Source organism: Mesoplodon mirus (assembly GCF_964341445.2).
Source record: "Mesoplodon mirus genome assembly, chromosome: 5".
NCBI classification, from domain to species: Eukaryota; Metazoa; Chordata; class Mammalia; order Artiodactyla; family Ziphiidae; genus Mesoplodon; species Mesoplodon mirus.
The window spans coordinates 33,256,898-33,324,657 of record NC_138980.1 but is presented as its reverse complement, the minus strand read 5'-3'; the positions used below and the strand labels follow the sequence as shown (position 1 = coordinate 33,324,657).

Here is a 67,760-nt window from a genome sequence, read left to right as displayed (position 1 = left end):
GTAACAAATTCAATGAAGACTTTAAAAATGGTCCATATCAAAAAAAAGATAACCAATACATATATATAAAGGGAAAACTGTAGGTTGTACTAAGTGTCATGAAGAGAAAAAGAGAGAGAGAGAGAGAGAGTTCTGTGTTAATCAAATAAAGAGCAGTGGGAAGTAAGGGGTGAAGAGAGGATGTTTGATGCAAAAGTAGAAAGGAGCTTGTGATATTGGAGGAACTGGAAAGCCAGGCTGTCTGAATATTGGTGAGTGACAAGGACAGTCCCAGAGACCATTTTAAGGTATCCGAATTTCCCCATCGATGCAATGTAAGTCAATGATGAAAACTCATTGAAGAGTTTTAAGAAGGTGAAGGTTGTGATTCAACTGATGTTTTAAGGTTATTCTGAGTCCTGTGTAAAGAAAGGATTGTAAGGGAGCGAGAATGAAGGCAGGGAGACCAGTTGGGTCATTTGAGCAAGAACTGATGCTAGTTTAGGTGTAGGTGGGAGGTGGAAGGGAGTGGATGAATTTGAAAAATATCTTGGGTGAATTGACAGGACTTGGTCCTGGTTTGTCTGTGGGCCGTAGGAGTAGGAGGTGTTGGGAATGACTTCTAGTTTTCTAGTTTGAGCAACTAGATGGATCCTGGTGTTATTCACTAAAATAGGAAAGACTGGAGGAGGCACAGACATTGGAGGATTCAAGAGTCTAAGTCTGGCTTTGCAGAGGTTAAGTATGAGATGTCTATGAGTTCTTAACGTTTAATGGCACTTTCTGCCTTCACAGAGCTTGCTTCATTATAAGCATGCAATATATGGTAGCTATTTTTTAAATTGAAGTATAGTTGATTTACAATGTTTTTTAAATTAATTTTTATTGGTGTATAGTTGATTTACAATGTTGTGTTAGTTTCTGCTGTACAGCAAAGTGACTCAGTTATACATATGCATATATCCACTCTTTTTTAGATTCTACTCCCATATAGGTCATTACAGAGTACTGAGTAGCGTTCCCTGTGCTATACAGTAGGTTCTTATTAGTTACAGTGTTGTGTTAATTTCTGCTGTACAGCAAAGTGACGCAGTTATACATATATATACATTCTTCTTCATATTCTTTTCCATTATGGCTTATCACAGGATACTGAGTATAGTTCCCTGTGCTATACGGTAGGACATTGTTGTTTATCCATCCTATCTATAATAGTTTGTATCTGCTAATCCCAAACTCCCAATCCAACCCTCCCCTGCCCCTCCCCATCTTGGCAACCACAAATCTGTTCTCTGTGTCTGTAAGTCTGTTTCTGTTTTGTAGATAAGCTCAATGGAGTCACATTTTAGATTCCACATATAAGTGATATCATATGGTATTTGTCTTTCTCTGTCCGACTTACTTCACTTAGTATGATAATCTCTAGGTCCATCCATGTTGCTGCAAATGGCATCATTTCGTTCTTTTTAACAGCTGACTAGTGTTCCATTGTGTTTTGTGTGGTAGCTATTTTTATTATTAGACACAAAGTGACTTGACTCTTTTTCTGTTTTCCGCAATTCACAACAATAACAAAAAAGATCATTCATAATAACAGCACGCCAGGTAAGTGCCCACAGGATGACTCCATCCTATAGGAGAATTTGTAATGTGCAATATTTATTCATAATTCTTTAGAGCATAAGACTGCTCAGAGAAGAAGCTGCAAAGCTTCGGGCTTTTATTCATTTGACACATTTTTGAAAGCTTCCTAGATGCCAGGACCTATGTAAGAGCAGGTACTGTCAGAGTACAATAATAAAAAAAAATACTGACAAATCTGACTACATTGAATACTTCAAAAATCTTCCATAGTGAAAGACTCTATGAATGGGATAAAAAGACAAGTGATAGGCCAGGAGGAAATGTTGATAATAGATGAGACCAAGCTTTTGATAGCAAGCAAACATCCTAAAATGAAAATAGGAAGGGAGGGACTTCCCTGGTGGCGCGGCGGTTAAGAATCCGCGTGCCAGTGCAGGAGACACAGGTTCGATCCCTGGTCCGGGAAGATCCCACATGCCGCGGAGCAACTAAGCCTGTGTGCCACAACTACTGAGCCCACGTGCCACAACTACGGAAGTCGGCATGCCTAGAGCCTGTGCTCCGCAACAAGAGAAGCCACTGCAATGAGAAGACCGCGCACTGCAACCAAGAGTAGCCCCCGCTCACCGCAACTAGAGAAAGCCCATGCGCAGCAACAAAGACCCAACACAGCCAAAAATAAATAAATTTATTATTTTTTAAATAAATAAAAAATAAAAATGGGAAGGGAAGGGAAGGAACAGACAGGTCTCAGGAGAACAAGCACAAGAGGTGAATACATATAGGAAAATATGCTCAAGCCATACAGATAATCACAGAAATAGGAAATAAAATCATCTGAACAGGGACTTCCCTGGTGGTCCATTGGTTAAGACTCCGCACTTCCACTGCATGGGGAACAGGGTCCATTCCTAGGCAGGGAACTAAGATCTCACATGCCACGTGACTTGGCCAAAAAAAAAAAAAAACCCACCATCTGAACAGATTTATTGAGGTGTAACTGACGTACAATATAGATATTCCAAGTATACAATTTGATAAGTGTTGATATATCTACACACCTGTGAAACATCCTCACAATCAAGAGTGAACATAAACTACACCCCCTGAAAAAAATGTCCTCCTGCCCCTCCCCAACCCCGTCTCCCAAGCAACCGCCATTCTGCCATGGTTGCTCAACAGTGTAGTTTCCAGTGTCGGCTTTCTGATGGCACTGCTCCCAACATTCCTCTGCCTGCCGCTAGGTGGCCATTCATACACGTTGCTGTTGGCCATACAACCACGGGGCGGGGAATTGTACATCCAGGGTTTCTAGGGTATCCAAACGCTCAGCTTTAGAACTTCATATACAGCTGGCTTGTCCCTTTTGGTGCAGAGAAGAGTTAACATAGCAGGCTTAAGATTTTTGTCTTTGCAAAGGCCCCCAGCAGCATCTGGAACTGGACTCTGGAGGCACCTGCCACCCTCAGTCATTGTGGAGGGGGCTCCGTGTCCCTACACTGTCTGTGCAAACACATGGTTTACACTGAACACCTGCTGTCCTCCTAGAGTCTGGGGCCTCAGCTGTGCTGGGCAGAGGAGCCTGAGTGCACAGACCCCCCAGAGAGAACCCCGGGCACCAGGTCTCCGTGAGCCTCTTTGGGAACCACACCCCACTCGTGCTGTCACGTCTCGTTTTGCAGGAATTAAGTGCATCCTGTGGGACTCCATTGGGAAAGGGCTCTGAAGGCTTGTGCCTGCTCCCCCAGACCCCACCCCAAGCCTTTCCCCTCTGCTGATTTTGCTTCATATCCTCTCATAAACCATGGCCATGAGGATGATCGTTGCTGAGTCTTGGAGACCCCCAATGCAGTTTTGTGATGAATAACACTTGCTTTTGTCTTTTCATTTTAGCTATTCGGGTGCAATCATCTCACATTATGGTTTTTGTTTTGTTTTGTTTTGTTTTTTAATGTTGGCTGTGCTGGGTCTCTGTGGCGGTGCACGGGCTCTTCTTTGTGGTGCTCGGGCTTCTCTAGTTGCGGCCGTGCAGGCTTAGTTGTGGCATGTGGGATCTTAGTTCCCGGGCCAAGGATCGAACCCGGGCCCCCTGCATTGGGAGCGCGGAGTCTTAACCACTGGGCCACCAGGGAAGTCCCTCACATTATGGTTTTAATTAGTGTTCCCTCATGGCTAATGAAATTGAGTCCCTTTTCATGTGTTTATTGGTCAATTGCATATCCTGGTTTTTGAAATGCCTTTCTGTTTTGCCCATCTAAAAAATTGGGTTATTTCTCTTTTTCTTATTGATTCGTAGGAGTACTTTATATTTTTGTCAAGTATATATTGCAAATGCTTTCACCCATTCAATGGCTCACCTTTCCTCTCTCTTTTAAGGCAGTCCAATTTGTTGATTTTTTTTTTTTAATGTATGGCTAGAGCTTAATGTATGGTTAGAGCTTGTATTAGTCAGGGTTCTCCAAAGAAATAGAACCAATGTAAGATGCCTATCTATCTATCTATATATATATATATATATATATATATATATATATAGAGAGAGAGAGAGAGAGAGAGAGAGACAGAGACAGAGAGACAGAGAGAGAGGAATTTACTTTATGGAATTGGGTCATGCAATCATGTGGGCTGGCATGTCTGAAATCTGCAGGTCAGACTGACAGGCTGGAGACCCAGGGAAGAGTTGACATTGCAGCTTCAGTCCCAAGGCTGTCTGGAGGCAGAATTCCCTCTTCTCTGGGGAGACCTCAGTCTTTTCTCGTAAGGCCTTCGACTGATTAGATGTGGCCCACCCGCATTCTAGAGGGTTATCTCTCTACCCAGTTTTTTTCTTTACATCTTTATTGAAGCATAATTGTTTTACAATGTTATGTTAATTTCTGCTGTACAACAAAGTGAATCAGCTATAAGTATACATACGTCCCCATATCCCCTCCCTCTTTTTTTTTTTTTTTTTTTTTTTTTTTTGCTGTACACGGGTCTCTCACTGTTGTGGCCTCTCCCATTGCGGAGCACAGGCTCCGGACGCGCAGGCCCAGCAGCCATGGCTCACGGGCCCAGCCGCTCCGCGGCACGTGGGATCCTCCCAGACCGGGGCACGAACCCGTATACCCCGCATCGGCAGGCGGACTCTCAACCACTGCACCACCAGGGAAGCCCTCCCCTCCCTCTTGAGCCTCCCTCCCACCCTCCCTATCCCACCTCTCTAGGTCATCACAAATCATCGAGCTGATATCTCTGTGCTATGCAGCAGCTTCCCACTAGCCATCCATCTTATATTTTCTACCCAAAGTTGACCGATTTAAATGTTAATCTCATCTAAAAATACCTCCCCAGCAACATGTAGGCTGGTATTTGACCAAATGCCTGGATGCTGTGGTCTAGCCAAGTGCACACATAAAATTAACTACCACAGTGCTTTTTTGTGTTCTCTTCAAGAAAATTTTGCCTGCCTCAAATCATATTTATATATATGTATATATATATCGGTCTTGCTACGCAGCATGTGGGATATTAGTTCCCTGACCAGGGATCGAACCCATGCCCCCTACAATGGAAGCGTGGAGTCAACCACTGGACCACCAGGGAAGTCCATATTCTATATTTTCTTCTGCCATCTTTCTGGTTTTACCTTTCATAGATTCCATCCGTTTACGTTTCAGAAACAGGCAAAACTAACCCCTGGCATAGACACTGGGGCAGCGTTATCCTTTGGGGGTCATGAGTGGACATCTTATCCTTTGGGGGTCATGGGGTCTGTTCTTGGTCTGGGTGCCAATGACAAGGGGTGGGGGGTTGGGGGTGCTCCCTTTGTGAAAATTCATTGAGTTCTTTGCTTATAATGTGTGCACTTTCGTGCCTGTATGTTACACTTTGATAAAAAAAAAATTTAGGAAGCACAGTCATGAGAGCGAGAGAGAAGGATGGACACCCTAAGTCCGCAGGAGCTTACAAAGACCTGGGGACAGCCGTGAGCTAAGTAGAATTTGTGGTTGGTACCCTCAACCTCACCCCCGAAGGGATTCACATTCTCTGAGCCCACCTCTGACCCCATATCCCATCATGCAATGCAGGATGGCAGCCCTACCACAGCACAAAGCCTCACAAAACATCCCTAGTGAGGAGGGCTTAAAATTCTGAAAGCGGAATCAGCTCTAAACGCTCAACCCCTGTCTCTAGGACGCGGGCCGTTTCTAGGCTCAAGCCCGGGTGGTTTCAGGGTTAGACTCAGACTTATTCTTTCTGGTCCTGATGCTGCGCGCGGCCCGCAGGGATGGAGGCGGCACCGTCGGGGAGACAGCGGCGCCGGCGCGCCCCCTGGTGGCCTCAGCTCCTCATCTACGGGGGCCGCGTCCGGAGGGCTCGGTGTGTGTTCTGACTTTGAAATAACTGATTTTGCAGGGCTGGGGTCGATTTGGGGGAGGGGGAGGGTCGGGTGGGGAAGCCAACTCAGTTTGGGGTTTCTAAGTTACCTAGGTTGGGATGAAATCTTTGCTGAAAAGATACAGGGGCAGTCTGGAGCCAGTGAACAAATAATTATAATTATAATTAATTATAATTATTATTAGCCACTCTGCCCAGCTTGCAGGATCTTGGTTCCCCAACCAGGGATTGAACCCGGGCCCTCCTCAGTGTAAGCAGGGAGTCCTAACCATTGGACCGCCAGAGAGTTCCCCTGAATAAATTATACATTTTTGCTGGTGGCAAAATTGTTTGGGATATTTGTTTCTTTGACACATTTATCTAGGGCCTACTGTGTGTTGGTAATACTGCAGGACAGGGCTTCTCAGCCTTGGCACTGATGATTTTCAAGGCCCGGTCATTCTCTGGGGTGGGGGTGCTGTCCTGGACACTGTGGGGAGTGGAGCAGTACCCCTGGTCCCCACTCTGACAGCCACAGAGGTCCTCCCAGACATCACCTGGTGTCTTTTTTTAAAAAATATTTATTTATTTATTTATTTTATTCTTGGCTGCGTCAGGTCTTAGTTGCGGCACTCGGGATCTTTCACTGCGGCACACGGGCTCCAGAGTGCATGGGCTCTCTAGCTGTGGGAGGCTCTCTAGTTGTGGCTCCAGCGCACAGTAGTTGCAGTGCGTGGGTTTAGTTGCCCCACAGCATGTGGGATCTTAGTTCCCTGGCCAGGGATCGAACCCATGTCCCCTGCACTGGAAGGCGGATTCTTAACCACTGGACCACCAGGAGAGTCCCTCACCTGGTGTCTTTAGGGGGGCAGAATTGCCCCCGGGGTGATACCTCCTGCTTCTGTGAAAGAGAGAGACAAACCTTGTTTCCACCTTGTTGCTTCACGGGACTTAATCTGGGTGAGATTTGCAGTCTTGCTCCTAGGAATTATGCACCAAGGGTGTGGAAATGCAGAGAACGGAGCCCTTCTAACCCCATCAACAGTAGCAGCAGCTGCCTTACATCTCAAGGCTCAACCTATTCCTGGAAGCTTTCTCTAAGGCACGGCTTATGCTAAATCTATGTTTAATTGCCTTTTTTTTTTTTTTTTACTCAATGCACTTCTGACAGCAATATTCAGAAATATCCTATTTCTAACTCATGTGGGATTAAGCAGTGATTCTCCGTGATACACAACTCATCAAGTTACACAGAGAAGCTGCTGGCTTCTGGGCTTCTGGGATGAGTTGTTGACAGTTACTCCTTTTTTTTGTTTTTCTTTTCCTTTCCCTCTTCCCCACACTTCCAGCGGTTCCAAAACAGAAAATTTCTGGGTCTTTCCTGAACACTTAGACTGGGTGTGGGGTCAGTTTGGAAGAGGCTCTGTAGGGCCTCCCAGCGATGGACACACAGGATGGGAGAGAAGGAACAGAGATCATTTGGGGAGACCTAGGGGCATAGGTAGATGCTCCTGGAAGATACAGCTCCTATTCCTGTGCTAACCAGGTCTTCTCAATGTGGACTTCTCCAAACAGGTGTGTCCCAATCCCCTGAGATGCTTGTTTAAAATGCAGAACCTGTAGGGGGCTGGCTTAATAAATTCAGGAGACTACATAGACTGGACCGGTAGTTCTCAAACCCTGTGGGGTGTTGAGCAGCATCCCTGGTCCCTACCCACTTGAGGCCAGGAGCATCCCTCAGTCCTGACATCCAAAAATATCTCCAGATATCGCCCAGTTTCCCTTGAGAAGGCAGGGTTACCCCTGCGGACAGTCACCACCCTAGGTGAATTGTCAGTTTATGGGGGTGGGATGCAGGTACCAGTGATAAGGATTCTCAGATGATTTTGGCCCAGGTGGGGAACACTTAATCCTCCCCTCTGATCTGGGGGCCACCACCCAATCCTTGCTAATCATAGACAAGGAGGAAACAGGCTTAACTGGCACCATGAAGCTTTAAGATTTTGCTAAAAGCACGTTCTAGAAGGTTTGTAAAGCCTTAGAAGGATGCTGGGATTTTTCCCTCTCCTTTCTGAAGAATTCTTGCTCAAATGGATTGATGTACATTGGGACCCATGTGGAGGTGAGCCAGGTTGGGGGGGGGAGGGTCAGTGAAGACCCAAGATGCCGGGACTCCTGCCAGACCTGAGACCTGCTGATTCACTTTTGAATGTGACAGCCCTTTATGGAGGCTGCAAGGCTAGGCAACCAGGTCCCTCTGGTTGGCTGGAAGACTTGGCCAAGCTCAAGCCTGTGGTGGAAGGCTGTAAGGCACCCCAATAACCCCCACCTCCTGGTGGTCATGCCCTGCATAATCCCCTCCCGTCAGGTGTGGACGAGACCTGGGACTCGCTTCTAACCAACAATATAGGCAATGACTGCCATTCCCGATTCCATCATGGTACCTAGGATTCTGTCCTGCTAGCTGACTCCCTCTAGATTCTCTCTCCCCTGCTGGCTTTGAGGAAGCAAGTGGCCATGGTGGGGAGGGGTGTGGTTGTGGAAGGCTAACTATCGATCCCCAGAGATGTCCATGTCTTAATCTCTGGAACCTGTGAGTATGATACCTTATATGGCAAAAGGGACTTTGCAGGTGGGCTTAAATTAAGGACCTTGAGATGGGGATGATCCTGGCTCACCCGAGGGGGGGTCTAGTGTCATCACAAGGGCTGTTGTAAGAAGGAGGAAGAGGGAGATTCAACACAGACAAAAGGGGATAGGCCACGTGAAGACAGAGGCAGAGACTGGGGTGATGCGGCCACAAGCCCAGGACACCGCAGCCCCCAGAAGCTGGGGGAGACAGGAAGGCTCCCCCTCTGGAGCCTCTGGTGGGAGCTCTGCCCTGTGACACCTTGCTTTGGGACTGGACGAACTGATTTCATGCTTCTGGCTTCTAGAACTACAAGAGAGTCAATGTGTGTTCGTTTAAGCCACCGAGTCTGTAGTGATTTGTTATGGCAGCCCCAGGAAATGAACACAGGAGGCCCTGGTGGTGCAGAGCTGAGGGAGGCCAGGCCTCAACCCACAACGTAAGGACTGAACTCTGCCAGCGACCCGTGGGCAGATGAGAACGTGGCCTTGGCTGAGACCCTGAGCAGAGGCCCTGCTGGTTTCTGACCCATAGAAACTAGGAAGTAACCAGTGTATTGTTTTAAGCCTCTGAGTTTGTGGCGCTTTGTTATGCAGAAATAGAGAACGGATACCAAGCCTTTGATGGGGTTTGGCAGGATGAAGGCCCAGGTATCAGAAAGCAAACAGGCTTTCTGGAGCCAGGCAGGTAACACGCTCTGCACCTGGGCCTGTGGGTTCAGGGTAAAAACCCCTCCTCTGAAGAATGGGAGAAGAGGTGCTTACACACCTGACACACAGCAGGGCCTTGATGACTGGTGACCCCTGTGAGGGAGATGTGGCTTGTCAATGTCCTCCCCGCCAGATGCAACATTATATAAACACTTAACTTTTATGGTACATTTTCTAAAGCTCCATCAATGATTAAAATGTTGCGTCAGGATTAAGAACCAGTTCCTATGTTATTAGGCCATGAAAAGGAATGAAGTTTTGATACATGACGCAATGTGGATGGACCCTGAGAACACGATGCTCAGTGAGAGAAGCCAGACACAGGACACACAGGGTGAGATTCCATTGATGGGAAACGTCCAGAACAGGCAGATCCGCAGACACAGAGAGTGGGTTCCTGGTTGTCAGGGGCTGGGGTGGGGATGGGGGGCACTGCTGATGGGGATGGGGCTTCTTTTGGGGATTTAGACAGTGGTGATGGTGGCAGAACATGGTGAATGTACTAAAAACTACTGAATTGTACAATTTTATTTTTATCTATTTATTTATTTGGCTGCACCGGGTCTTAGTTGTAGCACGTGGGATCCTCATTGCCACGTGCAGGATCTTTTAGTTGTGGCATGCAAACTCTTAGTTGCCACATGTGGGATCTAGTTCCCCAGCCAGGGATCAAACCCGGGGCCCCTGCATTAGGAGCATGGAGTCTTAACCAATGGACCACCCGGGAAGTCCCTGTATGTTTTTATTTTTTTATTAGTTTCTGCTTTATAACAAAGTGAATCAGTCATACATATACATCTGTTCCCACATCCCTTCCCTCATGCATCTCCCTCCCTCCCACCCTCCCCATCCCACCCCTCCAGGCGGTCACAAAGCACCGAGCTGATCTCCCTGTGCTCTGCGGCTGCTTCCCACTATCTATCTACCTTACGTTTGGTAGTGTATATATGTCCATGCCTCTCTTTCGTTTTGTCACAGCTTACCCTTCCCCCTCCCCATATCCTCAAGTCCATTCTCAAGTAGGTCTGTGTCTTTATTCCCGTTTTGCCCCTAGGTTCTTCATGACATTTTTTTTTTAAATTCCATATATATGTGTTAGCATACGGTATTTGTCTTTCTCTTTCTGACTTACTTCACTCTGTATGACAGACTCTAGGTCTATCCACCTCATTACACCCTGTATGTTTTTAAATGGCAAATGTATGTCATGTGAATTATACCTCAATTTTTTTAAAAGGAACCATTTCCCCAGACAGGTAGCTGGAGCCACGTAAATACCAGTTTACTGCATTAACTTCTGTGGAAACGCAGATCAGGAACTCAGGGCGGCCAGGACTCCGCTAGTGTCCAGGCTGCCCGGCTGTACTGGGTAGGTGGAGCATGAGGGCTGGACGGCTGGGAGCGTCCACACCCCGCCAGCGGCACCCACTGGGGACGGACCCCTCCTCCTCCTTGAACTTCCTTCGTCCTCTATTGGCCACCGTCCAAGAGGCAGGGAACATGGGGAAGTCATCTCTGCAGGACAAGGCAGCTCAAGGTCACCGGAAGCTGGAAGTACAATCCCCCAGAAGCCACAGAGGCCACGGCTGAAGGAGGCGAGTGTGGCCCAAAGTGTGTCCACAGCTCAGTGGACAGTGGGGAGCCGAGTGCAGGTGCTGATGCCCCCCTTTGCCTACACCATCTGTGGCAGCCTCTAAACGCTGGGAAAGGCAGGGGGCACTTCTCCCCTTGAGCCCTGGCAGGGAGGCAGACCCGCCAACACCTGGATTTAGCCTCGGGGGACAGGGGCCATGTCCGACTTCTGACCTCCAGGACTGAGATGATCTGTGTGGTTAAAAGCCACTGAATCTGAGGCTTCCCCGGTGGCACAGTGGTTGAGAGTCCGCCTGTCGATGCAGGGGACGCGGGTTCGTGTCCCGGTCCGGGGGGATCCCACATGCCGCGGAGCAGCTGGGCCCGTGAGCCATGGCCACTGAGCCTGCGCATCCGGAGCCTGTGCTCCGCAACGGGAGAGGTGCAACAGTGAGAGGCCCACGTACCGCAAAAAAAAAAAAAAGCCACTGAATCTGTGGGACTGTCTCAGAGGCGACAGGAGATGCACACACAACCTGGTTCAGTGGTTCCAAGGTGACCCACACAGGGTCCAGGCTGGGGGTTCCTGGAAGCTAGGGGCAGGGAGGGGCGGCGGCGCTGAGAGATCAACACAGAGACGGGTCGACGTCATGATGTCTATTTATTCCCCACACGTTACGTTATGCTTGTCACCACGGCTAGCACGCAAGAGTTAGGACACATCTCACAGGACGTGTGCCAGACGGCGGGTGGCTGGCGGCCGTCTCCCTACTAGTTACCTACACACACGGTGCTGGGTCACCTCGCACATGGCCCAACACCACCAGGGAGCCTCCAACGATCCAGCTACCAACTCTGCTGCCGGAGTGGCGGTGCCAGCCGACCCCTCCTCCCCACGCCGCCCCGCCTCGCCTGAGGCCGCCGGGCATCCACGGTGGCTGCCTGGCAATCTCAGGCCAAGGCGGGTGGCACCAGGACCCCCTGCAACACCCCCTCCCAAAGGGAGGAGGCGCCGGGCCAGCCGGACCACCTGTGGGCAGAAGGGCAGTGGCTGGGACACGTGGCCAGGCTGGGATGGGCTCGGGGGCCAGGCTGAAGGTGGTGAGAGGGCCCCTCACGGTCTGTCGGTCATGAGTAGTGGGAAGAGAGCATTGGGATCAGACCTGCGTCCATCCAAATGCTCAACTGGAAGAAAAGTCCCAGAAATGGGTCCTGCACACCCAGGACATCCACTCCGGCTTGCCCCCAGGCCCAGGGCAACAGAACTGGCTCCTGGGAACCTGCAGCGGGAGTTGCTCATGCGAGAACCCGGGTCCGAGGGCCGGGCTGGCTGGCAGGAAGCCTGTCCGAGCAGGGGCGGCTGGGGTGGCCACAGTCGACGCAGAGAGCAGCTTCTCGTGGGCTGCGAGGCCCCTGAAGACAGGCCGAGGGGGCAGAGCTGCGGAAGGGGCTTCGGGCCACGGCTTCCCCGTGGGCCGCTTCTTGAGAGCAGCGAAAGGACCCCCCCAAATTATTCTAGAAAATACTTTAGAGACTGGGTTTTGGGGGGGCTGGGAGTGAGATTGGTGCTGGTCTGTGCTCACAGCTTGCTGGCTCTGTTTCGAGAAGGGTCTGGGGGCCGTGAGAGTGTACAAAAAGGGAGGGAAGGGCAGAGGCAAAAAAATAAAAATAATAAAAATCCGTCTTAACATGCAGGTCCAATTCCTTTTCCTCTCATGGGCGGTCCAATGGGAAGAGAAGGAAAAGTGAGAGAAGGCTTCCGGTCAGCCAGGAAGGACCTGATGGCGCTGGGGGGCTGGAGAGAGAAACAGCCCAACTGAGCGGAACTGAGAGGGGTGGGGGATCTGGGTGGGACCCCCCGGCAAGGGGCCTGGTGACCAGAGACGCCCCCGCGTGGCCTCGGTGACGCGGGCCCGGCCCCGGACTCACCGGGCAGTCATTCTCGCGGGTCGTCGCTGCTGGCACTGGGGGTCCGACTCCGGATCTGACTGCGCAGCTGTTCTATCAACTCTGGGTTCTGCTGCTGCATCTGCTGAGCGAACTGCTGGCCCCTGCGGGGAGGGGAGGTGCGCCCGGGCTCAGCCTGGCCCAGGGTGCCCACCCACGTGCCCCTCGAGGGCAGGGGGACTGCTCCCTGGAGGACGCAGGCCCTACAGAGCAGGTCTTTCTTCCTGGGGGGGTGGGGACACGCCCCGCCTGCCCAGGTGCCCCGCCTGGCAAGTCCACTCACGCCTGGATGAGGCTGGCCAGGTCGTTCTGCGAGGGGTTGGTGCCGGGAGTCCCCAAGGGGTTGTGGCCGCCCGAAATCATGCCGGACATGCTGCAAAGAGAGGCCTTGACTCGCAGACGGCTCAGCCCTCCTCCCTCTGAGCCCCACTTGGCCCTTCCTCTCTGCCGGCAATGGACATCTCCTGGGGCCCAAACCTGCCCTCAGCCCACTCTTCTCTCTCACTGCAGCCTGCAATTCCATCAGCTTTCCCAGCAACACCCTTTTTTGGCTTAAAGACAGTGACTCTCAACAGGGCAATGCTGTCCCTCAGGGACACCAGGTGATGCCAGTGACACAGAAGGCCACACAGTGTCTGATTCCATTGATGGGAAACATCCAGAAGAGGCAAATCCAGAGACAGAGAGTGGGTTCCTGGTGGTCAGGGGCTGGGGATGGTGCTAATGGGATGGCGTTTCTTTTTCGGGTGATGAATGTCTGGAACTAGATGGTGGCCACAGCTACGGGACGTCGTAAATGTACTTAATGCCACGGAATCATAAACCTTAAAATGGTTAAAATGATACATTTTATGCATCTTGCACCACACTAATTTTAACCACAAGACCCAAAAGAGAACGGTGGTCACTTACAGCTGTTGAACTTGGGGATTGTTCATGAGGTTGGATGCCTGAAAGAAAAAACAGACTTCTCAGAAAAAGCAAGCTCCCAAACGCATTTCATCATTGACAAGGTTTCCCCATAGGCACCGTGGGCCTCCAGCCCAGAACCCAGAGCGCCAGGCCCGCCTCTTCCCCGGGCCCCACCCCATCCCCACACACTGTGACCCTGCCCTTTCCCCACTTCGATCCCATCTGGACTCTCATCTTAAGATTCCAGGAACCTCGTCATCCTTCCCCGACCAAGGACACCTGGGAGTCAGTTCCAGCTCTGCTCTGTGGATGAACATCATCCTGGAATCTTTCCTACACTGACACCCCCAGCCACGTCGGGATTATCTCCTCAGGGCTGATTTTAAGATGTGCACACGAGCAGAAGCCAGGGAAGCACCTTCCAGGCTGTGGCTCTTTCCGTAAAGGGCTGGAGAGCGCTACCAGCCAGCCTCGGCCTGTCCACTGCCCTGCATTGCTGGGTGTCCAGGCCACGGTCATGCAAGTGCTGGGCACGGATGGGTGCCAACAGCACAGCACAAAGCTGAGGGGGGCCGGGACCGCCGACCCCGTCAGACAAGGCCAAAAGAGCGGCCTCTGTCAGGCCGCTCCCCACGCCGGGAGTCCTCTGGCAGCCTCGTGCCTGCCCCGTCCTGGACGAGAGCGGCAGCCCAAGCTCCGAGACATGGGAGGCCAAACGCTTCCCACTCAGGTGCGGACGTTCCTCTGACGGGGGGGGGTCAAGGCTCCTCTCTCCCTGGTGACCTGAGACCCCCACCCTAAGGCCCCTTGAGCCAGCGGTATGGCCTGAGGACCGGTGAGACCACCCGGGGGCTGACAGGCATGTGGCGGACATGCTGGGTGCCTGTTCCAGGGGATGGCCCTGCGCAGAACACGCGCATCTGGACCAGAAGGTGGTTGGCCCTCCCTCTGTGGGGCCCCCGCGCCCTGCGGTGCCTTGCCTCCACCTCAGGGAGCAGGTGCAGCGACTCTGCTGTCACCGTGGCCACACCACGAGGGGGCCTGGGCTGCGGGGGAAGGGGGTGGAGATTCCCCAGGTCATTCAGCTGGGAGAGGCGGGTTCAGCTTGTCCGGCTCCACACCCCATGGCGCCCAGTGTCCATGGTGTCTGCAGTGGGGCAGTCCTGGCCCGGGGCCCATGGTGACACGGCAGGCAGGAGCCATTACCATGCTCATGAAGCTCGGGTTGTTCAGCAGACCCGCGATGTCGAAGCTTCCAACACCTCCCGTCTGTGGGGTGAGAAAAGCCCTGGTCAGTGGTGCCTTGACACAGAACCTCGACAGCTGGCCCCCGGGAACTGAGGGGTAAGGTCCCACTTGGGGCCTGTTGGAATCCTGGGTGTCCCAGCAACCCGGGCGGCCAGGCCCTGCGTCCGGGGGTGCTTCGTAAAAGACGCGCACCACGGTGTGGGTCCCCCAGAAGAGCACGGTATATTAACCGTGTCTTTCACTTTGTGATGCTGACTGTGGCGGGACGGCCCCTCCCAGGGGTGGCCAATCCCTAGAAACGGTAAACAAATGGCCCGCGAGTGCACCTTTCACGCGTAAACCAGCCTCTATGGGGCTCGGGGCCACGGTCCCCCTGCCCTGGTCACCCCAGGCAGCCCCCCTGCCCCGGGGCCATTTGAACTAGCCAATCCCGCGCCGGCTCACCCGGGCTGCCAGCTCCTTCCCGAGGCCCAAACGGCCCCCAGCCCTCTGCCTCCTGATGAGACGGGGCTTCCCCGTGTGACCCACGCCCTCCCGTTTCCAGGGGCTCTGCGAGGATAAGCCTCTTCCCTCACGACAGGACCCAGGTAAACAGATGCTGGACCCCAGGCACCAGAGACGTTCCTCCCACACGAGTCAGGCCCAGCCCTCGACCCCGAGCCGCCCTGCCCCCGCGGCCAGTCCCCGGGGGACTCACGGGACTGGGTGCCTCTCTCAGCCTCAGCTCCGCCACCTTGAGGTTGGACTTGTAGGTCTCATTGTCGGGGTCCAGCTCCAGGGCCTTCCTGTAGTAGGCCACGGCCTCCGTGTGCTTGTTCAGGCTGGACAGAGCCAGGCTGCAGGAGGGACAGTGCGCGTGGAGGGCCTGGGAGGCCGCCCGCCTGCCCGCCCCGGCCCAGCAGCCCCGAACTGCTGGGGTGGCCATCCCTCGTCCATCCCTCATCCGGGGGCTGGGAGGAGGCAGGGCAGGTGTGGTCAGAGCTCCTCCCTGCAAGGCTGATCACAGGTGTGTCCTTGGACTGCACTGGAGTTTATGCTAACGAGGTGGGCTTCCAGGACACCTCTGGATGTGCTGCTGGCCACAAAGACCAAACTCACCCCCAACTCCCGGGGAGGGAGGCGTTAGAGACGGGCTATAAAACCTACCGCCGCTGGTGACCGCCCCGCGTGCTGCGTGGGAGGCGCGCCCCGAACCCCACAGGACATAAGCTCCGCCTCGGGACCCTCCCCGACCTCGCCCCTGGCGCCCCTGTCTGCTGCTCGTCTGCATCCCTTACGGTAAGCCAGAGAAGCTTAAGTGAAACGTTTTCCTGAGTCCTGTGAGCCTTCGAGGGAATCGCTGAACTCGAGGAGAGGGTCATGGGAACCCCAACTTACAGCCGGTTGCCCAGAAGCTCAGCTGACGGCCTGGACTTGGGATTGGTGTGTGAGGTGGGGCAGCCCACTGGGCTGGGGCCTTAACGTGCGGGGCCCACGCTGACCCCAGGCAGACAGCGTGTACGGGCGGACGGCACTCACCCCATCCTGCCATAGGCCTTGCTGTAGGACGGGTCTATGCAGATGGCCCGCTCGCAGTCCTGCACCGCCCCCGCGTAGTTCCCCAGTTTGCTGTGGGCCGCAGCTCTGGGGGAAGGCAAACCAGGGCAGTCGGGGAGCTGACTGCAGCTTCCCCGTCTGTCAGGTGGGGCAGAGGCAGGGTTGCCAAGGATGGGAGGCCCGGTGGGGCTGGATGCCCGGGCTGGCGCCGGAGGATACAGCAATCTGGGTGCCGCCCCGTTCACCAGGGAACCCGAGGCTGAGGGGGCAGACGAGTGCGGCCGCTAGCACTACTGTCACTGGGCCACACCCGGCTGGCCACCCGGCATGGGCTCGTTATTTGGGATAGAGGCTGAGCCATCACTAACCCACAGATCGACTGCCCCTCCCGTTCCCCTGGGGACCCTGCTCAGCCCGCCCAGGCCCCCGCCGTACCTGTTACAGAAGTAGACGGCGTTGGCGGGGTTCAGCTCGATGGCTTTCCCGTAGAAGTGCACGGCAGCCTCAAAATTTTCTACTTTCATCTGTTCGTTCCCTGAAGAGAAAGGGAAGGAAACGTACCCTTGGCTGTTCCTCTCAGACCCCGAAGTTCTGAGATGGCGTTCTCGGCTCCCTGGGCTTCCATGTGACAGTTCGAGATTCTGGGGGCCCAGGATGCAATGCTTAGACACAGGCTAGGGTGGTGGCGTGAGGCGGAGGGTGGGTCTGCGTCCAGCACAGGGCCTGGCCTGAGCCAGGCCTCGGTGCAGCAGCTGTCACTGTCCTGGTTGTGGTTATCTGGGAACCTAAGCCTCAGATACCATCACTTTTGCTCGTTCCTTCAGAAACGGTGCAGTTTTTTTTTTGTTTGTTTGTTTTTTTCCGGTACGCGGGCCTCTCACTGCTGTGGCCTCTCCCGTCGCGGAGCACAGGCTCCGGACGCGCAGGCTCAGCGGCCATTGCTCAAGGGCCCAGCCGCTCTGCGGCATGTGGGATCTTCCCGGACCGGGGCACGAACCCGTGTCCCCTGCATCGGCAGGGGGACTCTCAACCACTGCGCCACCAGGGAAGCCCAACAGTGCAGTTTTAATGAGATGGAATTCACATACCGTGAGACTCACCCTTTAAAAGCGTATAACTCAGCGGTTTTTAGTATCTTCAAAGTGGTCTAACTATTAGCACTAATACCAGAACATTCCATTAGCCAAAATAAGCACCATCCCCATTAGCTGTCACCCCCCCCAAGCCCCTGACAACCACACATCCACTCTGTCTGGCTCTGCCTGTTCTGGACGTTTCCCATCAATGGAAAGGACAGTGTGTGTCCTTCTGTGTCTGGCTTCTCTCCTTGAGAATTCTGTTCTCAAGGTCCATCCACGTTGTAGCAAGTGTCAGGGCTTCTCTCCTTTGCATGGCTGAGTGACGTTCCCGTGTGTGGAGGGACATGTGTGTGTGTCCGCTCGTCAGCTGATGGGCACCTGGGCGGTTTCCACTCCTTGGCTGTTGTGCACCATGCCGCTATGAACATGCATGCACAAGCATCTTTGTGGATGTGTGTTTGCATCTCTCCCGGGCACACCCTGGGGTGGAACTGCTGGGTCACATGGTCACTTTATCTAACCACTTAGGAAGCTGTCGGACCGCCCTCCGCAGCGGTCTCACCCTTTAATGCCTCCTGGTCAAGGGTCTGATTTCTCTGCATCTTTGCATCTGTGTAAAAGCCCCCCAGCCCCATCTCTAAAGGCTGGTTTGCCATCCGCTCCACAGCCCGGGACCAGCCGGCCTCCGTCCGTAGCACCCAGAGGCCAGCTGTGTGGGGCGTTCCTTACCTTCGGTTTTGAGGCGTTCTGCCTCGGCCGAGTCCTCCTCCGAAGGTGGGGTTCGCTGGGGGCTCCTCAGATCAGGTGGTATCTCCTGGCCCCAAAGCCAGGATGAGCTCTTTGCGGGGCAGCAGGAAACCGCCGGCCTCCTCCCCCAAGCCCAGCACCCTCTCCCCTCCCCCACCCAGCCAGGGGACGCCCGAGGACAGCTGAGCTCTGGGGGGTAACTCAGGCCCTCGAACTGAGACAGAACCACAGCCCCGCAGTGCCTGAGGCTCACCCTGCCCGCCGCAGCTGCTTCAAATATTTCGGGAAGAGTCTGGGGGAGTGCGAGGTCACTATCCTCCACCGTCACCCCAAAAGCGGTCTCCAGGCATTGGATGGCAACTGTCAGGGGGACAAAGGTGTGCTCTGCTAAACCCAAGCCCGAGCTGACGACTCTGGGGGGCAGTGCTCACGCTTCCTCTCTTGGACGTGCTCACTAAGGCCTCGGATGCACCATGCGCTGCGTGCACCCTGCAGGGCCCTATGGGTGCCGGTTCTGATTCCTCGGGCAGCGCAGGATGGACCTGCCCCTCAAGCCCTGAGGCCGGGAGGAGGGGGGGCAGCCGCTGTCCCTGCCCCACGGGGCTCAGGTGGTGACGCCAGGCCTCTCTGTGGGGTCACAATGCTGGGGCTGCCCGGGTGGGGGGCCTTGGGGGTTCGGCGCGACCAGGTGGGCATGGAACAGCCACCTCCTGCCAGGCGGGCTAGCAGCCGGGTCTGGGCTGGGCTCCCCACCCCTGGCCTCTCTCCCTCCTTTGACCGGTAGGGACACATGCACAACGGGGGAGATGGAGAACGTTCGCGAGCTGCATCCCTCCAGAAGAGAAGAGCTGTGGGAGGCCCAGCCTAAAGTGGGGGAGGCGGGGGGGGGGGGCAGCCCTGCACCGCCTGGGGCTCACAGGGACCAGTCTATCACTCCCACCCCACGGAGCTTCTAGGCACTGATGCAGGTGGGGGGTTGGGCAGGGGACCCGAGGCCCTGGGGAGCAGGCGTGGCCCGCACGTACCTTCCAAGCTCTCCTGGGCATCAGAGGAGAGCTCCCCGTGCCGGAGCTGGTCATGCAGGAACCGGATGATGGCGTAGGCCAGACGCTTCTTGTTATCCATCTTAAGATGGGAGGAGACAAGGCCTGGGGGTTTCAGGATCTGCGGACAGCGGTCCACAGTGTGAGGACAGAACGGCGGGCACAGCCGAGCCTTTGCCCCTCTGCCCTCATGCACCCGCCCTGCCCTGCCCTGCAGGAGCCACTTTTTTTTTTTTTTTACATCTTTATTGGAATATAATTGCTTTACAATGGTGTGTTAGCTTCTGCTTTATAACAAAGTGAATACATATGTCCCCATATCTCTTCCCTCTTGCATCTCCCTCCCTCCCACCCTCCTTATCCCACCCCTCTAGGCTAATTGTGTCTGCCTGACAACAGCAAGGCAGAAATGTTAATTCTCCACATTTCACAGAGAAGACACTGAGGCTGTAGGTCCAGAGCCCCTTGCCGTCCTGCCTGACGCTAACCCCAGGGTGACGTGGTCCTGGGCCCGGTGGTCATCACTCCTCACCAGCTGCACGGGGGGTGTGGGGCTCCCCAGGGACACAAAGGGCAGGCTACAGCCCCACCTGCTGCTACTCCATGCTCTGGACAAGAAAACGGTCCCACAGTTTCCGAGCCCCGAACACCCGGGGGACACTCACCGCCCATGAGGGTCAGACAGGACCACTGGGTGGGCCTGAGCAGACCGAAGGCCCTGAGGGCACTGACACCCCCTCCCAGGCCGCCTCAGGGCCTCCTCTGGGTTCCTTTACAACCTGCTGTATTCCTAGGCTAGGTGTGACTCTCCCAAGGGGACACTGGTGACAGCTGTGGTTGTCACAACTTGGGGGACGGCCCCCTACCGTGCTGAGGCGAGAACCCTGGAGAATGAGCGTGGGAAGGGCCTGTTCCCCGTGGGCCGTGACGCGCCAGGCACTTCACACACAGCCTTGCCCCCTGCACAGGCCCATCTCCCACGCAGAGAAGCAACAGGGTCAGAGGGGGCACCCCACGCTTGCCCAAGGCCGTGCAGGGCTCACCCGGGAGGGTGGGATCCATGGTGTAGAGCATCTTGGTCCCCCAAACATGCCCCCGCAGGTGAACAGCCTGTGTGGCTTGGAAATCGAGCGGCGGCCTCCTGGCCGAGTTATCATTAACCCATCACTGGCCAGCGGCGGGTGAATCAAACCTGGCAGAGCAAGTCATAACCCCCAGGCTTCGCACACTGGCTGACAGCAGGCCGGGTGCTGCCAGCCCAGAGCTACCGGGCAAGTGCAGTCAAGACACGCGATGCTGGCGGCGCTCAGAGCTGTTTCTGGTTCACAGAAAACTACATCCATCGACAACTTAAAAAAAGGGAGAGAAGTCAGACACAGAAGGCCACACGGTGTGTTATTCCACTGATGGGAAACGTCCAGAACAGGCCAATCCACAGACACAGAGAGTGGGTTCGTGGTTTCCAGGGGGTGGGGGCTTCTTTTGGGATCACGGAATGTTCTGGAATTACTGGTGATGGTTGCACAGCACTGTGAATATACTAAAATCTACTAAATTTTATGGTATGTGAATTATATCTCAAATTTTAGAAAGAGAAGAACTTAAAGCAGCTATTTTGTACAGCTGGACAGGGCATTCTGGCCACCCCCGGAAAGCTCTACGGGGATGGTAATGAGCTTCCCTCCCCCATTTCTGGATACAATGAGCCTTTACCAAGCAAGTCCCTTTGGCCCAAGAGCATCCCAGGAACTGGGAGGTCTGGGATCAGGACGCTAGAGCCCAGAGGACAGACGGCCAGCCCCAGATGCACAGAATCTCAGGGGCAACACAGAGGGGCCCAGGGAGACCAGCCAGCACAACCCGCTCGTTTTGAAGACAGTGAAACCCCCAAAGGTGAGTCATCTTCCCCAGCTGAACCAGTGAGCCGCTGCCCAAAACATCAACAACGTTCTGGTTTTACAGATATTTGACAAACAAAGGAATCATTCACCACAGCCGAAAGGCGGACAGAACCCAATGTCCATGCATGGATGATGGATCAACAAATGTGATCCATCCACAGAGCGGAATATTATTCAGCCTTAAAAAGGAAGTGGGTTTCCCTGGTGGCGCAGTGGTTGAGAGTCTGCCTGCCGGTGCAGGGGACACGGGTTCATGCCCCGGTCCGGGAAGATCCCACATGCCGCAAAGCGGCTGGGCCCGTGAGCCATGGCTGCTGAGCCTGGGCGTCCGGAGCCTGTGCTCCGCAACGGGAGAGGCCACAGCAGTAAGAGGCCCGCGTACGGCAAAAAAAAAAAAAGGAAGGAAGGAAGTTCTGACACCTGCTACAACCTGGATGAACCTTAAGGACGTGATTGCTCAGTGAGATAAATCAGACACAAGACAAACACTGTCTGATTCAATTCGCATGAGGTCCCTAGAGGACTCAAATCCATAGAGACAGGAAGTAGATGGTGGGGGCCAGGGGCTGGAGGAGGGGCTTGGGAGTCAGTGTTTCATGGGGACAGAGTTTCAGTTTGGGAAGATGAGAAAGTTCTGGAGATGGATGGTGGGGATGGTTGCACAACAATGGGAATGTACTTAATACCAGTGAGCTGTGCACTTAAAAATGGTTAAGATGGTAAACTTTATGGTATATCTACTTTACTGTAATTAGAAGAAAATCTGTTTTCAAAGCCCAAAGTGGTCCTCTTAGGATGTGAACCTCCGAGACCCCAGGACCCTGATCCTTTTGTACATTCTGCTCTAAATCAGGGGTCAAGGGCCACACCTGGCAGCCGCCTGTTCAGCTGAGTATGTCTTTTGCATCTCTGCGTTATAGAAGCGTCTGCATAGCACGCTTGGTTTTCCTCAAGGGCCCCAAAGCCCACAGAATTTACCACCTGGGTCTTCATGTTTGCCAACCCCTCCCAGCCGACTTCTCGATCACTGAACAGGATGGAGGGGTGCCAGGGTCTCCCAGAGGGGGTCACAGGTTGACAGGTCACATGGTAAGGTCACAGGCTGGGCAGCTGGGGTTCCCCCGACATGTTCCAGGCAGCACTTAGGGGCACGACGCCCCTGCCAGACCCATGGGAGCTGGTACCGGGTGACTGAGCTTCACACTGGGCTCGAGGGAGTGTGCGTGGGGGGATCTGTTTTCCTCACTGTTTTCCTCACAGGGAACTAACGTAGGCCCTGTGGTGACAAGCGTTTGCTTAACAGGAGGATAAAGAGGCAATCTGATCTTTACGTGACTGAGCTGTGAGGACGGAGGGGGTGACTCTGAGGGGACCGTCAGGGTGCAGAGAACTGAGACACGAAGTCACACCCGTTCCTGGCACAGCTTCAGTTCTTCCAAGGGCCCCGGCCCTTTGTACCTCAGGGCCTTTGTACATGCTGCTACCAGCCCTCCCACCCTGACTAAACAGCTCATTTGAGGCAACCGCTACCTAGTTTCCTGGTTCCTGGCTTCTCCTGGTCTACTGACATGACCTCCTCCCGAGGGTCGGCCCCCCAAGTTGACACAGTGAGCACCGAGACCAGGGCTCCCGGAGGCGCCCTGGGGGTAACAACGGGCTCTGCAGTCTTAGCATCTGAGGTCCAGCCGTCTCCACCCGAGGCCAGCTCCACGTCACCTCCCCACCCCTGAGCCGGGATGCTCGTGTCACGTCTGAAGGAGCCCCCGCGATGCCCTCTCTTTCCTCTTCTATAAAACGGGGTAACAGAGGCTGTTGTGAGAATCCAGCACCCCATGCGGGGCTTCTCCCCCAGGCTCTATCCACATGGTGCAGGGGAGATCACTCCTTTTGTGGGGAGTGTGCACTGTAGGGTATTTAACAGCATCCCTGGCATCCGTCCAACAGTGTCCCCTGGGGGCAGAATCACTTGGGGGTGAGACCCCCGGGGTTAGGGATTCCACTGACCCCTGGAGGCTACGTTCCATGACTATCTGACCTTTGAGGTCCTGGGACGCTACACACATTTAAATCCACACCTGAGTGGGAGGGAGGGGAGGTGACTCACGCACGCTGGGGGTCACTCTGGTTTACACTGTCTGATCATCAGGGGTTTATTCTGCTGTCCAGTGTGAACAGGGATCAGACTCGATTTTTTCCCAAATAACAAATGCAGGGCCCCTCCCCCTTAGCACAGCTGACATGGGAGCTGGATCACTCTCTGTGGGGGCCGTCCTGGGCACCATGGGGTGTGGAGCAGCCTCCCTGGCCCCCACCCCCTCGATGCCAGGAGCCCCCCTCCCCCACAGTGGTAACAATCACAAAGGTCTCCAGATGTCACCAAACCACCACCAGCTGAAAATCACTGATAAACATTAACTGGGAAAAATAAAAGTCAGCACAGGTCAGAGTTTCTGGCCAAACTACTTGGCTGCAAACTTTCAGCAAATCCTGTGTTTGCAGAGTATTTGGCGTTTCCGGACTGCAGAAAAGCGGATGTGGGTCCACAGTGGGGACCCAGCACACGTTGGACACAGGCGGGCCGTGAGGACGGCCGCTCTCCTGCCTCTTGGGCGCGGAACAGCTGTCGGCCCTTCCTCGCCTTCCCGCTCCCTGCAAAGCTGGCCCAGGAACGTCAGGACCCTCTTTTCCTTGACTGCCCCTGGGCACTGGGGTCTCGGGAACAATCCCGACTTGTTGAGCTTTGGCTGCCGGACAGAATCCTTGGGGCAGGCCGCTCTCTCTGCGAACAGCGAGGGCTTTGTGAGGCTCCAAAGGCACCCAGGGCGCTGGCTGCAGGTGCGGGGTTCAGGCGCGAGCCTCGCCGGAGGACGGACGCTGGCCCCAGGGTGCGGCTGCAGCGGGGGTCCCGGTGCCAGTTCCTCCCTGTGCCTTCAGAACCCCCGCCAGCTCTCCGTCCACCTTTCCATTTTATCATTAAAAACACCCCAGCCTCGGGACTTCCCTGGCGGTCCAGTGGTTAGGACTCCGCGCTTCCAGTGCAAGGGGCATGGGTTTGATCCGCGGTCCGGGAACTAAGATCTCACATGCTGTGCAGCTCGGCCAAAAAATCCCAAAACACCCCAGCCTCTACTCCTTTTATTTCCCTGCTCAGAACTGATCATTCGAAGAGGCAAAAGGGTACACTCAGGAAAATGAGTGACCCAGCCCCGGAACCCAGGAAGGAGAAGCACCCTCTTTCTGAGACTGCCCACCCTTCCAGGGGTGCCCTGCCCTGCCTCCGCCCCGAATCCAGCTCTTCGCACCAACCCCAGTGTGTGCAGGCTGGTCCTCTGTCCCTCCCTCCCCTCCCAGGGCACCTAGGGTTCCCAGGAAAGGGCAGTCCCAAGAGCTGGAACTCAGGCTCCAGCCCGAGCTCCTACATCGCAGCCCTATATTCCTCTGAGAGGCTGCCAGGATGTCCTGCACGCTAAAAACCCTCCACAGCCCCTTGAAACCTCCTGAGCAGGCACATGTGGCCCCTCACCAAAGCCCCTGTGCTCTGCTCAAAGGCAACGCTCACCTTCCCTCCTGCCATCCGGGAACCACTCACTCCCCCTTCAACACCAAGCCAGGAGGTCACCTCCTCAGACAGAGCTGGACACCCTCTTCTTCCAGCAAAGCCCAGTACTTGTCCTGCCTCTGGTCCAGCATCTCCTACAAGGCCTTCTGACTCTTTCCTGGCCTGCCCACCCTGCACCCGACTGTGAGCCACTGGACAGATCACCTTCCCCCGGGGACCCCAGCACTCAGGGGCGTTTGGTCCACATGGACTCAGAGAAACCTTGGATCCTTGTCATGGTCAGAGACACGTGACCAGGTTCCTTTGGGAGGTCGTTTCTCTTGGGTCTCGGTTTCCTCATCAGCAGAGGGGATGACAAGCCTACCTACCAACTGTCCCCTTTACTCTTTCACCTCACTGTGCATTGGCTGCCAGGGCCAGCATTGGGTCTTGGCCAAAAAAAAAAAAAAGTAGGAACAAGTTAAGACTATAGCTCTCAATCCGGGGCAGAGCTTAACCCCACTTAGAACCACTCACCCTTTCAGGAAGACTGAGTTATAAACCCCTGAATGAAATCCTTGGAGTGCCCAGGACTTTCCAGGCCCTGAGCTGAGTACACATAATGGCCTATTTCAGGGGTCAGCAAACATTTTCTGAAAAGGAGGGTCAGAATGAGGACGTTCAGCTTCCCAGGCCATGGATAACATGTATGCAATCGAGTGGGCTGTGTTCCCACAAAACCTCATTCACAAACACAGGCTGCAGGGGGATTTGGCCCCCTGGTTACAGTTTGTTTAATCTAACTCCCATTGTACAGAACAAAAAACTGAGGCTTAGAGAGATGGGGGCACCGCCCCCAAGGGCACCCAGCTAAGATGCAAATCAGCAGTTTTGAACCTGGGCGGGCTGATTCCAGAGCCTAAACTCCAAAATACCCTTTCCTCATCCCACAAAAGTGGGCATGCACACAAAACCTTGCACGTGATTTCTTGGAGGTTCACACCCTCTGCCCCTTCTGAAGCCCACTGGTGAAGAATCACTAGTCTAGGGTAGGATTCAACTTTGGCACTGTGGACATTTGGGGCCAGATCATTTTCTGTGGGGGCCGTCCTGTGCACTGAGGGGTATGGAGCAACATCCCTGGTCCCCACCCACTTGATGCCAGGAGTGCCCCTGGTCGTGAAAGCCACAGATGTCCCCAGACACGGCCCCGGGTCCCCTGACAGGACAAAATCCCTGGTCTAGGGAGAGGAAAAGCAGACAAAAATAACCAGAGAGGCAGAAACAAAAGAAAATGGGAACATCACTCAGCGGGGTTGCAGAGTGCACACGCATTTCCTGCCACCTAATAAAAAAACTAGCTGTCCTCTAGAAAGCTCTTGACAAGGAGCGGGAACCTGAGTAAACAATGTTCCACGTGTATTTAACCTCAAAATGCCTGTAAGAAACATGTACTTCTAGAGCCTCTATTAGCAGGAAAAAGGGGCTGGTGGAGCGTGGAAGCGATCTCCCCGAGCTTACACAACCAGCGAGAGGTGGACGAGCTGTTCCTAAACCCCAGTTTTCTCCCACCTCCAGCACAGTAGGAAGAGGCCCTCCATGTGAAATCAGACTAACCGCTGCTGACCCCTGTGAGCTCTCACTTAGCGCTGGGGGCCCTGCGACTTTAATCCTCCCGGAAGCCTCCCACCCCAGGCAGGGGCGGAGACGACACCCATTTTACAGAAGGGGAAACTGAGGCTCCGAGAAGCCAAGGGGCTGGCCAAGGTCACCAATGTAGAGAGTGGCGGCGCCGAGACAGGAACCCCGACTTGAACCCCACGAACGGGGGCCCCGATTCAAAAGGACCGTGTTTCCGGGAAGCAGCGGACACCCAGCAAGCGCTCACTACGTGCGGAGCGCTTTGCCTCCCGCTGTCCACCCGCCGGCCTGCGAACCCGATTTCCCGGGCCTGGGGTCTGGGGGAGGGAGACCCGGGCCGGCGAGGGCCTGCCCGACGCCGTCCGGCCTCAGTTTCCCCTCCGCGCCTCCCACTCATAGTACCCCGCTTATCGCGGCGACCCCGGCCCCACACCGACATCCTCTTACGGGGCCCGGAGCCCTGGGAGCCCCAAGAGCCCCGAACCGCGGACCTCAGGCCCGCCGGGCTCAGCGCCGAATCCGCCACTCACCTCTCAGGCAGCAGCACCCCGACCCACCGACGGCTGCGCCTGCGTACCGCGGCCCCGCCCGGTCCCGCCCCCCAGCTGCGACGCCTGCGCAGAAGGAGGCAGCCCGCGGGCTTTCATTCTGCGCAGGCGCACTAATTATCTAGGCGGGCATGGGGGGGGAAGTGACGCAATTTAGAGGCTGGGACAAGCTGGTCGTTAAGGCAACTGACCTCTGCGACCGAACGGAGGGCGGAAATCAGAACTGACTAGTCCTCTCCAGCCGGAATGGAGCGGTGCATGGTGGGACAGTGGCGGACTCTTGTAGGTTGGCGGAGCAGTCATGTGGTGCAGAGTCGGCCACGTGGTGCAGCTGTGTTTGGGTATCTGGCGACTAGAGAATTACAGGCGTTCTTTGAACATATTTGTTCATTTATTCACCCACTCATCCACCTACAAGTGCGTTCTTTCATTTATTCAATCCATAATAGTAAAGTAATAGAGATATTTGTTAACAGCAGATGTCTAATAGTCGAAAAATATTTATTACACACCAACTATAATGGCCAGCAAAATGTTTGCTCCCATTACCTTGTATTGGGGTAGACGGACTATAAACTAGTATACTAGTACATAAATGAACAAGTTTTACTTAATGGCAAGCGCTATGAAGAAAAAGTGGGGTGCTGCGATTGTGATGGGCGGGGGTAAGTTGGCTGGGATGGTTAGGGAAGGCCTCTCACACGTGGATTTGGAGAACGGAAGGAAAGCACTCCAGGTACAGGAAACAGCGAAAATGAAGAGTAACAATTAAACTTGATGTCCTCAAGAGAGGAAAAAACCGAGGGTGGGTAACGAGAAATTCCCTAGTAAATTAGCGTTAAAGTTGCCAGAAGCGTTCTCCTAATTCATTTTTATCCTACTTAACACCTGCACACTTAACACCCTGGGTTATTTTCATTTCTTTTCTTTTGAAGAAATAAAGGAGGTGGGTTTTGGGGCCGGTTTAATTCTCGTAACTTTTTCTTTCTGGGTGCTTTAGACGGTTCAAGGTTTTGTTTTAACCGACAACCCTGGATATAGGTCAGGTAACTGCCCTGTTCCAAAACACCTGTTGTTTGAAGTCGTGGATCCGTTCACTGAAGCTTTATCAATGATACTTGCTTACATTTCTGTTTTTTAAATAAATGTTGGTCAATTTAATTGACCAACTGGATTCAGCTAATATATGTGGCGCACCATCTCTGTTCATTAGATGCTAGAAGCTGGCCAGGATGCTGCGAATGGGATAAGAGCCTGAGATACGGGAAGCGACCACGGAGGACCCTAAGTGAGGGAGAAAACTTGTAAAACTAGCCAAATACCCAACAAAGGTAGAAAGGAGGCAAGTACAAATTAATACAGGAGCTAGAAGCCCAAGCGAACTACTGGCAGAGAGAACCTAGCGAAGGCTCCGAGGCGCCAGCTGTGTGGGTTTCCATGGAAACGCCTCTCCCACGCCTCCCCGAAGGCTCTGCCCTCTCACCACTGAGAGCCAATGACGGGCGGGGGTGGTTCCAGCGCATGCTCAGGAGGAGTCAGCGCCCGGGCACACAGCCTCGGGTTGTGGGCGGAGCTGGGGTGCGCGTGCGCCCTGCCGTCCGGCGCACGCGTCTCCCAGCATTCAGTTGGTGCGCGGGCGGCGGGCACCTTAGTCCCGTAGGCTACGGCGGCTGAGTGGACGGAGCCTGCCGGCCGCTACGCCGACGCAGGCCAGGTGGAGGGAGAGGTCGCCAGTGCACACCCGCCAGCCATGAAGCCCCCCGCAGGTACCGGCCGCCCATTGGTGTGGCCCCGCTCGCCGGACCCAGGAGCCGCGTGCCCCCTCCCTCGGGGTGGCCCCTGGGGCCTAAGAGCGGAGCCCGGTGACTCTCGAGTGACCCGGGTCCAGGCAGAGGAGGAGGGTCAGCGAGCCCGGAACCCCGACCCCTCGATTGCCGAATGAATGAACAACTTTTCCAGCGCTTCACTCATTTGGCAAACTCCGTGTCACTTCTTCTGAGGATGGGTCTGGCCCTGGGGTGGACTCTGAGGGAGTTCTAGACGCAGTTCCAGAGCCGGAGACGGACGTTCAACAGGCAAAAATTAAGCGAGGGCTTTAGACAGTGGTCGGTGCCGGGGCTGGTGGTGCTTCTTTAGGGAGGGCGGTCCTGGAGGGCTTTTCGGAGGAGGTGGCATTTCATTCAGCCTGGACCCCGTGGGGAGAAGCAGCTGTCCTGCGGGAGGAGCGTCCCAGGTGGTGGGAATCGCGAAGGCAAAGGCGGGGAGGCAAGCGCACCAGCAGGGCGTCTGAAGAGCAACAGGTCATTTTAGCTGAAACACAGCTAGGAGTCCCTTTTATGGGAAGCACAAAGGGGCGCTATGGAAGGGTTTTCATTTAGGGGAGCGATGCCACCCGCATACTCTATTTTAGAAAATCACCCAGGATGTTGAGTGGTGCCTCCTGGAATTTTCTCTTGCCCACCTATTCTCCCTCTGTTCTTTCTGCAGCCCATTGTGATGATGATGATAATTGTATTGATGATAATCATAATTATGGTTATTCAGGCCTCAGGGAGGCAGGAATGTTGTCTGCCTTGTTTGCTGCAGGATTGTTAGCTCAGAGACCTGGGACGTAGGTGACAATCAGTAAATATTTATGAAAAGAATGTGCCTGCTCCAAGTTTTCAAATCCTAGTTCCTCCAAAAGGTTTTCCCGACAATTCCACCTCACTCGGACCTCCCGCCTTTCCTGAGCTCCTGGAGCCATTCTTTACCACCAGATTTAATGCAGACTCACAGTCCCTCTTGTGCAGTTCTTGAAATCCAGAATACTCTGCAAAGATATTCTCTAATTTGAAGCAGTCATTTGGCCAGAAAAATCGAACCTCTATTGAGGTGAAGAGGCTCCCCCCGCCACTTAGTGTGTATCAGTGGAAGTAAGCTGCCCGGCTTTGAACCGCACCTCTGTCGCTTGCTGGCTGTGGCATCATGGCAAACTCAGGATTCCCATCTGTAAAGTGGAGCTACATAGGGTGCAGAGTACAGAACTGCCTGAGAGTTCAGTGAGGTCAACTCACCCTGGAACACACAAGAAGGTTTTCAAGTGACAGCTGTTGTTTTTCTTTTAATTAATTAATTTATTTACTTTTGGCTGCGTTGGATCTTCGTTGCTGTGCGTAGGCCTTCTCTAGTTGTGGCGAGCGGGGGCTACTCTTCGTTGCGGTGCGCGGGCTTCTCATTGTGGTGGCTTCTCTTGCTGCGGAGCACAGGCTCTAGGCGCACGGGCTTCAGTAGTTGTGGCACGTGGGCTTAGTTGCTCTGCGGCATGTGGGATGGGATCTTCCTGGCCCAGGACTCAAACCCGTGTCCCCTGCATTGGCAGGTGGATTCTTAACCACTGCGCCACCAGGGAAGCCCGACAGCTGTTGTGATAGGACCACAGTCTTGTATCCAAAAACTCCTGGGGCTAGGGACGTCACAATAATCAGGATTTCCCCCTCTTTTAGAGGAGTAATACCATACAGATGTTCCAGGTTCCATTCAGGGAGGTTGGGGATACCACCCTGCAGTGCAGTTATTATTTCAGTGAACCGCAGGTATATGCCGGATGTCCCGCTCAGCACCGCTGACTTCCGGGCGGGACCTCTCCTGGAGGCGGTCCTGGCCGCTATGGGGTATTGAGCAGCACACCTGACCCCGCTGAGGCAGGAGCATCACTCCCTAGTGGTGACAACCACAGACGTCCCCAGACATCCCCCGGTGTCCCCTGGGGGCAGGATCACCTTGTGCTCTAGAGGACCGATCGCCCTGTGGGTCCCCAGAAAGCCCTGGGGCCTCGCCATCTGCTCTGGGAAACGGTGGACTCTCCCCGGCCTGTTACTCTGACCCTGATTCCGAGCCTGAAGCAGGCATGCCGGGTGTGGGGTTCTGTTTTCTGGGTCCAGCCTGTGCAGGAGACGCCCTGGACGTGGCCGCACCGTGCTCGGCCGTGAACTACCTCCGGTGGGACCTGAGTGCCCAGCAAATCGGGGAGCTCACCACCGAGCTCATCGAGGAGACCAAGCGTGTGTACGACCGTGTGGGCTCCCAGGAGCTCCAGGACGTGTCCTACGAGAACACGCTCAAGGCGCTGGCCGACGTGGAGGTGTCCTACACAGGTGAGCTCTGCCCAGACCGGGCGACACCACCTCCTCCCCGGGGGCCCGGTGGAGAAAGGCAGCCTGGGCTGGCCGGCTTGCTCTGTCCCCAAGGGCCCAGAACAGCAGTGTCAGACAGTGTCTGCCAGTTCTCCTCTCGGGGAGCCGGCTCCCATGCCAGCCTTGAAACTGGAGCCCCTTCTCACCCCTGCCCGTGTGCCTGCCCGGGCATCTGTTTGTTTTCTCTGAGCCACTGAACTTGGTCCCCTTTGGTTTTCTTCTCCCACGGCGCCCTGGGTCCCCTGATACCCTGAGGCGTCCTCATTGCCACCCAGTGGGTCCTTCCCTCTTCTCCTCCATGGTCTGTCTGCTCCCTTTGTATGTCAGATACACAGCTCGCCTCCCAGAGCCCCCTCTGCAGAGGTTGATGAGGCAGAGAACTCTGAGCTGACGAGACCCCCTGTGCTCGAATCTCTAGAACAGCTGTTTTTCTGGGAACCGTCTAGAATCCCTGAATTCCAGCTGCAGGATTCTCACGTGTCCCTGACGCCTCGCTGTGCAGGGTCTGCTTGCCCCTGGCCTGCAGGCTTAGACTCCAGAAGGTCCGCCCTGGGGGGGCCCAGTGTGCCTTGGGCGCAAGGGTGAGGGCTGCGGCTCAGGCAGCGGATGGAGAGCCCGCAGGCTGGCTCTGCCCCCCAGTCCCCTGCTCTGGCGGGGGCGGGGCAGGGGTGGTGGGCTCAGTCTCTCCTCTCATCTGTGGCAGGAGGTTCTGGAGGGTGGATGATGCAAATTCCCACCTCGGAGGGACCCTGCCAGACATGATTTGGTCTCTCCTACTCCACTTCTGTGGCCTTTTCTTTCCATCTCCCCTCAGTAACCTGAGTAATTTTAAAGAAAACTAGAATTGGACCATGGCACTCCCCTCGACCAACTCCGGTGCCTTCCCACTGCCCTGGGGCTCAAGGTGGGAGCCCTCGACGTGGCCTCTGGGGCCCGGCCACGCGCCGCCTTGCCCCTCATCCTGCGCCCTGTCTGGGGGCTTTGTGCCAGCCGGGGAGCCCCTCCCCTCTGCTTGGCTGGGCGTCGGGTTCTTTGAGCACAGATTGAGCTCCGCCCGGCGCCCCTTCCTATGCCCCCTCTCCCCACACCGGCCACCTGGACTAATCCCACACTCTGGTGTTTTGTTGTCATACTCGATGCAGTCACAGCCTGCAAATCCCAAACGGACAGAAAAGGCTGTTTCTGTCCTTTTCACAGCTTGCTCTCGGGCCACCGGCATCAGACCCGCCCAGAGCCCCACTGTGTTTAGCCTAGTCAGCTGAGCCGGTGACTGCCCTGCAGAGGTTTCCACGCTGCAGCTGACCCACCAGACCTGGGCCATCTTGGTGGCCTGGAACCATGGAAGCCACCAAACTGTGATGTTAATTCAGGTCTCCCCCCTGCAAAATATATGCTCTTTTAAACACTGCTGTGTTGAGATACAATTCACATACCATGTAATCTGCCGACTTAAAGCATAGGTGTCATTGGTTTTTAGTGTATTTAGCATATCCAACCTTCACCACTATCCAATTCCAGAACCTTCCATCACCCCAAAAAGAAGCCCCGTCCCCATCAGCAGTCACCCCCTGACAACACTAACCCACTGTGTCTGTGGATCTGCCTGTTCTGGACGTTTCCCATCAGTGGAATCACACCCTGTGTGTCCTTCTGTGTCTGGCTTCTCTCACTGAGCATCGTGTTCTCAGGGTCCATCCACGTTGTAGCGAGTGTCAGGGCTTCTCTCCTTTTCATGGCCGAGTGATGCTCCCGTGTGTGGAGGGACACGTGTCCAGTCATCTGCTGATGGCGTCTGGGTCGTGTCCACTGTTTGGTTACTACAGATCATGCTGCTGTGATGGCGTGTGTAGAAGTTTTGGGTGGAGGGTGTTCCGTTACTCTCGGGTGTGCACCTGGGGGTGGGTCTGCGGGTCATGTGGTGACTCAGCTGAAGTGTGTGCTTTCACAGCCGCCACACGTCCTGTCTCACGAAGCGTACACGTGTGCCGTGAAGTATAAAATCTTTGGTGAGCTGCAGCGTAGCCATGGGCAGCCATGGCTCTTTTCTGGCACCGAGTCCCTTTGGCCTCTTCTGGTCTCATCCTACTCCCTCTCATCCTACTCCCTACTTCCGGTCCCTCTTGGCTTGGGGTGTCCTGAGCTAAGTTCCTTCCCTTTTGGAATGTGAGTCCCCGAGGACGGGGGTAACTGTGCTCATCTCTAGCCTGGGGCTGGCACCCACCCGTTTTCACCCGGGGCCGTTTTCACACCTGTCCTGTCGTCTCCCTGTTCCAGTTCAGAGGAACATCCTTGACTTCCCCCAGCACGTCTCCCCGTCCAAGGACATCCGGACAGCCAGCACGGAGGCGGACAAGAAGCTGTCCGAGTTCGACGTGGAGATGAGCATGAGGCAGGACGTGTACCAGAGGATCGTCTGGCTGCAGGTGAGCGCGCGGCGGGACCTCTTCAGGCTGGGTCTTTCCGCTCCCCGTGCTTTGTGAGGTGTCAAGCTGGAGGGAGCCCCACAGGTGGGCAGTGGGCACCACGGGCTGTGCGCCGGGCCTGGGCAAGGTGGTGAGTTTCACGGTGGGGCCATTGGACCACAGCAGATGATGTTAGAAACGTGACAAAAACGAGTGGGAGCGAGGAGAAGCATAAAATGCCTTCCCGGGTCCACATGTCACCTCACTTTCCCGACCTTGCTGGGGACACCTAGAGGGGACGTCCAGTCTCCAACGTGAGGTGAGGGATGAGTAACAGGTGTGTGCACTTCCTGCCTTCCTGTGGATGCTCCGTGCAGCCGGCCGAGCACGGCTGCCTGTGTCGGGGGGACCACAGGTACTTCTCACGTGGCTGGTGGGTGGTTCTTAGAACCCGCTGATGCGTATCCCTCGGGACCAGGGGAGGCCCCTGGGTGCTTTTTGCAGACACGAGGGCTGGGGCCTCTGAAAGCTCAGGCAGTGCTTCTTTTAACAGAAGTTTTCACTGATAGAATTAATTGTAGGTTCACATGCAGTTGTAAGAAATGATTCAGAGTGGTCCCGGCTACTTTGCCCTGTTTTCCCCAATGTCACCTTTTGTGAAAGCAAAGTCAGCGTCCCAGCAGGATCCTGACATTGACACAACTGCCCGTGTCATCCGCTGCCCTGGGAAGGTCCCCAGCGGCTTTCGGTCTGGGGCTCTTCCCAGTCAGGCGAGCATTTGTGTACCGCTTCTGTGCAGACTTCAGTCTCCATTTCCCTGGGGTGAGTGCCCATGACTGCGGTTGCAGAGTCCTGCGATGGCGGCTTTGTTAGGAAGTTTTGCTTTCTAGGAAACTGGCCAACTCCTTTCCAGAGTGGCTGCACTGTCTTCCTCTGCCTCCAGCGATGACTCCCCTGTTCTCTGCTACCTTGCCAGCACTGGGCGCCGTCTCGATGTTTTGCTGCGAGCAGAACTTTGGTTATCTTGTTCTAGGAGAAGGTCCAGAGTGACTCGCTGAGGCCAGAGGCGTCGCGGTACCTGGAGCGGCTGATAAGGCTGGGCAGGAGGAACGGGCTCCACCTGCCCGCGGAGACGCAGGAGGTGAACACCTGGCCTGGGCCCTGCGTGCATGCCTCTGCCCATCTTTCTGCCACCTCAACCCCAGGAGGGAAGGTCCACGTGGACCAGCACTCCCTCTGCACCTGCTCTGCCCTCGGTCCTCAGGGTCACAGGGCTTCCCCAGAGCACAGGCGGCGTGGGCCCCTCTCTGCGTCCCACCCCAGCCCCGCCTCATCTGGGCCCCCCGCCACCCATGGCTTTGCTGGGAGGGTCTCAAGGAAGGACCCCCTCCTCCGAGCCCACTCCACCCTCAGCCCCCACTCCCACAGAGCTTCTGTCCCGACGCCAGGCCCGTGGGGCTCCCACAGCAGCAGCTCTGTGACTGTGGGGTTTCTGCGATTCAGTTCGGACTCCATCTACCTGGAGTCAGAGCCCGCAGGTCAGGGCTCGGCCCACGCCAGCCATAGGTCCACGTCGTCCTCTGCGCTTGTGGCCGACAGGCTGTGTCAGGAGTTCCCACGTGCCCACCCCAAGTTCTGTTTGTCGGCTAGCGCGGCCCCCAGAACACAGGCACCCAGTCCACGGACTGGACCACCGGGTTATCATAAAGGAGCAGCCAGGTGGCAGGAGGAGGTGGAGAGGCATGGGGCGGGGCCGGGCCCCCTGCAGGCACCCACCCGGCAGCTCTCTGAGCCCCGAGCTTACCGAGATTTTGTTCCATGAGCACGATTACATCGTTGGCCATGGGCCACTGATTCACGCTGCAACCCCTGTCCCTCCCCCCTCCCAGGAGGTGGGCAGGCAGTGGGGCTGTAAGATGCAACCCATCCTATGGCTTTAGGTTTAGGAGCTGTGTGCCAGGACTGGGGGCCAAGATCCGACGCGTTTCTCCCGTAATTCACAGCACGGATCCCGCTGGGCACGGAGGCTGGGGGCGATGGGAGGCTGACGAGCGTGGCATCCGCCTTCACCCCCTCCCTCCTCTCTGGGCTGAGCCCTGCGGCCACGCGGGTACCAGTGGGCCCAGCCCCCTGGGGCCAGTCCCTTCAGGTCCGCCCAGCTGCCTGACACCCCTCTGCCCCCAACGTGGACCCCAGAGCCCTCAGCTCTTCCCACCCCTGGTCCAGCAGGATGGGGTCCCTGCAGCGCCCTGGACAGGCGGGCGATGGGCAGCCCGGCCCCTCCCGGGAGGCAGCCTAGTGGGGTGGGGAGGGCGGTGGGAACGGCGAGCCACCCATGGTCTAGCGTGTCACCTCGGTGGGGGGCGTGTGGTGCCATGGCTGCACGCGTCTTGATGGCCGGGATCAGACCCAGATCTGCCACCAACTGGCTGGGTCCCCGGAGGCCGGTCACTGGACCCCACTGTCCCTGTTCACCTCTGCAACGTGCGTGACCCGAGGACCCCCTCACAGGTGGTCGTGAGCGCTGACCGAGTCAGTTTGTGTAGAGGACAGAGAACAGTGAGGCCAGCAGATGAGGAAAGAGCTTGTCACTCGCGGTTCTGGGCAGGGGCCAGCCTTGTCACCTAGGGCCTCCCGGGAGCACAGGGGTTCGACAGCAGTGAGGGGAGGGGTGGCTGGGGACTGGAGCCTGCAGTGTGGGTCCCCGGGAGGGAGCAGCTCAGGATCGGCTAGAACAACCCAGGGCTCCGGGCCTACCCGGGCTGATGAGTGCAGGGGCGTGGTGGCCCCGAGTGTGGGAGCCCCATACAGAAGGGGCTGGGGTGCAGCCCTGCGCTGGCTGGTTTGCATCAGAAAGTGACAGACGTGGTTAACGTGGGTACCAGGCCCGACCCAGGGCTCAGCGACAGTTCTCAATACTCAGCACAAATGCTGTCCCGCTTTGGCCGGTGCTGTGCCTTGTGGTGGAGGAAACGGGACTCAGAGGACTATGAACTCCAGCCTCCAGGGTGGGCCGGGCGCGGGGCCCCCGAAGTCCTGCGGAGCGGCAGGCGCGTGGAGCTTCGAGGCTGGGGGAGGCAAGGGTGTGGACACTGGGGCTGCGCAGACCACCTTAATGCTTGAGAACCACTGGCCAGAGGGACCACGGGGATGCCCGGGGAGGAGGGCGCCCAGGAGAGGTGGCCTGCTGGTGCGGGGCAGGGTCCTGAGTTCCACCCCGCCCTCCCAGGGTGCCCTGTGCTCCTGCCCAGTTGTGGCCCGTGGGGCCATGAGGTTGCAGGGAGGCCAGTGCCTGGCACGGCGCCTGCTGCCCACAGAGGCCCGGCATCCCTCGGGCTGCTTCTGAGCCAGGCGTGCCCGATGAGCCCCTGCTCCTGGCAGAGCCAGTGGGCACGCTCCCCCAGCGCCCCTCCTGTCCTCCGACAGGCAAGTCTGCTCAGCCCGGGAGCGGGGCAGGCGCGCTGAGTCCTGGGCCGGGCAGGGGGCACAGCCTGGGCAGGTCCTCAAGGCGTCCCTCCTACTGCTGGCCCGGCAGGGGCCCCAGGGAGCTGGTGCCTTCCTCTGTGCCCCATGTCGTTCCTTCCCCCAGGCTGGTCCATTTCTACCTGTTTCTGAAAACCAGATAGACCCTGAAGGGACAGAAACTTAGCTCTGTTGAAATGGCTGAAACTTAGGCTGTCACCTTGGGGTAACTCCTGAGGAGGGTCCTAACAGTTAGGACCCGAGGCCCTTTCTCTCCCAGCTCCCTCCTCTCATCCGCCTCTTCTCCCTGAACCCCGCTCCGTGCCCCCGCCCCCCGATCTCACGGCCGTCTTCTTCCTTCAGAAAATCAAGAGCATCAAGAAGAAGCTGAGTCTCCTGTGCATCGACTTCAACAAGAACCTGAATGAGGACACGACCTTCCTGCCCTTCACGCGCGAGGAGCTGGGTGCGTGCGGGCCCCGCGGGGTGGTGGAGAGGCGTCCGTGTGCCCCTGACCCCCGGGAGGGCCTTCTTCCGCTGGGGCACTCAGAGTGTTTGAGTCCCAAGGTTCTGGATCCTTCCTTGGGGACAGTTGCGGTCTGTCTACCGAGATTCTGCCCCAAAGGGAGTTGTCCCCCAAGACCCCACCCCCACCCTGCTCTCTGTGATGTTTCTTTAATCTCACAGGGTCCTCCCCAGCCTGACTCGGCGTGGGGTCTTGAAGGGCTGGGGCCTGGGCGGCTTTTTCAACTTCTGCCCTCTTCCTCGAATGCTTTATTTTGAAAACTTCACACCTGTAGGGAAGTGGCAAGAATAGCACCAGGGAGACCCCGTGTGCTCCCCGGGCCCGGCCTCCCTACGTGGATGCCGTGTGTGCTGTTCCTGTGCCAGGGCCTCAGGACGTGTCTCTAGGAGCAAGGGCACCTCCTGAGCCCCTGGGTGCAGGCAGCCCTCGGGAAGCAGAGCGTGGAGCGGTCCCGCAAGCCGTCCCGATGGCAGTCTTTACGTTTCTGGCCCCATCTGGCTTGAGCCAGGCCTCAGGCATTGCATTTAGTTCCTGTCTCTCCAGGCTCCTTCCCTGCTGATTGGTTCCTCAGCCTTTTACAGACTTGCTTCTCTCTTGCCCACGCTGTTAGTTTTGCAAAATCTAGGCCAGGTGGGCAGCGGCCTGTCCGCTCTGCCCGGGGTTCAGATGGGGCTGAGCATCCTCACTGGTTCTGTGTAACAGGCTGTTGCATAAGATGTGACACCTCGTTTGCCTCTGGGCGGGTGGGTTTTGGGGACACCCACGGATGCACGCTGACCCAGGCAGGTTTTTCAGGTCCATCACGCCAACCTCTGCTGCCCTAACTTCTGGTCCCCAACCCCCTGTCCTGGGCAGCAAGACCCACATGGCTCCTGGGGTTCACGGGCCAAAGGGTGATCCCAGGCCTCTGGAAACTGGCAGCTGAATCTGCTGGCACAAGCTGTCCTGTGGGGCTGCTTTCCCCCCCATCTGTCCAGCCCAGGGGCCCTGCTGTCATGGCCCGGCCTCCCGGGTGAGAGGGTGAACCCCAGCTCCATGGAGCAGACATTCAGAGCCCCGGTGACCTGTCTCACGGGGCTGGGGTGGCGGCTGGACATGTGTGGCCAGCCTGGTGAGGTTTGACCCCGTCTGCAGTTTCAGTTCCAGCTGAGCAGGAGCCTCGCTGGGTTATTTTCTCCGGTTGTGGAAGGATCCCTGGTGTCATCTTACAGAAACATAGATGGTGTGTTCTTTCTCTGTTTTCTCCGTGTTTCCTGTCCTCCCTCTCTCTCCCTCTCCCTCTCCCTCCTCTGCCTCTCTCCTTCTTCCTCTCCTTCCTGCCCTCTCTACCTCTATCCCTCTCCTTCCCTCCCTCCTTCCCTCCCTCCTTCCCCCCTCCCCCTCCCCTCCCCCTCCCCTCCCTTCCCCTCCCTCCCTCCCTCTCTCTCCCCCTCTCCCTCCCTCCCTCTCTCCATCCCCCTCCCTCCCCCTCTCAGAGAGAGTCATACACACACATAACACTTTGGTTTCTTTCCCTAAATCTCAGTCCTAAGGCAATTTGCTCTAGGCGTCTTCTCTGTAAAGGCGCCATTCTCCGTTCACAGAAGCTTGGGGGTTGGTTCCTCTCATTTGTTTTCACCCACTAGTTCTGTGTAATCTCCTAATTTGTATCTTCTTGTAAGTCAGAACTCACCCCCCCTGCCCCACCCCACACCCCAGTACTTGCTGACCAATGTCTTTGTATCTGTGGGCTTCTAGGTCCTGGTCTTTCTGGTGGGGTACGGTCCCCTGCTGTCATCACTTACTTAGATGCTCATTGTCCCAATGTGGCCTCGAGGAGCCCCTTCAAGTGGGCGTGTCCCTGTGATTCTTCAAGCACCTATTTGACACAGGGTGGGCCGGGCTCACTTTGTCCTCTCCCTGGCCCAGCCCGGCCCGGCCCTGGCAGGATAGTCAGAACTAAGGTCTGGCTGCTGTGTGTGCTCCCAGATGCTGGGAGCTATCGCTTCTAGGCCCCCTCAGCTGACGAGAGCTGTGTGCACACACACGCGCAGACACACATCCATGAGTGCCTACCAGTGCCTTCAGCTCAGGTCGAGCCCCTAGGGATTCGCCTCGTGGCACCCCTTCCATGCTTTCACCACCTTGTCCAACAGTGAGAACCGGCTCCTGGTAAGTGTGAGGCTGAGAGAGAGTCACAGGGTCTTCCAGTCCCAGTAGGGAAGAAGAGCCGGTTCGGGGCGAGGGCGGCTCTCCCTAAGCTGTTTCTTGTTGGGTTAGGGTTAGAGTCACGGGCACACCTGTCAGGGCCTGCCGAGACGGCCCACCTGAGGGGGATCCTCTGGGGTTCCTCCACCCCTCCCTCAGCTCCCAGGCCCCAGGCTGAGCTGGGTGGCGAGAGTTCCGAGTGAACTGGCCTCTGAGGTTGGAGCCAGGGCATGAGGGGCGGTGGCCTTGCATACCTTGTGAGGCACAGGTCCCTGGAGGTTTTAGTCTGAGGGCGATGCACCCAGGTCTCCATGCTAGGAGGACAGGCCAGGTTGGAGGCCAGCCATTGCAGCAGTGCTGACAGCTGGGATGGGGCGGGGGCACCACCCAGTCAAGGCTGCCTGGCGGGTTCTGCCTTCCACTGGTGCCATCCACCCAGAAAGGACACAGAGGAGACGGCAGCCCATGCCATCCCGGGGTGGATGCTGTCCCGGGCTGGAGCCTGTCCCGGGGTGGACGCTCTCCCAGCCTGGAGCCTGTCCTGGGGTGGACGCCATCCTGGGGTGGGCACTGTCCCGGGGTGGACGCTGTCCTGGGCTGGAGCCTGTCCCAGGGTGGACACCGTCCCGGGGTGGACGCCGTCTTTGGGTGCAGGCTGGCCTGGGTGGAGCTGAACATAGCTTTTCCTCCCCGAGGGCGTCCTGATGAGAGCAGCAGCTGTCTGAGGCGGGAGAGCCCTCGACTTGGCTCCTTTGGGTGCAGAGGTGGGAAGTGGGCGTGTGGGTAGGCCGCACTGGGCACTGTGCTTCCTGCTGGCTCCCGTTCCTCACTTCCCATGCGGGAGGGACGCCCTCCCTTCCTGCCTGGGTCGGGCAGCCCGTGGGTCCTTTCAGAGCCCCCCAATTTGGCTCCCACAGGAGGGCTCCCTGAGGATTTCCTGAACTCGCTGGAGAAGACCGAGGACGAGAAGTTGAAGGTCACCCTCAAGTACCCGCACTACTTCCCCCTGCTGAAGAAATGCCACGTGCCCGAGACCAGGAGGAAGGTGGAGGAGGCCTTCAACTGTCGGTGCAAGCGGGTGAGGACCCCGCCTCTGCCGGCTTAGTGCCCGGAGGGGCCCCACGAGCTTGCCCCGCCCCAGCAGGTGTCCGGGGGTCTCCCTCCGTCCCCCAGGCCCCCGGGGCAGGGGTCTGAGCCTCTTCCTGAGCTCGTCCTTCTGCTCCCTCGCTCTCGAGCCTTAGCCTCAGGTCCTCTCCGTCTCGGGTGTTGCTGGATGCCCGAGGAGCTCGGATTCGCAGATGTCCCCCCATCCCCTCTCTGTGCCTAGCACGTGGGCTGGGCCTTCTCGCTGTGGCCCGGGCATGGCCTTGACATTCAGACATTGGTTTCTGCGGGGACACTTGTGTTTGGTCCATACCGCGTGTGGCTGCAGTCTGTGCTTCTCCCGTTTAGCATCTTCAGTAGATGGGGGCTGTGCATGAGCCCTTCATCCTCCCCGCAGACACCACTGGTGCTTGCTCAGTCTCGCAGGGGATGTGGGGGGCACGGGGGACAGTCCTGTGTCCCCGCCTTCTCGGCCTGCAGACAGGCCACGTTGGTCCTGTGGTGACTGGGAGCTCCCAGGAGAACCCCACTGCAGAACCGGAGAGGTGGCCCCAGAGAAGGTGGCATACACCTGGGGCCGGGCCTCAGCAGCGAGCCACAGGCCACCTGCAGCAACAGGTGTCTCACCGTCCAGGGGCTGGGTATTCAGGCGCTGTGGGGATGAGCTGCTGTCTGCACGGCAGCTGAGTTTGTACTCTTGAGCCCGGGGAGGCCCCTTGGTGGCTCCTGGAGAGCCTGGCCGCATTGCTTCCCACCCTCGACCTTAGAGCCCATCACGGTTCACACCCTTTCTGGTTCTAAAGGACCTGTGTTTATAAAGACCACGTGGTAGGACAGCACCAAAGTGTCTAGAAATCTGGGCCGGGAGGAGGAGGGAGGGGGATTGGCTGTGCCCGCCAGCGGCCTGAGAGCCCTGCCCGCCCGCAGAGACCTGGCCTGGGGCCCCGCGGGGCGGGCACAGCCCACGGTCCCCAGCGCCGGCCGTCTCTGGGTTCCAGGAGAACTGCGCGATCCTTGGGGAGCTGGTGAGCCTGCGGGCCCAGAAGTCCCGCCTGCTGGGGTTCAGCACGCATGCCGACTACGTGCTGGAGATGAACATGGCCAAGACCAGCCAGGTGGTGGCCACTTTCCTAGGTAACCCCGCCTCCCCCTGGGGCCCAGTGGGGAGCGGGGTCAGGCGGACCTTGACTGGTCGTGGTGCTGCCTGAGACCCCACTGTGTCAGCCCTGGGGGTCGCCTTCCCAGACCCTTCATTCTGCCTCGAGGGGTGCGGGGTGGGGGGCGGCTGGGGGGCCGACCCAGGGACGTAGCCGAGCCTCTCCCCTCCACCCGCAGATGAGCTGGCCCAGAAGCTGAAGCCCCTCGGGGAGCAGGAGCGGGCCGTGATCCTGGAGCTAAAGAAGGCCGAGTGCCAGAGGCGGGGCCTGCACTTTGACGGGCGCATCAATGCCTGGGACATGCGCTACTACATGAACCAGGTGGAGGAGACGCGCTACCGCGTGGACCAGAACCTGCTCAAGGAGTACTTCCCCATGCAGGTGGTCACGCGCGGGCTACTGGGCATCTACCAGGAGCTGCTGGGGCTGACCTTCGACCTGGAGGAGGGCGCCACCGTGTGGCACGAAGACGTCACGCTCTACACGGTCCGGGACACGGCCTCGGGCGAGGTCATCGGCAAGTTCTACCTGGACCTCTACCCTCGGTGTGTGCTTGGGGGAACATGTCGGCCGTGGGCTGGGGATCCTCTGCGGAAGCTGGGCCTCACCCCGCGTCCCTCCCCAGGGAAGGGAAGTACGGGCATGCGGCCTGCTTCGGCCTGCAGCCGGGCTGCCTGCGGCAGGACGGGAGCCGCCAGATCGCCATCGCGGCCATGGTGGCCAACTTCACCAAGCCCACGCCCGACGCACCCTCCCTGCTGCAGCACGATGAGGTGGAGACCTACTTCCACGAGTTTGGGCACGTGATGCACCAGCTCTGCTCCCAGGTGGGTGCGGGCGCGGGGCTGCGGGCAGGAGCGGGGGAGGGCCCAGGCGTGCGTGGTCCTCAGGCATGTCCTCGCCGCTGCGGGATTCTTCAGCTGACGTCACCCCGGACGTGGCAACGCCCTCGGTGTCAGCTTCCATTATCAAACCCCACGCACTGGGCACGTAAACAACGGAAATGGATGTCCTGGAGGCTCTGGAGGCTGGAAGCCACTGATCAAGGTGTCAGGGCCAGTTCCCTACATGTTAAATACATGTAGTCAAGAATTGCCTTTAAAAAAGAAAAAAGAAAGGAACGTTGACTGCAAGTCTGGTGACAGCCAGTGATGAGAACCAGAGGGAAGACTCTGGGGCCGGGAATGCCGCGCCCAGTGAGGCCCTGGGGCTGCTGCCAGTCTCGATGGAGGCTCAGCAAGTCCCAGTGACTTTCCCATGTGGGGCCCCCAGCTGAACGGCCGGTCCCAGGACCCACTGCTCGCTCAGTCTCCCTGCGGTCAGCCCTCCGTCCCGAGAGCGATGCTCTCACAGGCTGCACCGGAGCGCGTGGGGACAGTTCACTGAGCTGTGCAGCCGTCACTACTGCCCTGTTTTGGAACATTTCCATCACCCCGAAAGTGTCCCACATGCCCTTAGCTATCACTCCCGCCCCAGCCCCTGACAACCAGGAACCCACTCTCTGACTCTGTGGATCTACCTGTTCTGGATGTTTCCCATCAGTGGAGTCGCACCCTGTATGTCCTTCTGTGTCTGGCTTCCCTCACCGAGCATCGTGTTCTCAGGGTCCATCCACGTGGCAGCGAGTGTCAGGGCTTCACCCCTCTGTGTGGCTGAGGGACGTCCCCGTGTGTGGGGGGACCTCTTATTACTAGTATGTTTATGAGCAGAAGGTTTTGACTTTGAAGTTCAGTTTATTAACTGTTTTCTTGCACGTTTTGTGTCCTGTGGAAAAAATCCTTCTCTAACCCGAGGCACCGAGTTTCTCCTGCCTAGTTTCTTCTGCCTTTTCTGCCTAGAAGTTTTGTAATCAAGCCTTTAATTTTGTTGTTGTCCACTATGGTGGAGTGTTGTCTGTGGTGTGAGGCTGGGGGTCACCCTCTGTCACCACATTCTCGCCACCGATCCCCACACGGCCACATGTGATGTGTGTTTCTGTTTAAAGACACCTGGTCTGATAGCAATTGTTGATTCACTCATGGCGGGGTTGTAACCCTCGCCTGAAGGAAGCTCATCTAACACACGCACTGTCCCCGTGAGCACGTCACCACCCTCCTGCAGTGGGACACCAGCCAACACTTCAGCTCTATGCTCGGAGCCGTGTTGAGCAGAGAAATCACCCCAAAAACACAAAAACGCACACATTGGGGCATTCGGCAGACCGTGAGAAGGACGCGTGTTTGCAGTTGGGGCTAGAACCGGAAGTTGGGGGTCGAGTGACCCAGGAGTGAGGAGGCAGCGTCTGCCTTGCTCCCTGGGGCCTGGGAAGGACATGCCGGGGTCACTGGGCTCGTGTGGACCCACACCTGCCGGGCCTGGGTTCCAGCCGCACTGCATCAGGCGCCGTGTATTCAGGAAGAATTTCAGGCACAAAAGAGGAGCAAAGAGCGCCGGCCAACGGCCGCCATCGGATGCGCTGTGTCTGCACCTTTGCCTCCTGGGTGCGGGGCTTTGGCTGGAGAGTGTTGGCTCCATGGGTGGGGAGGGGGCGTGGTGATCCACGGGATGGCGGGCTCTCTGCACCCCTGTGTCCCGGGCAGGTCTGGGCTCCGGGGTGGGCCCTCCTGCAGCTCCACAGCCCGCCTTGCAGGCCGAGTTCGCCATGTTCAGTGGGACACACGTGGAGCGGGACTTCGTGGAGGCACCTTCGCAGATGCTGGAGAACTGGGTGTGGGAGGTGGAGCCGCTGCTCAGGATGTCCCAGCACTACCGCACGGGCAGCGCCGTCCCCCAGGAGCTGCTGGACAAACTCATCAAGTCCCGGCAGGCCAACACAGGTGCGGCCGGGCCGAGGGAAGGGAAGGGGGCTCCCAGACCGCCTGGCTAGAGAGGGCGGCCTGGACACAGAGCCAGTCCCACGTCTCCTTGCTCCTGCCCCCCAGGCCTCTTCAACCTGCGCCAAATCGTCCTGGCCAAGGTGGACCAGGCCCTGCACACGCAGACGGCCGCAGACCCGGCCGAGGAGTATGCCCGCCTCTCCCAGGAGATCCTCGGGGTCCCAGCCACGCCAGGTAGCCACGCGCGAGCCGGGCCCACCTTAGGGGTCGGGGTGGCGGCCACTGCCCGGGTCAGGAGGATCATCTGGTGACGTGTGAAGGGGGACCGACTGACACCCTCCAGCCAAGGCCTGCGGACCTCTGGCCTCTTCCCGCCTTGGTTCCTGGGCTGGTCCCTCCCGCTGTGGCCCGTGGAGGCCAAGGGTGGGGTGGGCGGCTTTGCATGTGCTTTCTGGAGAGCCTGGAAGGGACAGGAGAGGTCTTCATACCCCGGACAGAACGCGTCGATGAGGTTTGCACGTGCATGTTGGTGCGGACACGCGGTTCACTCCCTCGTGAGCGCTTTAACCCGCGCTCTCCCCATGGCGGAGGGCGAGCCCTGACTCATCCGTCGGAGCCTCGGCAGCTGACCTTGTAAGAGGCTTAGGGGTGAACCCTTGTGAGCTTCAGCAGAAATTGGGCAAAGATTTATTTGTGTCCCTCCACTGAGTTGCCCGCAAGGTCCCTGTTTTCTAGAAGTGTTGGGCCAATTCTCCCTCTAGTGGCAGGGGTCTCAGACAGGGCTGCTTTGAGGCCCCCACTCTCGGGAAGGGGCACTGAGGGGCCAGGGGCTGGGCAGGAGCCTCTCCTCGTGTGTCTCAGGGACCAACATGCCTGCGACCTTCGGCCACCTGGCAGGCGGCTACGACGCCCAGTACTATGGCTACCTGTGGAGCGAGGTGTACTCCGCGGACATGTTCCACACACGCTTCAAGCAGGAGGGCGTCCTGAGTGGCAAGGTGAGAGCCCGGCCTGCCGCACAGACCAAGACGGCGGTCCTCGGCCTGGGCCTAGATGCCTGTGCCACCCGCCTGGGCCTGCCCAGCCCTGAGGGCCCTGCCCTGGACCTCCTGCTCCCCTGCCCTTTGTTCAGCCACAGCAGAGGTGGCCACACCCACACCCCCAGATCCCCTCCCTTGGATGCTGATGGCCCCTGGAGCCAGGGGAGGGGGTACTCCACCCTCCTGCAGCCCCGCCCCCTCTCAGCAGGTGGGCATGGACTACAGAAGCTGCATCCTGAGGCCCGGCGGCTCTGAGGACGCCAGCGTCATGTTAAGGCTCTTCCTGGGTCGGGACCCCAAGCAGGACGCCTTCCTCCTGAGCAAAGGGCTGCAGGTTGAGGGCTGCGAGCCACCGGCCTGCTGACAGAACAGGGTTCTGCCCACCCCAGCGGGCCCGGTGCCTTAGCGCCCCGCCGGGGCGGGGGAGGGGCCGTGTGTCCCCCCAGCCCGAGTCCCCGGCGGCCGGCCTGGGTCAAAAGTCTCCACCTGGACGTGTCTGGAGAGCCTGGCGTCAAGGCTCCCACTTGTTGCACTAATGCAGCCCCTTCCTGGGGAGCTTTCCTGGTTAAAACACAGTTCTTTGAAACCCAGCCATTAAAAAAAAAGGCTCTAGTCCTGGTCTCTGACTGCCATCCCTTCCACCACAGGAGTGGCATGGGGGCCGTCACTCTGGGGGGGAGTCCTGACCTTGGTCGGGGATCAGCCCTGGGGCCGTTGAAGGCTGCTTTCCGCTGGTGACGCGTCTGGGTCACTGGGAGACAGCCGAGCTGTGGGGTGAGTTCAGGTGGGGATGGCCCCCCACCCTCGCCGGGCCGGCCCTCCAGGGACGGGGTGTCAGCCTCCTGCCGGCCTCTCGCCCGTCACTCTTTGGCGTGGCGGGAGCTGGTTCTGGTGGTGGGCACAGCTGCGGGGGAGCCCGGCTGTGGCTGTCCCTGTCCCTGTGCCCTGTTCTCCTGCTCACGGCCGGCCGGCTGGCTCCCTCTGGTCATCGGCAGCTCGTGAAGTCTGGACCACAGCAAGGGGCCGCCTTCCTGGGTCCTAACAATTTTTCCAAAAGGCCTTGGGGGTGTATTTTGGTGGCAGTAGGAATTCAGAGCAGGTGCTGCACCACTGGAGCGATAGAGTGGGTCTGGACCGTCCCGTGTGTCCTTCCCTGGCCTTTGAGCTCCTCGGGAGCCCTGCCTCTGGCCCTTCGTCCCCACAAAGGACGCCAGGCAGCGGAGCGAGGGCGCGGGCAGTGCCCTGACCTTCTCCCCGGGGCCCAGGCGGGCAGGCCGTGCCACGCTCTGTCCTCCCCTCAGCCTGCCCACCCGCCTGTTCTCACCCGCCCTGGGCCAGTTGGCTGTGGACCAGGCTGTGGTGTCTGCCCTTCTGCAGCACCGGCTCAGCTCCCTGCACCCACTTCTGTGCCTTCTGTGTTCTGGGCTGGTCGCTGGCCCAGAGCCGGTGGGCGGGCACCCCGTGGCCGGGAGGGCTGTTCGTATGAATTACCTGGGGCTCGAAAAGGAGCACAGCCGGCCTTCCATCCGGGCACCTCTCGATGGATATGGAAGTGGCGTGTTGGGGCCTGGGGGCTGCTCGTCTTCCCCTGCACCGTGCCCCCAGATGGTCCCCATGCAAAATCCAGGTGTGGCGTTGGCACCCCAGCTGTGTGCCGGGCAGTCTGTTGCAGGAGCCACAGGCCTCGGGCTGTTGGGCCACAGGGTTCCCAAGCGGGCAGGTCAGGACTGAGAGGGTGAGGCCTTTCCCCGTGTCCAGGGCCCAGACTGAATGCCGGCTGGAGGCCCATCTGCTCACCGCCCACCCCCCAGCCCCTGCCCTCACATCAGCCCCCAGGGCTGAGCTCAGATGTTTGATGCCCAGGCTCCCCGGCAGCCCAGCCCGTTCCCAATCTTCCGTGGTCACTGAAGGACTTGGAAGCAGGTTGCCCCCCAGAGACTGTTGTTCTCAAGAGCCCTGGGCAGGGGGCAGGGAGGACATGCACAGGGCCGTGCTGGGGTGTGGTCACCAGGGCAGCCGGAGCAGCCTCCACAGTAAGTAAGAGCATCTCACCAAAAGCAGTGCGTTTCTCCAGCCGCCCTGGGAGCTGAGCTCAGGTCCTGGCGCAGGAAGCGCCAGCAGTGCATCTGTTACCTGTCACTAGGGGGTCGACTGTGGCCCAGTGTCACCTCTTATATCCTCCCCCTGTCCCCTTCCGGGGTTGCAACAGGACCCCTGCCAATCGGGTTCTCACTCCTCCCCATCCCCTACCCCTCCTCCGTGAGGGTGGAAGGAACACATTTTTAAAAAGGATGGAGCTTGGGCTTCCCTAGTGGCGCAGTGGTTAAGAATCCGCCTGCCAATGCAGGGGACACGGGTTCGAGCCCTGGTCCGGGAAGTTCCCACATGCTGCGGAGCAACTAGGCCCGTGAGCCACAACTACTGAGCCTGAGCTCTAGAGCCCGTGAGCCACAACTACTGAAGCCCACACACCTGGAGCCCGTGCTCCGCAACAAGAGCCACTGCACTGAGAAGCCCGCGCACCACAATGAAGAGTAGCTGCTGCTCACTGCAACTAGAGAAAGCCCGCGCATAGCAACGAACACCCAACACAGCCAAAAATAAAATTATTTATTTATTTTAAAAAATTGATGAAACAAGCGTCTATCCAGGGATGAATCGATACAAAAAATCTAGTCCCTCCACACGCGGGAGCATCACTCTGCCATGAAAAGGAGAGAAGCACTGACACTCGTTTACAACGTGGATGTACCTTGAGAGCACGATGCTCAGTGAGAGAAGCCAGACACAGAAGCACGCTGTGACGTTAATTGTAGGTGTCAACTTGACCGGGCTGAGGAACATCTGGATAGCTGGTAAAACATTTCTGGGTGTGTCTGTGCAGATGTTTCTGGAAGAGATTAGCATTTGATTCAGTAGACTGAGAGATCCGCCCTCACCCATTTGGGTGTCATCTGACCCATTGGGCCCAAGTAGAACAAAAAGGCAGCAGAAGGGCAAGTTCCTTCTCTCTTCTTGAGCTGGGACATCCCTCTCTTCCTGCCCTGGAGCTCCTGGTTCTCACGCCCTTGGCCTCGGACTGAATCACACACAGCCCTCCATAATTGTGTGGCCAATTCCTATGATAAACCTCTGCTATGCTCTGTTTCTCTGGAGAACCCTGACTGCTGTGGCCAACAGTGTCTGATTCCGTGCATGTGAAATGTCAGGAGAAGGTAAATCTGTAGATGAGTGGTTGTCAGAGCTGGGGCTGTAGGGGGCTTGGGGGTAATGGCGCAAGTGTACGGGGTTTCATTTTCTGGCTGATGATCATTTTTTTCTTTTGGCCACACCGCCCGGCTTGCGGGATCTATCTTATTTCCCCAGCCAGGGATTGAACCCAGGCCCTCAGCAGTGAAAGTGCCAAGTCCTAATCACTGGACCACCAGGGAATTCCTGATAATGTTCTAGAATTGATGGTGGTAATGACTGCACAACTCTTGAATTTACTTAAAAAAACACTGAATTGTGTACTTCTAAAGGGTGCACCTTAATATGTGTGCATTATATCTCAAATTTTAAAAATAAAACAATATCGGGGGGCTTCCCTGGTGGCGCAGTGGTTAAGAATCCGCCTGCCAGTGCAGGGGACACAGGTTCAAGCCCTGGTCCGGGAAGATCCCACATGCCGCGGAGCAGCTAAGCCTGTGTGCCACAACTACAGAGCCTGCGCTCTAGAGCCTGCGAGCCACAACTACTGAAGCCCGCGCGCCTAGAGCCCATGGTTCACAACAAGAGAAGCCCCTGCAATGAGAAGGCCGCGCAGCACAACAAAGAGTAGCCCCCACTCACCGCAACTAGAGAAACCCCGCGCACAGCAACAAAGGCCCAACTCAGCCAAAAATAAATAAATTTATCAAAAAAATATATATATATCAGGGGTTCAGGGAACCTGGCGTCTGTGCACAGATCCTGGCCGGCCCTAGAGGTGTGGGGAGCCAGCTTGGCGGGAGACAGAGGGTCCCTGACAGCCTTGGGTAGAGCAGGCAGCCCACACGGGCCCACGAAGGAGCCTGGATGCACAGCTGCCTGGCCGGGAGTCTTTAAAAAATGACAAAAATTAACTTAGGCCGAGTGCAAGAAACTCGTTCCACAAGGGAGTACAAAGCGATTCCGTGGACTTCCCTGGCGGTCCAGTGGTTAGGACTCCAAGCTTCTACTGCAGGGGGCACAGGTTCGATCCCAGGTCAGGGACATTCCATGTGCCGCGGTACAGCCAAAAAGGGGAAAAAAAAAAATCGATTCTGTTTACGTGAAGCCCCAGAGGAGGCAAAACTGGTCCAGGTGACCAACAGAGAGGGGAGAGCCAACTGGGTCCTGCAGCCGCTCATCTGGGCAGGAAGAGCTTACGCACAGGGCAGTGAAAGCTGGTGCCTTTTATTGCGTGTAAATTTTATTTCAAACCCAACCCAATTCACAAAAGTAACCACGAGCCCACCCCAAAATCAACTGCCACAAGCACATTTTAATAACTGGAGGGGGGAGACTGAAAGTGGAAATGGTGCAGGGAAGGCAGTTTTGTCGTTTTATATTCTTTGGCAACAAAGTTCTTTTCCTTGACTATTATTTTCTCAAAACATGACCTTGGATGAGGCACCACTGCCACCCCGCCTTGGGCAGTGCCGGTGGGGTGCTCAGCAGCCGAGATCAGACCCAGGCCCCCACCGAGCCTCACTGGCCATGGTGTTTTCATCACAGTGCTGCCTCAACACGTTTAAAAACTAATATATGTGTAGCTAAAAAAAAAAAAAAAAAATCACTAAAATCCCCATCATGGAAAATAGCCATGCCCAGCCCCATGCTCCCCAGACCAGATCCCCTTTCAGAAGTTTTGGTGGCTTCTGGCATTTTCCTCCGTGTCTCTAAAGTTATTTATGATGCTTCTCCCCTTCCTCCTTTTTTAGAAATTTATTTATTTATTTTTGGCTGCCTTGGGTCTTCATTGCTGCGCGCAGGCTTTCTCTAGTTGCGGCGAGCGGGGGCTACTACTCTTCGTTGCAGTGCGCGGGCTTCTCATTGCGGTGGCTTCTCTTGTTTCAGAGCACAGGCTCTAGGCGCAGGGGCTCAGTTGTTGTGGCTCTTAGGTTCTAGAGCGCAGGCTCAGTAGTTGTGGCGAACCGGCTTAGTTGCTCTGCGGCATGTGGGATCTTTCCCCACCAGGGCTGGAATCGGTGTCCCCTGCATTGGCAGGCGGATTCTTAACCACTGCGACACCAGGGAAGTCCCTGAACATAAGTTATGATGAAGTAATTAATACTTCCGAGCAAGCATTCAAGCACACAGAAGAGAAATCCAAGACCTTAAGAGAGTAAGTGGGGTCCCTTAAGAGAGTAAGTGGGGTCCCTTAAGAGAGGGGGAGGGGCACCTGCCAGGGAAGACAGTTCGTGAAGAGAGGTGACGAACTCTGGGCCATCCAGTCGTGGACAGCTGTGGCCGAAGGACTCCATGGGGTGGGGGGCAGGTACCCAGGTTGGGTGAGGATGGCAGTGGATCAGGTGAGAGGTCAGTGCTGGGCAAAAGGGGCGGGCTGCCCCCTCTCCCACCCAAAGAGCCCATGCAATTGGCCTGAGGTCCCGCAGCCAAGCAGGGACTAGGGCCCGGGTCCCCTCGGAGGCCCGGTAGGACAACCTGGGTGGGGTCGATCCCAGCCCATCCATTCACCAAAAGAAATCCCACAAGGGGGAACCGTACGGCTCCTTCGCCCCAAAAGAAAAAAGAAGGCCCCGAAAGGCCGCTGGAGGAAGGGCCACCGGGACAGGCTGGCTTTACGCGTGGGCACGCTGGGCTGCTCTCTGAGCATTAGAGGGCGGTGCTCACGTCCGAGGGCTCTGGCGGGTAGAAAACAGCCCAAGCCGGGAAGCACCACCACGTGGCGCGATCTCGGCTCGGGGCACACTCCCGGGATGGAGGATATGGGTGCCCGTGACCTCCCGGGGGGGCCCTAGGGGCCAGGTGCGTGCGGGGATCGCGCGGGGGAAGGGGGACAGAGTCTGGAGGCCAGCCCCGGCGCTAGGAGCCTCGGGGGAGGGACACCAGCCCAGAGGCGAGTACTGGGGCGGGGCGCCTTCGCGCCCCCAGGGCCCGGGCCGCCTCGGGCACCTACCTGCGGCCGCACCCGCACGTGCCACCGCGCCCGGCCCGCCCCAAAGCCCGTGGTGGGGGTGGCCGCGCCACGTGACCGCCCGGCCCGCCCCGCGCCTGCGCCCTGCCTGGCGCCCCATTGTTGGCGGCAGCCGCGTCACGGGGGCGGGGCCGGGGCGGGGCGGCCGGCGGCCGGAGGGAGGCGGCGGGAGGGCGGAGGGAAGGAGCGTCCGCGCCGCCGCCGCCGCGCCGCCGCCGCCGCCGAGAAGCCGCCACCGCCGCCACCTAGAAGCAAGCCGAGCCGCGCCGCGCCGCCGCCGCCCGCGCCCGAGCAGCCCCGCCGCCGCCCCGCCCCGCCGCTGGATGCCGGCGGCCGGCGGCCGAGCTCCCAGAGGCGGAGGGCGGCGGCGCGGGCGGCGGCGGCGGGGGCGGCCGGCGGCCGAGAGGCGGGAGCGCGGGCCCGAGCGCTAGCGCCGCCATGCCCAGCTCCACCGGACAGCCCGACGGCGGCGGGGACAAGCGCAGCGGCGGACCCGGGGCGGCGGTCGGGGAGGATCCCAGCCCGGGCCCCCCGCCGCCGCCCCCGCCGCCCCCGCCGCCCCCGCCCGAGGGCGCCGAGGAGGCCGCGCCCGCGCCCCGGCCGCCACCCGAGCCCGACGACGCGGCCGCCGCTCTGCGCTTGGCCCTGGACCAGCTCTCGGGGCTCGGTCTAGGGGGCGCGGGCGACCAGGACGAGGAGGGGGCGGCCGCGGGCGGCGCAGACTGCGGGGCCGCGGCGGAGCCCGCGCCCCCCGACGGGCCCGAGGCGGGCGCGCCCGGGGTGGCCGTGGCCCCCAGACCGCTGCCGCTGCTGGAGCCCGACGTGAGCCCCCCGCCGCCGCCTCGGCCGTCGCCGCCCGACGTGTTCGCGGGCTTCGCGCCCCACCCCGCGGCCCTGGGTCCCCCGACGCTGCTGGCTGAGCAGATGAGCGTGATCGGCAGCCGCAAGAAGAGCGTGAACATGACCGAGTGCGTGCCCGTGCCCAGCTCCGAGCACGTCGCCGAGATCGTGGGTCGCCAGGGTGAGTGGCCGCCGTCGGGGGCGCCTCCCCGGGGGGGTCCCCGCGCGGCTCGCCCCGGGAGAGACCACCCAGCCCAGCCCGCGGCTGGACACCAGACCCCGGCCACGCCCCGCGTGGGCTCGGGCCTCGGTGGCTGCCTGTGTGCCTTTGTCCTGCCGCTGGCCGCGGGAGAAAGTTGGGCGCAGCCCGCGCTCCTCCCCTCGGCGCTCCGGCCCCGCTGCCGCCTTTGTCTGGGCGCCTGCAGCCGGGAAAGGCCCCTGCGTGCAGCTTACTTCCCGGGCCCTGGGCCGCCAGCGGTGGCATCCCAGGGATAAGGAGGCCGGGCTGGGCAGTGCCCGCTCCATACCCAAAACTGGCACGGGGCGGGTTCGCTCGGGTTTGGGGGGTCGCTGGGGCTGGGGGCGCGGGCGCTCCAGCAGTGTCAAGATATAACTTTGGCGGCACAAAGAGGGTGCATCGAGACTTGCCAGCCTGGGCACCCTGCTGGGGATGGGGAGCAGGACAGGATGAGAGAGGATCCCCACCGGGCTCTCAGCCCCCAGTCAGGGATTTGGGGGATGCACAAGGACCCCCCCCGTAAAAGCTGCTTTTGGAGTCCGGCCCCACAGCCCTCCCCTGGCCAGGTGGCCAGCAGCAGACCCAGGGTGTGCGGTACCCGAGCGGCATTGTCGGAGTGTCCCTGTGGCTGCCCCATTGTTCTCTTTGTTAGAGAGCCAGGCTGAGATTTGCAGGGTGACATCAGGCCGGCGGCCGCTCATTGGCCCTTTAGCTGCGGGGCGGGCGGGCTGGCGGGTGGTGGGCAGTGCCCGGCCCAGCACACACCCACCCACCCCGTTAGCTGCCTGCCCACCAGCCTCAACTTTCCTGCCTTCCTGCCCGCATCTCCGGGCTCCCTGCTGCTCAGCCAGGTTCTAGAACTTGGGGTGGGGCCTTGGGCGGGGCTTGAGGTGGGGCTAGGGGTCCCTGCCTGTGGATCCTTGGTAACAGGAGCTAGAGAAGGGTGTGGGGGGCTTGAGTCTCAAGGTGACCTGTCGCCCTAACTGCCACGAGCAGAGGACCACAGGGATGCCCTGGACACCGCTCTCTACTAGTGCCGGGTGGGTGGGGCCATGGGGTGGCAAGCCCTCTGGCTTTGGGCACAGGTACATTCAGTCATTCATTTGTCCTCCCCATGTGTGGACACAGGGAGGACCAGCCGTGGTGCTGGGCCCAGGGACCCGCTGTTAGGAATGGGAGCCGGGGGGAGGGGGACCCGTAAACCGTTCTCTGGGCCCTGCGGTTACCGGCAGGCACCACAAGACCACGACCGGACGTTTCCCATTTGCCACCCAGTGGCCTCCTTCCTATTCACGACACCACCCCCTGCCGCCCCTGTCCCCAGTAACCTCGCTGGGACCTGTAACAAGACAGCTGCTTCCCTGCTGAGTGTCCAGGAGCCTGTGGAGACCGAGGCTGGGGGCTGTCACCCGAGGTCATGAGACTGATCCACCCGGTGGTGGATCCTGAGGACAAGTCCCATGTGAATGCGTGCGTCAGCCCCCCGGGGGTGCGGGCCGCAAGCAAGGGGCACCGATCCCTGGCCTACATGCTGAGCAGTCTGGTGGCTGGGTCGCCAGGCTCCACACTGACCTCTGGTACCGCGTGTCCCTTTGGTACCCGCTGGTACCCAGGGTATCAGCCTGGGTTCCTGCGGATGGCAGACAGCAAGGCAGGCTCTAGGGGTCCCTGGGCCCTGACAGCTCTCCCTGCAGACTAGGGTGGCCCTGTGACTCTGAGCACAAGAGCCCCTCTCTGTGACAGGGGGAGAGCACCTCCCTTGTTGTGAGGCTTCTCAAGCAAGATGCTGGTTCTTATCCCAGCACCGGGCCGGCACACTGTAGCCACCCCATGAGTGGGGTGCAGGGCACCAGGGAGGGGAGTACAAATGCCAGGACAGGTTGGCAGCTGCAGCAGCCCTTGTATCTCCCCACTCTAGAAGCATCTGTGGCTCCCAGCTTCTGCCACCAGTTCTCAAGCACAGCCTGGAAGACTCTGTGCCCTTCCTCCGGTTACCCACCCCCCTGTCCACCCTGTGGGTCCCTGGACATGGAACCTGTCCCTTCTTACTGCTCTGCTGTCCCTAGGGCAGGGGGCATGGCCTACCCTGAACTTATTCTTTTCTGTCTGACCCCAGGCCCACTGCCAGCCCCTTCTCCGGAGTGCAGGGTCAGGGGGTTCACCTGCCCGACCTCCTGTGCTGATGAGAGCCACAGACCTGGACTCACCCTTTCCTGGACACCCCCTTGCTGATCTGTGAGCCTCAGTTTTCTCAGCCCTGAAATGGGTCCACGCACCTTCTGGGCACAGGCAGGAGATTATAGCCCCTGCGTTGCTCTCTCCCGTAGGCTGAGGGGCCCAGAAGGTGCCCTGGACCCACTGAGAGGCAGCCTCAACCTGCCCCGAGGTGTCCCCCAGAGAGGATCCTGCAGCCTCGGGTCACAGATGGGCAGGGAGAGGCTGCAGGAGCGGAGGTGCCGCCAGAGCTGGTTAGCAGGGCCCAGATATGAACCCTAGTCTCCTGGCTCTTCCTGCCCTGCAGGGAGCAGGGTTGAGTCAGGAGAGAACCTTCCACCTTCCAAAGCTCCAGGGTTGGGGGTGGTGGGGAGGTGGCCTCCTTCCACAAACAGGAAAAGTGGAAACTCAGAAGGGCCAGTGGAGAGCCTGTCACCCCAGCTGGTCATCAGATGTCAGGGGGCTAGTGCCCAGTTCCTTCTGAGACCCTCCCCTGCGCCCCCCGCCTTGCTGCCTTTGCCCCAGTTGGCAGAATGGCCGTGGGTGGGGTGGCCGGGGTTGGGTCTTCAGAGCCAGGCCTGAGTCTGCAGCACACTGGGCTCACGGCCGGGAGCGAGTGACCTGCCAGCCAGCCAGGGTCCCTTCCATCATCCCTCGCTCGCTGTTCTCTCCCTTGTGCGGGGCCCCACCCCTGTGGGACACTGCAGGCCTGTCGGGGGCCCCTTCCTTGATGTTCTTACCTACCCACTGGGGGGGCGTAGGAAGGACGGGGCCCCCAGGTGGCAGGCCACACCCTTCCGTGCCTGCACGGGGCTTTCCCTGGCCCTGTTTCACAGGTGAGCCAGCTTTGCCCCCAGACACTGTACTGTGACCCAGCCTCGCCCTGGGGACAGCACCCCACTGGGTTGGGAGCAGCAGTATATCAGGCTGACTTGTCCCAGCCCTGGCCTGCTGGAACTCTGTCCCTGCTGTCCCCTTAGCCAGCGGTACTCCCCCGGGCACGCAGCCTCCTTCCCAGGGCGGCCCCTCAGCTCCCCACACACGGCCTTGAGGTTCCCTTGATAAGTGTGGCCTGTGGTCACCCACGTGGGCTCCTTTGGGGCAGAGCCCGTGTGGCCTGGTTCCCTGAGTGCCCAGTGCAGGGGTGCCTGGACCCCAGTACAGGGTCACGAGCAATGGGAAGCAGGGCTGCCTGCATCTAGGCTCCCCGTGGGGACCCTTGACCCTGCCCCACTGGGGGAGGGTCTGGCTGCCACAGGGTGGGGCCTGCTGGGGCCTGGGGCAGTCAGCCACCTTCCTTGGTTCTCTGAGTTGGAATCCTGGGGCAGGGCCCGGGAAGCTGCATTTCTGCTGCACCCACCAGTTGGCGGTAGCCCCCAGGGTCACTCCTGGAGACCCAGTTTCCTAGCTTGTGCAGTTCCACCCCTCACCAAGCTCTGCCACCTCTCAGGGTCTTAGCGTGGGTGGGGTTTGGGGGATAGTGGATATCACAGCTGAAGTCTGGATGGTTAACTGGGCTCTACTTGGCCACTGAGGCCTCCATCCAAGGCTGCTCTCTGGGTCAGGGCAGGATGGGGGCCAGCAAGCGGGAAGTTGCAGGTTCCTTCCCCAGCCCTGACCTGCCCCGGGGTCCCTTCCCCACCAAGGCTCCCCCATGAGGACAGGCACCGGTCTGGGGCCACTCTCCAGTCTGTGGCTGGTTGGGTCCTGCCCCAAACCTGTGAGGCTGGGTGTGTGTGTTTCTGCCCTCCTTTGGCAGGTGAGGAAACTGAGGCATGGGATGGTCCCTTGAGTGCCCAGGGCAATCCCCAGTCCGCCGGCCCTTACAGCACAGTCCCCCAGCCTCGGGGAGTCCAGAAAGTCAGACTTAGGGTGTGAGGAGAAACTCTGAGAAGTGTGTGCTGGGCCCAGCATAGTCAGGGCGGGTTTCCCGGAAGAGGGGGTGCCGGGCTGTGATGTGATGCAAAGAAGGGAGAGGACGGTGGGGTGCAGCAGTGAGGATGACGTGACAGATGGGAAAGGTCAGGCACGGGAACTGCAGGAGGGGCCTCAGGCAGGAGTGGAAGCAGCCCAGGTCAGGGTGCCTTTGGGGTTGCCAGTGAGGCCATGCAGCCACCAACGGGGAGGACGCCGGGTGCAGAGGGGATGGCTGGGGGCCAGGAGGCGAGGCCGGGAGATGGGAGGAAAGCAGTGTCTCCCTGGGAGATTTCAGACCTCCACTCAGCTGGCCCCCTTTTATTCAGCTGTGGGTGGGGGGCTGCTGCCCTCTTTGCGCTGGGGGTGAAGCTGCCCCCCGCCCAGGCCCCGTGTCTCTGACTTCCTTGGCTGCAGGCAGACAGCTCGTCCCGCTAACTTTATATTTTCCCTCGCTGAGAAGTTAGCCACGCTGTTATTCCGCTCAATGCCACCCTCTGTTTGCACTGAAACAATATCCCTGTGTCCCTCTGGCCTCCCCAGAACTTGAGGGTGGGAGGTTCTCCCAGACTCCTGGGCCCAGACTCAAGATGTGTCAGAAGGCCCCTGGGCAGGGGTGTGGGTGTCAGGGCCCCGGGCCGGCCACACCTGGTGTTTAGATGTCTCAGGCAGCTTCCAGTCGACCTCAGGAGGGCCGCCTAGGTGGTGGGAGAGGCGCCCAGTCAAAGAACCTGCTCGACTGACCCTCTCCCCCACGGACACCCTGGCCCCTTTCCGCAGGGTCAGCCCCCTAGCCCAGCCCAGCCCAGGCAGCAAAGATGAAGCCACAAGGCCGTGTCCCCGAGCTTCCCTTCAGAGGCTGGGACCACTGAGGGCCTTTGGAGGCGTCCTGATACGGGGCCCAGGATCTGCTCTTGGGGGAGGGTCACATGGTCAGGAAGAAGTCATAGGCCATCTCCACAATCCGAGCCTCAGTTTCCCCTCCTGTCAGGGAGTTGGTGTCAGAGGGTCTGAATTAGTGTCCTAGGTCTGGTACAATGAGCTGGATGGCTTGAAACTATAGAAATGAACCCTCACAGTTCTGCAGGGTGGAAATCAGGGTGTGGGCAGGACCATTCTCCCTCCAGGGGAGAATCTGTTCCCGCCTCTCCCCAGGCTTCTGGTGGTGCTGACAGGCCTTGGCGTTCCTGGGCTTGTGTCCGTCTCACTCCAACCCTGGGCTCCGTCTTCACAGGGCCATCTTCTCTTGTGTCTCTACGTGTCCCTCCTCTGTAGTGACGCTGGTCATTGGATTCAGGGCCACCCTAATCCAGCCTGACCTCACCCTAACCAATTACATCTGCAAAGACTTTTATTTCCAAATGAGGTCACATTCTGACATTCCAGGTAGACATGGGTTTGGGGGGGACACCTTTCAACCTAAAACAGGGTCCCTCCTTGCCTTTGGGACAATCCCCCTGTTACAGAGCAGGGGCTTGCGGGACCAGAGTGGACACTGAGGCCCAAGGTTGGAGGGAGGGATGCCGACTACCTGAGATCACAGCCCGAAGGTGGGGCCTCCTAACCCAGCGCACCGGCTGGCCCCAGTAGCTGCCGCCCAGGAGGGGGCTGTCCAGGGGAGGAGTCCCTGCCCTCACTGCGTCTCCCCTTCCCCCACCGCAGGGTGCAAGATCAAGGCTCTGCGTGCCAAGACGAACACATACATCAAGACGCCAGTGCGTGGGGAGGAGCCGGTCTTTATCGTGACCGGCCGCAAGGAGGACGTGGAGATGGCCAAGCGTGAGATCCTGTCGGCCGCCGAGCACTTCTCCGTGATCCGCGCCACGCGCAGCAAGGCGGGCGGGCTGCCCGGTACCGCGCAGGGCCCGCCCAACCTGCCGGGACAGACCACCATCCAGGTGCGCGTGCCCTACCGCGTGGTGGGGCTGGTGGTGGGCCCCAAGGGCGCCACCATCAAGCGCATCCAGCAACGGACGCACACGTACATCGTGACGCCCGGGCGCGACAAGGAGCCGGTGTTCGCTGTGACGGGCATGCCCGAGAACGTGGACCGGGCGCGCGAGGAGATCGAGGCCCACATCACGCTGCGCACAGGCGCCTTCACTGACACCGGCCCCGACAGCGACTTCCACTCCAACGGCACCGACGTCTGCCTGGACCTGCTCGGGGCGGCCGCGGGCCTCTGGGCCAAGGCCCCCAACCCGGGCCGCCGGCCCCCTGCGCCCACGGCCGGCCTCCGGGGGGACGCTGCTCTGGGCACCCCGGGGGGCCCCGAGGCCTTCTATGCGGGCGGCCGAGGGGGGCCGACCATGCCGGTGCCAGACGCGGACCCCACCAGTCCCTACGGCACCTCCAGCAATGGAGGCTTCACCTTCAGTGGGGACGGTCCAGGGGCCGCCGCGGGGCCACCCGCCCCCGAGGACTGCGACTTCGGCTTCGACTTCCTGGCGCTGGACCTGACCGTGCCCACCGCGACCACCATCTGGGCACCTTTTGAGCGGGCCCCGCCCCTGCCCGCCTTCAGCAGCTGCGCGGCCATCAACGGGGCCCCCGCACCGCCCATCCCGGGCGCCAGGCGCAGCAGCGGGGCCGGCACACCGCGACACTCTCCCACGCTGCCTGAGCCTGGCGGCCTGAGCCTGGATCTCCCGCTGGCCCGCCGCGCTGCACCCGACCCGGTGGGCGCCCTGCCCTGGCGGCCCCCGCAGGGCTCCCTGGCATCCTTCTCGAGCAGCGCCAGCTTCTCCACGGCCACCTCGCTGCCTGGCAGCTCCTCGGCGTCCTCGTGCTCCGCGCTGGACTCAAGTGCCTCGGAGAGCGGCCGCAAGCCCCAGGCGGCCCCGGCCCCCAACGCCCCCGCCTCCACGGCCCTGGTGCGGGAGTGCGTTGTGTGTGCAGAGGGCGAGGTGATGGCCGCGCTGGTGCCCTGTGGCCACAACCTCTTCTGCATGGACTGCGCTGTCCGCATCTGCGGCAAGAGCGAGCCCGAGTGCCCGGCCTGCCGCACGCCTGCCACCCAGGCCATTCATATCTTTTCCTAGCCGGTCACCTCGCCGCGCCCGCGGCCCCCAGGGCCGTCCACGGACGCGGGGTGGGTGCGCAGGGCCGCGTGGGGAGGAAGGGGAGGGGGCGGGCGGGGGGAGCGGCGGGCTGGCCAGTGTTTACAGACGAGCTTTAACTCCAGTCCCAAGCGTGGAGACGGCGACCCGGCGGCCCAGCAACACCTCAGTTCTTAACAAATGACAGTATTGAGTCGACAGGTTAAAATAAACCAGAGAGAAAAGGCCTGCTTGCACTTTTTATTTAAGACACCCCCCCCTCCCCAGGGTGATCTTTTTAAGGAAAAAAAAAAAAACACGATTTTTACAACTCTCCCGGTTGTCCTTTTGTACGTAGCTGATATCGATTTGACAGTGTTTGTTTTCCCACGGCCTCGACCTCTGCAGAAACTTCCAGGAGGACGGCTCCCTTTTTGGGGCCAACTGGTTACCCTTTAGTATGTAAGCCGCGCGCAGGCTGGAGGGGGGCGGGGGGAGGGGGCGTCCAGAACTTACTTTTTTTTTTTTTTTTTTTTAATCCCTTTCTGCTGTGGTTTCTGTTGACCGTTTTTTAATTTTTTTGTTTTTTTAAACTTTTACTTTTTACCTCTTGTGTATATGTAGGGAATTTATAGGGAAATATGTACTTTATGGAATAAATTTTAAGAAAACTAAAATATATTTTATTTTAAATAAAGTAATGGACCTTTAATCTTACACAGCTAAATTACTGATTATATATTTGCTGAGCTGACCTAAGGGTTCAGAAAATTGTATCAAGAGTTTTATTTTTTGACTTCAAAGCCTTCTTAATAAAGTCTTTTTACTACACGTGAGCCCTTGGCCTGGTGTGGGGTTGGTGGGCATGGGGGAGGGGTGGGGGTGGAGGGCTCAGATCCAGCCCCTCCCCCCCTAGTCTTCCAGATACAAGAGTTAGGGTTCAGGATACCCCAGTTCCAGGCTTTTCCACAAGCCAGGTGCTGTCGTCATCGCGGCTACACCGAAAGGTGGTCCAGCCAGGTCCCCTTTTCCTGAGGCTCAGGACCTGACATCCCAGGGGACAACCAGCCATGGGGATGGCTATGACCCATGTGGAGGGGATGGTGCCAGGTGGTCGCTTCCTAGGGCATCGGCCCGCCTCCGTGGTGTGTGTGGGACTCCCATCTCCAGTAGGATGGGGTCCACCTGACATTGTACACACGGGAAAACTGAGGTCTGCAAACCTTCCTCCCAGGATGACTCCTAACACCTCCCAGTCCCCTAAGGACATCTGAGTGATGAGCCACAGGTGTCCCCCTGTCACCTAGTTGAGAGCAGAGGACCATGGCCCATGGGGCTGCTGAACACATTTCTTCAGGATTGGGATTGGCCTGGAGTCGACTGGGGGACCATGGGTTGGACCGTGGTCAGCTGGCAGTTGCCACAAAAGTTCCAAAGGCGGGGAAGGAAGCGCTGGAGTGTGTGGAGGATGGGGTGTGGTGACAGGGAGGGGCCCAGGACTGCTCCAGGGACAAACCCAGGGGCCAGGTGACCACAGGCTGCTGGCTTGAGGAATGGGCAATGAGGGGTCTGGGGGCACAGCGCACTAGGAAAGCCAGGAGGCATAGCAGAGCAGCCTGGAGGGCTTCCAGGAGGAGGCCAGGGACTTGGGACGACAGGAGCATCTGATGGGGCAACAGGGATGGAGAGGAAGTAGCCAGAGGTGGACAGGGCGCCCCACGAGCGAGTGACGGCCACATCAGATCCTCCAACTGAGAGTAGTAGCCCCAGGCTGCAGGGCCACAGGTGGGTCTCAGGAAGGGCCACATACACGCAGGGTTCCAGCCCAGCCCTGCTGGAATTTCCCTATCTGTAAAGTGGCCATACACCTGAGACTTCCCTGGCGGCCCCGTGGTTGCGACTCCATGCTTCCACTGCAGGTGGACGGGTTTGATCCCTGGTCGGGGAACTAAGATCCCGCACAGTGTGACTCAAAAACAAAAAGAAAAATGGGGATACACCTAGGTACAAGCAACCAGCTCTGTTGAGGCTCAGGGGGTGGAGTGCATTGATTCGTGGCCCCCAAAAGATACACCCCTGGAACCTGTGGATGGGAGCTTACAAAAGGGTATTTGAAGGGACTTCCCTGGTGGTGCAGTGGTTAAGAATCCGCCTGCCAATGCAGGGGACACGGGTTCAAGCCCTGGTCCGGGAAGATCCCACATGCCGCAGAGCAACTAAGCCCGTGCACCACAACTACTGAGCCTGTGCTCTAGAGCCTGTGAGCCACAACTACTGAGCCCACGTGCCACAGCTACTGAAGCCCGTGTGCCTAGAGCCCGTGCTCTGCAGCAAGAGAAGCTACTGCAATGAGAAGCCCGCGCACCGCAACGAAGAGCAGCTCCCACTTGCCGCAACTAGAGAAAGCCCGCATGCAGCAATGAAGACCCAACACAGCCAAAAATAAATAAATAAATAAATATATATTTTTAAAAAGGGTCTTTGCAGATATAATTAAGAATCTTGAGATGAGATCATCCTGAATTAGGGTGGCCCTAAATCTAATGTCCTTATAAGAGACGGAGGAGGAGACTCAGACCCAGTGGGTGAAGCTGTGTGAAGACGGAGGCAGAGGCTGGGGTGATCCAGCCTCAAGCCCAGGGATGCCTGAGGCCCCCACAAGCTGGAAGAGGCGGGAAGAATCCCTCCCCACCCCACCCCCGCCTGCCCTGCAGCCTTCAGAGGGATCGCGACCCTGCCACACCTTGGTCTCTGACTTCTGGTCTCCAGAACGTGGAGAACAAAAACCTGTTACTTTGTGGTAATTTGTTACAGTGCTTCGGGAAGCCAGTACGGGTGTGTGGGAGGGTGATGCTTAACCCGGGGCCGGCCCACACTTCAGCGGCGGAGCAGTTGTGGCGCCAGTGGCCCCAGCTGACCTGGAACGAAGTCAGGCCATAGAGGGTTACGGAGGCAGCAGGGACTTGGGGCATGGAGACCACCCCCCTGCAGTTTGGCCCCAAGAGCAAGAGGAAGAGCTGTGGCCGCCCCCCACCCCCGGCCAAGGGGTCTATGGTGGTGGGCGTGCGTCCTCAGGAAGGAGGTGGGACCTGGAGCCTGAGCGAGGGTCCTGACAGGGGTGGGCAGAAGGGGTGTTGGCCTGGTGTCTGTAAGGAATTGAGGGGCCTCTGGGGAGCTGCAGGGAGTGGGCTTGTCAGTTTGCTCCTGAAATAAGAGGAGAGAAGGGCCCCGAAGGGCCCAGGTGCCCAGGAGCTTGGCAGGGGATCATGGAGATTGGGTGGCTGAAGGACCCACCAAGGGAGGGTCAGGCCCAGGGCAGAAGCCCAAATCCAGACCAGCCAAAGCCAGACCCCTGGAGGGGTTTCTGAAGATGCAATGGTTAACAGGGTGGTCCCCCAACCATGGGCAGGGCTGTCACCTATGCTGGTCTGAGGAAGTGTTGTCCCAGGACTTTCCAGAAACACCTGAGGAGTCTGCTTACTGCTGGGTACAGGGTTGTGAATATTGTAAGTGTGAGGCCAGAGACACTGCAACCCTCGGGGAGAGAGATGGCCAGGCCAGGGTGAATTCCTTACCTTGCCGTTTGAGGCCCTGGATGCAGCCCTGCCTGAGGGTCATGTGTCCCAACCTCTCAGTTATAGGCACCAATAAGCTCTTCTTTGTTTCAGCCACTGTGAGCTGGAATAACTGAAACTCACAACCACCCACAGGGACCACATTCTCAGTCAGGGAGCTGGAAAGCATTTCCGGGGGGTGGGGAGGAGGGGAAGCAAGTCAAGTGGGCGCCCAGCTCCCTCATGCCGAGGACTGGCCAGTGTCCTGAGTGCAAGCTCTCGTCCCCCTTGGCAATTGGCTCTCTTGGTTCACAGGTCCAGCACATCAGGGTGACCCTGGTCCAGTGTCTTGTCCCGGCATGACATGGGTCACCATCTCCCCAGCCTCCAACATCTCTGTCCTCACTGCCCAGCAGTTGAGCGAATGTTCCATATTTTAGAGTTTTGGTCATGGCAGAACCCCACTCTAGTAAGAATTTCTGTGTAGGTGAAAATCTGGCCTGCCTCTGCCACAAAGAGCAGTGGGCTCAGATCATGGTGTCCCCTTGCCAAAGCTCCTCAAATTCCCCCAAAAAGAGGCCGACAGCAGGCTGCAGAGTCAAGTTTACTTTAATGAAAAAAGAACAAATCCAAACACAAGTCTGGGTTGAACAGTCACGCCATGAGGCAAGGACCCCCACCTCCTATACCCCCTGCATGCTCCCCCAGCTGTCCCCAAGGACGTCCCCTCTGGGGAAGCAAGAGGGACAGAAATGGAGCTTGGGTCCTAGGCATCAACATGCAGAGGTCCACCTTGACCCTCAGGGAAGCTAGATGCTCTGAAGCATGTGAATCGCATGCTGAAGGTGCTGGCGGGCAGCCGGAGCACAGCCGTGGCTCCGCAGGACGCCCAGCGGGTAGGAGGTGCCAGGCTGGCCCTGTTCCCAGACCGTGAGCCGCAGCTCTTCACACCCACCACTCAGCACGAGTTGAGCCTGGTCTCCGCTGCAGCTGACCTACCAAGGCGGGAGGAACTGGGTCCGAGGGGAGAAGGGGCCCTGGCCCTCGGAGGACAAGTGGATAGGAGACTGAGGTCCCCCTGATCTGAGTCTCAGTGGCTGCCCCACCCATAGGAACTCAGGGTCAGGTGCCCAGGGCTCTACCACACAGACAGGGAAACTGAGGCTCAGATGGGACTCCCCCGCTCAGAGCCACCCAGTGAGACCTCCTACTCTTAAGCCTGTGCCCTGGAGAACAGCAGGTCCTCATGGGTACCAGCTTCCACAGCTGCTGGGCAGGACCATTTGAAGACAATCCTCTAAGACCCGGCCCAGGCCAGGGTACTCTGGTCTGAACAGAGAGGGGATTTTTACTATAAAATAAAAGCATACTAATTTTTTAAAATAATAAGTATTGTATACTAGTGCATTTGAAATCTGTTTTAGGAGTGGCTATGATGTCCCAGGGATTGCCAGGACTGCACAGGAAAACCTAAAAATGATTCTGCAACAAAATGACATTTCGACAGCTGCTACAGGTAACCATACAGGAGGATGACCCTAAGGGACATTTTGCTGTCATTCAGACACATTTTATTTCCGATTTTCCTGGGGCTCCCCCTAGAAGCGTGCAATGTAACAGCCCTGTTGGGGGGGGACCCTCACGCACCTGCACCGTCCCATCACTGAACAGCAGGAGCACGGCCCGCTCGGACACCAGGAAGCGCAGCAGGCAGAGGCTGGGGGCTGCCGGCCAGGGGGCTGTGGACAGGCCCCCCTCCTGTGGACAGACCCAGCCACGGGGCCTCAGGGCCGAGGGCTCCCACCACCTGGCACACTCCCCAGCCCCACCCAGCCCTCACCTCTCGCAGCCGCCGCTGCATGTATCGGGCAAAGAGCCGAAGGACGGCCAGCTTGGCGCCCAGCAGGCTGGGCACATCCCTCAGGGCGAACGTCTCCAGCTTTCCCCGGTCGGGCATGTAGATGACTTGGCTGATGGGGGTGGGGGGTTGCACAGGGCGGTGCCAACGGTCAGGACTCCGTCCTGGGAGCCTCACACCCGAGGACACCTTCTCACGCAGCCGTGTCTCTTGGACCATGATGTGAAACCAGCTCTGCACGGACCAGCCCTCTCTGTCCATCCAGCCCCGGCCCCTCCCCTGAACTCCAGATCCCTGGAGCCACAGACTCGGCCTGTCCACGCTGAGATCCTGATGGGCCGCCACACCTACTGAGCCTGCGCTCTAGAGCCCGCGAACCACAACTACTGAGCCTGTGCGCCACAGCTACTGAAGCCCACCTGCCTAGAGCCCGTGTTCCGCAACAAGAGAAGCCACCACCATGAGAAGCCCATGCACCGCAACGAAGAGTAGCCCCCGCTCGCAGCAAGTAGAGAAAGCCCATGCGCAGCAACGAAGGCCCAATGCAGCCAAAAATAAATAAATAAATTAAAAAAAAAAAAAAGTGTGAGTCTGACCCCTCTTTCCCACCCCAACCCCAACAGTGGCCTGTGAGGCTCTGTGACTTCATGTCCTCCCCCTCTCCCTGCCATTCCTCAAACCCACCCTGCTCAGTCCCATCTCAGGGGCTTTGCACATGCTGTTCCCTAGGCCTCAGATGCTGTTCCTGACGGACTCTTTCTCATCATTCCTGTCTCGCCTGAGCGTCACTTCTTCAGAAAGCCCCTCCTTCCACAACCACTCTGTTGAGACTCATCTCCACTTCCCCAATGTCACCTCACCCGCTTCATTTCCTTCAGAAAACTGCCACCTGAAATCAACTTAGTAATTCATTTGTTTAGCATTGTTCTCCCCCACCAGGCAGTAAGCACCTGTAGGTGTGCACAGTAGATGTTTAATAAATCTGTGAGGAGTGAATGAAGAAAGGCAGGGAGGAGGGCCTGGCCTCCCAGGGGGATAGGAACTCCACAACTTACCCCCCTGCGGGACGCAGGGCCATGTGGGTGCCATCCCGAAGCAGGACACCACTGCCCCCATCTGACAATTGGTAGCCAAAGCCGTACTTGCTGGAATAATCCACCCACTTGGGGGCCCAGAGGATGGGCCGCTGCTCTCCTGGGGGGTCCTGCATGGCTGGCACAGGATGAAATGAAGTGAGCAGGGGTCCTGGAAGGGGTGGGCGGAAGGACGGCAGAGGCACAGGAGATGGAGAGTAAAGTCCAAGGAATAGAAAACCAACTCTTGGGACTTCCCTGGCGATCCAGTGGGTAAGACTCCGTGCTTCCACTGCAGGGGGCACGGGTTCAATCCATGGTTGGGGAACTAAGATCTCACACGCGGCCAAAAAAAAAAACAACAACAACCAACTCTTGCCTTGAGGGGGGAGGACTGGGGGACCCTGGGATCACAGCTGCCTCTGGAAATGAGTAAATCTGAAATGCTTGTAAGTTCCAAAATACTGTAGGGCTTTGCTTTATTTCATTAAACATTTTTTGTATTAAAAAATAGGGCCTCCCTGGTGGCGCAGTGGTTGAGAGTCCGCCTGCCGATGCAGGGGATACGGGTTCGTGCCCCGGTCTGGGAGGATCCCATATGCCGCGGAGCGGCTGGGCCCGTGAGCCATGGCCGCTGGGCCTGCGCATCCGGAGCCTGTGCTCCGCAACGGGAGAGGCCACAACAGTGAGAGGCCCGCATACCGCAAAAAGAAAAAAAAATAAAAATAAAAAAATAAAAATTGCTCAAGGCCATGTGGGATCCTAGATTGGATTGCAGAAGAGAAAAAGGGCAATAATGGGAACCCTGGGAAAATCCAGTGGCCCAGGAAGCTGGGCCTCAGGAGAAGCTGGAACTCTGTAACACAATCTGCAGCCATTTGTGCTGCTCCTACCTGGGGCGCCAGAGTCCAGGCAAAGCTGCAGGTTCCTGATGGCTGCCTCTACCTCCTGCCTCGGGCTCACCTGGGGCCCTGGGGAGACAGATCTCTGTGGGGGACAGACAGGCCAGGGCCCCTCCAACCAGCCCCG

The 67,760-nt window shown here is 58.3% G+C and overlaps 4 protein-coding genes across 8 annotated transcripts in view; 2 read left to right on the top strand and 2 right to left on the bottom strand.

Moving 5' to 3' along the window:
• Positions 1–10,211: 10,211 nt before the first annotated feature.
• Positions 10,212–27,032, bottom strand: SGTA (small glutamine rich tetratricopeptide repeat co-chaperone alpha). 2 transcript variants are annotated; one of them, XM_082622105.1, is made up of 12 exons: positions 26,956–27,032; positions 19,328–19,466; positions 18,556–18,662; positions 18,285–18,369; positions 16,912–17,011; positions 16,459–16,563; positions 15,638–15,776; positions 14,899–14,961; positions 13,693–13,730; positions 13,064–13,153; positions 12,763–12,884; positions 10,212–10,809 (listed from the first exon to the last, which is right to left on the bottom strand). In XM_082622105.1, the coding sequence occupies exons 2-11, from the start codon at positions 19,425–19,427 to the stop codon at positions 12,770–12,772; spliced, it is 942 nt and encodes a 313-aa protein (XP_082478231.1). In that variant the 5' UTR covers positions 19,428–19,466; positions 26,956–27,032; the 3' UTR covers positions 10,212–10,809; positions 12,763–12,769. The 2 variants fall into 2 exon arrangements, with proteins under 2 accessions (XP_082478231.1, XP_082478230.1); XM_082622104.1 differs by lacking the exon at positions 10,212–10,809 and adding an exon at positions 11,478–12,628.
• Positions 27,033–28,611: 1,579 nt separating this feature from the next.
• Positions 28,612–46,428, top strand: THOP1 (thimet oligopeptidase 1). 4 transcript variants are annotated; one of them, XM_082620235.1, is made up of 13 exons: positions 28,612–28,739; positions 30,897–31,109; positions 33,423–33,571; positions 34,584–34,691; positions 37,376–37,478; positions 40,643–40,803; positions 41,828–41,963; positions 42,165–42,531; positions 42,612–42,813; positions 44,616–44,802; positions 44,908–45,036; positions 45,700–45,800; positions 46,048–46,428. In XM_082620235.1, exons 1-13 carry the CDS (start codon positions 28,724–28,726, stop codon positions 46,204–46,206), a joined length of 2,031 nt encoding a protein of 676 aa, XP_082476361.1. In that variant the 5' UTR covers positions 28,612–28,723; the 3' UTR covers positions 46,207–46,428. The 4 variants fall into 4 exon arrangements, with proteins under 4 accessions (XP_082476361.1, XP_082476360.1, XP_082476359.1 ...); XM_082620234.1 differs by having other exon boundaries at positions 45,664–45,800; positions 46,051–46,428; XM_082620233.1 differs by having other exon boundaries at positions 45,664–45,800.
• Positions 46,429–52,383: 5,955 nt separating this feature from the next.
• On the top strand, positions 52,384–60,410 carry MEX3D (mex-3 RNA binding family member D). The gene is made up of 2 exons (XM_082622103.1): positions 52,384–53,023; positions 58,871–60,410. Exons 1-2 carry the CDS (start codon positions 52,441–52,443, stop codon positions 60,247–60,249), a joined length of 1,962 nt encoding a protein of 653 aa, XP_082478229.1. The 5' UTR covers positions 52,384–52,440; the 3' UTR covers positions 60,250–60,410.
• Positions 60,411–64,609: 4,199 nt separating this feature from the next.
• Positions 64,610–67,760, bottom strand: part of PLK5 (polo like kinase 5 (inactive)) — a gene marked incomplete at both ends in the record, with an annotated part of 7,260 nt that continues 4,109 nt past the window's right edge. Inside the window, 5 exons of the mRNA XM_082621061.1 lie at positions 64,610–64,795; positions 65,448–65,558; positions 65,641–65,770; positions 66,714–66,903; positions 67,625–67,702. Of these exons, the coding sequence (XP_082477187.1) occupies positions 64,610–64,795; positions 65,448–65,558; positions 65,641–65,770; positions 66,714–66,903; positions 67,625–67,702 (695 nt within the window). The remainder of the gene's footprint in view (positions 64,796–65,447; positions 65,559–65,640; positions 65,771–66,713; positions 66,904–67,624; positions 67,703–67,760) is intronic.

Bases quoted from the DNA above. Each gene is read 5' to 3' on its own strand.
- SGTA (XM_082622105.1), bottom strand. From the start codon at position 19,427: ATGGATAACAAGAAGCGTCTGGCCTACGCCATCATCCGGTTCCTGCAT. The intron at 14,962-15,637 runs GTGAGTCCCCCG...CTCACCCCACAG, and splicing joins TGAGAGAGGCACCCAGTCCC to ACGGGAGGTGTTGGAAGCTT. The intron at 12,885-13,063 runs GTGAGTGGACTT...CCCTCCCCGCAG, and splicing joins CTGGCCAGCCTCATCCAGGC to GGGCCAGCAGTTCGCTCAGC.
- THOP1 (XM_082620232.1), top strand. The intron at 37,479-40,642 runs GTGCGTGCGGGC...TGGCTCCCACAG, and splicing joins CTTCACGCGCGAGGAGCTGG to GAGGGCTCCCTGAGGATTTC. The intron at 41,964-42,164 runs GTAACCCCGCCT...CTCCACCCGCAG, and splicing joins GGTGGTGGCCACTTTCCTAG to ATGAGCTGGCCCAGAAGCTG.
- MEX3D (XM_082622103.1), top strand. From the start codon at position 52,441: ATGCCCAGCTCCACCGGACAGCCCGACGGCGGCGGGGACAAGCGCAGC. The intron at 53,024-58,870 runs GTGAGTGGCCGC...CCCCCACCGCAG, and splicing joins CGAGATCGTGGGTCGCCAGG to GGTGCAAGATCAAGGCTCTG.